At 50.2% G+C, this 71532-nt stretch overlaps 1 protein-coding gene and 1 pseudogene across 1 annotated transcript in view; one reads left to right on the top strand and one right to left on the bottom strand.

Annotated features, from left to right (window-relative positions):
- Cnpy1 (canopy FGF signaling regulator 1) overlaps positions 1-10904 on the bottom strand; it is a 36119-nt gene extending 25215 nt beyond the window's left edge. Inside the window, exon 1 of the mRNA XM_015502328.2 lies at positions 10806-10904. Coding sequence (XP_015357814.2) covers positions 10806-10904 — 99 coding nt within the window. The remainder of the gene's footprint in view (positions 1-10805) is intronic.
- A 34864-nt stretch (positions 10905-45768) lies between these two features.
- LOC107156280 lies at positions 45769-61445 on the top strand (annotated as a pseudogene).
- The last annotated feature ends 10087 nt before the right edge of the window (positions 61446-71532 follow it).

The raw sequence follows: 71532 nt of genomic DNA, 5'->3' as shown, positions 1-71532 counted from the left end.
CGGCTGGTGTGAGTTCGGGAATAAAGAGTTGCTGTTTGAATCTACAAGCTGTGTGGTGGCTCGTGATTGTGTGCCCAGCCAGACTGTGGCAGTGGTTGAGGTCCCCAATCGGCAGTAAAGGTTTCCAAAGGCAGGATAGAGAGGCAACCCCATCGGCGCCATGCTTCATAAACCGACAGCCACAGCTTCCTCCAAACATGAGAACCCTGGATCTGAGGGGGGAAAGTTCCTGATTTCCATAGAGGAGGGTGTCTCAATCTCGGCGCCGTTGACAGCAAAAGATCTGACGAGTCTCTGAGGAGCAGCTGCCCTGTGTCCGGCAGGCTGTTGAGGCATCCCTGGCCTCTGTCCACAGGATCCAGCAGCCTCTTTCCCTGCAGCTAGTGGAGAACCCCTGCTGGGGACCCTGGTCCAAAGGCCAGCACTGTGCCCAGGGGTTCCAATGGCAAAGCCTTTCTGCAAGCCCAGGGTCCCCCTGCACTGGTCTATGTGTAGTGTGTCCAGGTTGGACTCTCTCTGTTGTGCGTCTTGATGCCTTCCACCTACAAGCCCAGTCCAGAGCAGCCTGACTGTCCCCACACAAACTGCAGGGTCCCCTTGTGTACGTGCCTAGTCCTAGCAGGTCTCTGCCCCTCACGTGGTCTCACTCTCCCCTCCATCTGTAACAGGCTTCTCAGTCGAGGAGGTTTTTTTGTTTGTTTGGAGTTTTTTGGTTTTTTTTTTTTTTTTGGTACCAGGGATTGAACCCAGGGTGATTAACCACTGAGCCTCATCCCCAGCCCTTTTTGTAGTTTTTAAATTTAGAGACAGGGTCTCGCTGAGTTGCTTAGGGCCTCAATAAGTTGCTGAGGCTGGCTTTGAACTTGTGATCCTTCTGCCTCAGCCTCTCGAGTCACTGGGATTACAAGCGTGTGCCACAGTGCAGCCTCAGTCTAGGCTTTTTTGAAGGGAAAATAAATGGGCCCATACTGTGCCCAAATTCTTGACAATTAATTTTCTCTTCCTTCTATGCTAAATGTCTGTATTTTTAAAATCAAAATTCAAGGAATCTGATCCATATTTGGTACAAGGCTGGTGACCTGATACTAAGCTCAACTCAAGGACTGCCCCGCACCTCTGCCCAGTTGAGTGAGAGGGCATGTAGGTAATTAAGCCAGTGGTGAGTGTTGGATTCCAAGGGTTGGGTAAGTAAGTTAGAAGCTTAAGAATGTCTGGTCAGCAGAGGAGGCACTCAGCACTCAGGCAGCCGGGGTGTGTGTGGAGGCGCCTTCTGGGGCTCCTCCTCCCTCCCTGTGCCTGCTTCCAAGGTCTAGGATGCGGCACTTCCCCACCCATGGGGGCCCATGATACGACAGCCAGCGTTCAGCAAGGGGATAATTCCTCATTTGTATTTCTGTTTCCTAAGGGCTGTGTGCTGACCCCTTGGGAGCCCTGGCTGATTTCAACTGCACAGAGACTCAACAGCAAACAGGAAATCCTGGCAAGAATGTCAGGGAGGTGAGGGTCTGAGGGGAGCACAGGACAGGCCCAAGGATGGCCTCAGAGGGGGAGAGCATTATTCTCTTTCTTGGTCCCTTAGGGACATACTGCGGTGAGCCTGTGGCCACTACCATCTGGCCACCTCCTCATGCAGCGACCACCACGGTGACGGTCTGGGAAGAGATCAGCTGGGTTCCAGGCTGACGGTGAGAGCACGCACCACAGAACATGCAAGAAGATCTGTTCAAGATGATCAACAGGATCCCACTCGGATCCTGTCTGTGGGCTGCTCCACAGGCAAAGATGACCCTGGCCTTCAGAGAAAAGTGCTGGCTCTGAGAATTCAGATGATCATTGTAGCTGATCTGTGACCAGGGAAGTTCCATGTATTCCACTTGGGGAAGAGCACGGGCCTCGGGCATCGAGTGGGCTGTGTCTCTGGGGTGTGGTCCTTTAAACTCCCCCTGGACAGTGGCTCTCCATCTCGCCAGACCCAGCAAGCCACGTGAGGAGGTCTTATCTCACTGCACTGTCTCCTCCTCAGTAACGTTGATGGAGGGTTTCTTTTTTGCAATCAAACTTGACTGAAAAGAATGTGCATTTGAAGCCCCAGAAGACCTGCTGGAAGCCAAAGTCTTTGCATCACGTGACTGGAGAGGTTGCCCAGCTGTGGGCTCAGTCCGCAACAGACAAGTCCTGCTGTCCCCTGGCTGTGGCCGTTCAGCTGTGGAAACATGCCCCCAAGTCCCACGCAGGAGGCAGGTGGGAAAACCAGTTCCCTCAAGGACCACCTGCCTCCACTCGGCTGTCAGGACCAGAGTATGTTCTTTGTCTTGTCACTCACTACCTCAGGTCCCCGGGTGATGCTCTTCGTGGTCCTTGTTTACATGTAAGATTCTGGACATCTCCGGAGATTCTCCTGCTGCAGCCAGAATAACTAAGACCAAGCCGCCTGGTGGTAAATGTGGTGCCCAGGTAGCTGAGAAGCAGGGTCTTCCAGGTGACTCTCCCTGGCAGCCGAGATCCTGCAGACCCCGGAGCCCCTGAAGAACGAATGGGCTTCTCTCCTCCAGCCCCCCAAGCATTTGTGCCGGGGCAGAGGGTGTGAGAGGACGTCAAGGGCCCAGTGACCAAGTGATAGTGTTGAATGCCCTGATGTCCATCTTGGAGGGTGCCCAAGAGGGAGGGAGGATTAGCAAATGGGGGCCATTTTCAGACAATCCTTAAGGCAAAGTGACTGTGTGCTCACTTATACGCCCCCCTGGGGGGGGGTCTGGGACGTCTGTAAAATGCCCCTGCTCCCAGCAGTGGGGAGAGGGCCTTGGGCTGGGGGGAGCCCTGCGGCAGCCAGCTCAGAACACAGCCACGCTCCCCAGGCTCCTGCAGGGTCCCTCACGACAGTGGCCTCCAGGACTGGGAGGTGAATGCTGGCATCAGGTTGGAACCCACGGTGCCAGGCGCGAGGACCTCTGAGCAGTGTCTGTGGGGCTAGACGAAGGCGACTCTCTCCAGGAGAAAAGTGTGCATTTGTGATCACCTAGGCCTGGTGGCCATGGCCCTCCTCATGCCTCTGTCCAGGGACCTCCCTGCCTGGCTCCCTTCGTGGCCTCGACACCCCTGAGAGTGTTAGAAATCATCTGTTTCCCTTTTAACTCTCCTCCCTCACCCCTGGGGACTCCTCAATTTCTAACCCCTGTGGTTTGGGGATGGGGAGAGACTTGTTGAGGTAGCTATGGAGGAGGACAAGCCCTGCGAGAAAGGTCCCCCTGCTGGCCCCAGCAGGAAGAGCACAAGTCCCCAGGCTCCCGTATGGGGACGGCACCCTGTGTGTGCACGCCCAGGCAGGTGGGCAAGTGCCTTCCCTGTCCCAGCCCCTGGGCCAGCCTCCTGCCCACCTGAGGTCCCCTCTGCCCACTGGCCCAGCTGCAGACACGGCTCCATGCCCTCCCCTCAGAGGCACGGCTCTGTTTCCTGCTCTCTCTGCTCTGAGAGGTGACTTCGGGCTCTGGTGTTGTGTCGGGCACACTTGTACACACGTGCATGCTCAGACACACATCCTCAGGCACCCTTAGATATGCCCTTGCTCCTGCCTGGGCCACATCCCACACTGGCCTGCGGGGAACTCGAGGCTTCCTGCGTGGGGCTGAGCAGGAAGGTGGGCGGACTGCGGGGCACCCATCAGCCAGCTCCTGACCCAGCATGAGCGCAGTCTGCCACGGAACCGACCCCGAGGCAGCCTGGTGGCCGGGCTGGCACCTCCGAGGTCACCCCTCTGGGAGTGGGAAGGGGCTGACGAGGAAACTGGAAGGAGATGGGCCGCAGCCTCAGGTGAGGACGGTCATGACTCTCCCAACTAACTCACAGGGCTGAGGGCGTTGTGGCAGCACGGCTGGGCCGCTCGTGAGCCAGGGGCAGGCATGGGAAGCTGGAGGGGTCCCCTGGGCCTCTTCATGGGAGGGTGTGACCAAAGAGTCAATATTCTCTGGACCCAGTGGCACGTGGCCTGGGCCTGGGCACGGGAGGCCAGGGAGCCTGGCTGATGGGTGACAGCTGGGCTGTGTCTCAGCAGAAGGGCCGTGGGTGGCAGTGCCTGAGAAGGGTGCAGGGCGCCTCCACTCAGCACAGGGAGCAAGGGCAGAGCACACGGCCTTCCTCCCGGCAAGCTCCAGATCCCAGGACAGCCCCGGTGCTGGTGCCACAGTGGCCAGCGAGCTGCTCCCCACCGTTCTCTCCCACCTCCAGCCCCCAGGGAGGTGGACCTCTGCCACCCCGGCAGGGTGGTGTGGGACGCTCCTTTTCCTTCTCTGTTCCCAGGGCTTGAGCCTTTTGGAGGGAGACAGAGGCACCAGCCACGGAGGAACAGTTCCCAGGGATGGGGAGCAACACCTGTGGGGAGGACAGAGCAGGATAGGGCAGGCATGGGCGCCCGGGGGCATGGTGGAGGGCCGGGTACAGTGCAGACCCCACACAGCGCTGGCCAGCTGCCGGCCTCCCTGCAGCAGGCCAGTGTGACTCTGCAAAGCTGGTGAATGTGGAGGTGACAGTGTGGCCTCGCCCGGGTGGCAGAGGCAGGCAGCAGCTCGGCCCTGTGCCCTGAGACCGCCTGCAGCTCCAGGGCCCGCGCCACCCAGGTCTTGATGCCTGTGTCTGGGGAGGCTGGAGCTGTCTTCCTGAGTTGGCTGTTGCCTCTGGGCAGCATGGGCTGTGCCTGGCTCGTCCTGGAGCGTCTCCAGTGCCCATCGTGGCTGGTGCCCAGGAAGGGTGTGGTGCAGTGAAGGGGCAGGGAGCAGCCTTTAGTCTGGTCTTTTGCAAGTGCAGAGCAAGTGGCCAGCTGTGCTCAAGGCTGCAGCGGATGTCCTGGGCCTGGACCCTCCTGCTCTGGACAGCACCAGTCACTGCCTCTGCACTCTCCGCTCTCCAGTGGGCACTGGATTCTGCCCGCCCAATGGCCAGGTGTGTGAGCTCCACCCCCTCCTCCAGCTCCTCCTGCACCTGAGGGCTCGTGTGGGTCTGTGTTCCCAGGGGCCCCAGCTGCAGGTGGTTTGGTACAGAGTGGGCAAAGGCGGCTGTCCCTCAGGATGAGCCGGACAGGCCTGTGACGCTTGGACACAGTGAGATCTGGCTGCCAGGTAGAGCGGGGAACCACGGCACAGCAATGGGGACTTGGGCCGCCACCGTGGCCAGCTGGGATGTGCCGAGGAAGCGGCCTGCTGCAGTGCACGTGCCTGGGGCTCCTGAGCTGAGATCCGTGCCAACAGGTCTGAGGAAGCTTCGCTCAGGCCACAGGGTGCCTCGGGGACGCAGCGAGTGGCTTCTTAGTCCCATGTTATTGCTTTGCCCTGTGGACAGCGTGGCCTGTCCTGTGGCCCCCACACTCGGCCCCTCCTCCTGGCCATACAGTGGTGTCTGCGGCTCTTCCTGCAGCTGGGGAGGGTGTGTGGCAGAACAGCAGCATGGAATGTGGGCAGACATCAGGATTTTACTTTTAAGTCTGTCCCTGAAGTTCCCAAGGTGTCCTCCAGGCCTCTTCCCCACCCGCTGCACGGACAGGGCTCTGAGGACAGGGAGGTAGAGCCCGAGACACAGAGCCTGGTCCTTGCATGGCCAGATGGAGTGTGATCAGAGCCAGAAGCCGGCTGCCCTGTGGGCCAACTCCGACACTGGAGGGTCTGCAGCCGTTGGCCTCTTCTGGCAAATATGGTCCATGAAGATGGAGGCCAGCCTCCTCATATGTTGTGGGTGACAGTGCTTCTCAGATAAACAGGGACGGAAGGAAACAGAAGGTGGAGCACATAAAAACCACTGGGAAAATAAAAAATGAAAATTGTGTATAATGGTTTTGCCGTCCCAGAGACCACAGCAAGGGTGCACGGATGGAGAATGGATGGAAGGATTTGTCCTTCTTTTCTTCTTTGAAAGGGAGATGAAGTGACTGGGTAGAGGAGACTGGCCACTGCTCCTGTGGCTACTGACGTCTGCCATCTCCTGGTGGGTGGCTGAGGACCGGCCTGCCTCAGGACAGGAGGACTTGGCCGGCTGGAGCCACGGCAAGACAGAGTAGCCCCAAGGGAAGGGTGAAGGCCACCGCCACCCTCCTTCCTGGACTCCGGAAGCACCAAAGGCTGACGGAAGAATAGCACCCGAGCTCATGGTGATGAGAAAGGCCAGCTGGCCACTGAGCGGAGGCCGGGAAATTGAGACAGGGACACACGTAGCTCTGTGTCAAAGGTTTCGTACAAAGAGTCCTGTGTTCACGTGTGGCTTTCCGTCTTGTTCAGTGAGAATCATGCTGCGCTTTAGGGGTTAGAATTTCTACATAGCACAGAGTTCATTTCCCAGGAGAGAAAATCACCCAAAACTTTGTTTTTATGTGAAGTGTCAGGAAACAATACTCTTCTTTCAAATAAAATGCATCTTACCTAAAGCTGGTGACACCCCACTAAACTGATTTTATGGTCCATTAGTAAATGGCAAGTTTCCTGATGGACATATTCCCCTCCATCTCCTGACTGGCCTGTGACAATGGCCCACCTGTCTCTTTTTATTAGCAAGCAGGGCTCAGATACAGTTGTACAGGTTGTGCACCAACACTCAAGGATACAATAGGATACTGGTGGTCCACAGTACCCACAGGATGAGTAGCTCTGGTGATAGCAAGTGACACTGGAATTTGTCTTAATTGAGCTATCAAACAAATGAAATTAACGCCAGTTTGTCAAAACCGAGTCACTAGTGGTCCCTGAGCCCATCTTTTGCATTTCTAAGATGAAGCCAATTTGAAGTGGCTCTGTTTGCCTCGGGTAGTTGTTTTAAGAATGGAATGAAGGGCGTCAGGCGCCAATCTAGACAAGACCTCAGTCTCAGCACTCCTCTCGGCTGGTGGTGCCTCCTGTGTTTAAACTCCCCAAGTTTTCCAGATGGGCCTTGTCCCTGCAGTCACAGGGGCCAGCCTCCTTCACACCATGCTATCCACGGGCCCCCGGCCTGCACCCAGGCCCCACTGGGTGCCCAGCACGTGAGCCGGGGACCCTGTATTCAGCAGACCTGAGCCACGCTCAGCTCCCAGGCTCTGGTCCAGCTGACAAGGGCAGCTCCTCTGCACCTGCCTCCCTGGAGGTCTGACTTCCAGACCAGAAGAGGGGGCTGGCTCCAAGAGCAAACATGAACCACCACCTCCAGGAGGCCTGGGGCAGGCTGCCACTTGTGTTTTGCTAAAATGGCCACTAATCCGATCTGGGCTGGGTTTTTTTTTTGGGGGTCCTGGGTATTGAGCCCAGGGATGCTTGAACACCAAGCCACATCCCCAGCCCTTTCTGTGTTTTATTTAGAGACAGGGTCTGGCTAAGTTGCTCAGGAGCTTGCTAAGTTGCTGAGGCTGGCTTTGAACTCACACTCAGCCTCTCTTGCTGCTGGGATCATAGGTGTGCAACACCACACCCTTCTCCAATCTGTTGTTTAAAAAGCCCAGAGACATCACCAGGACGCTGCAAAGCTAGCCAGCTGGAACACCCCACTCCACACAGCCATGCGAGCACTTCCTCTCACCGACCCCCGGGAACCCCGACTTTGGGCACCTGCAGAAGCCCTGCCCACTCCACTGCAGAGTGATATTCGCAAGCAGAGGACGAGTACTCCATGACTATTCCATTTCTTCTTTTAAAAAGAGAACAGCACGAGAGCCGGGGCCAAGGAGAGCATGTCCACCGACCGATGCCAGGCAGGGGGTCTCTGGGAATTGAGGGCAGCGTCCTAGGGTATTACTAAACAATCTGCTGTCCTCATCAACTCTGTTTTTATGGGCGGCCCCATAAAATCAATAACATTGAAGACCTTTGAGCTACCTTGAGGATGCTGTCAATTAAAGTAAATGAGACTTATTCCTAATAATTCCCAGAACCACAGGACCTCTCCTTCCACCCTTCTTGCCTGCTCTGTGAGTCGGCCTTAGGTCAGGGGAGGAGACCGCCACTTTGGGCCCCCAAGCCCACCAGTGTGGAGCAGCTGTGGGGGTCCTGCTTGGTGGTAGCTCAGGAAGAGCGGGGACTGCCTGCCCCCAGGGTCTTGCCGCCCACCCAGGCCAGGGATAGATGCTGATGGAGCCACGTCTCTGTGTCCTTCCCAGGTGCCGCTGGCGCTCCAGGTGGTCTCCACAATCAACTTAGAGGAGGCAAGGATCCTGGCACTTGGAACCACATCTCACCGCGGGCAGTCGGCCGGGGACCTTTGGCACCATCTCAGATACCTTTTCCCAGGCCCGTTGTTGGGAGGCTCCGGAAACTTGAAGAGAAGGGGAGACCTTCAGGAAGGAGCCCAAGAGGTTGCAGTTTCAAGCCACTGTCTCCGGGGGAAACGCAGCGTGATTCTGGGGACACTGAGGCAGGCACAGGACACACATCCAAGGTATCCTGCTGGGCAGTCCCTGAGGAGCCCTTTCCTAGCGCTGCAGAGCCAGTGTGGCCCCTTCCGCACCCTGAAGGAGCCGCCGGGCAGGGGACAGGGTCTGGCCAGGGAAGTCGCTGGGGCTCAGGGAAGGGAGCCGCCCACCTCATGTCCACAGGGTGCCTGGGGCTCCGCAGGGATGAGGGCCCATGGGAGGCGGGTCTGGCCATATTCGGCTCCTTTGAGACTACCAGTGCCATCCGGTTACTTTGCAGAGTGTTTTTGGCAAATTTGGAAAGTTCTTTTCACTTGATCATGTCAAAGTGGAGCACCGGAAAGACCACAGCCAGCAAAGGAGCTGGTGGCCCATTTTCTTCAAGTAAATTAAAACCACTTTTGGGGTTAAACACCCCGAGAAAGTTCAGGCCTCCTAAGTGTGGGGTCCTGGGTCAAGTTACCCAAGGACACAGCCCAAGAGCGCTGAGGAGGGGACAGGAAGGTTGGCACTGTCCTGATCCCACCAGCCTACTCTCCCACGGCACTTGCAACACACGCACCCTGGGCTGTGCATGTTCTCATCAGTGAGACGGGAAAGGTAATCTCATCATCAGGATCGCCATCACTCAAAGGCCTTGGTGCAGGGGCTCCCAGCAGGACCACCGGGCTCCCTCCCGGCCCCCAGCTCCAGGCGCTCCTCCCTCCTCCCAAGCACCTGTGCTAGTGTCCTTCCCTCTCCCAGGTCGCCCCTGTGCCCTTCTCCCTCGAGAGAGAGGCCCCTTTCTCTTGGTCCATTGTACTGACAACAGGCCAGACGGCCTCCTGACCTGGCAGGTCACTAGAACACACAGACTCGCTTACCCCCAAGTCAAGCTGGCATCTACACACACACTCACACACACACACACACACACATGCTCACACACACACACACACACATGCTCACACACACACACACACATGCTCACACACACATGCTCACATACACTCACACACACACTCTCACACATTCACACACACATGCACACGCACACACACTCACACACACTCACACTCACACACACATACTCACTCACTCACCCCCCCACACACACATGCTCACACACACACACACATGCTCACATACACTCACACACACACACTCTCACACATTCACACACACATGCACACGCACACACACTCACACACACACACACTCACTCACTCACACCCCCCACACACACATGCTCACACACACACATGTGCACACACACACACCTTTCCTGGCTATGCTGGATGGTGGAAGCCAGCTGCAGCTGGTGCCAAGGACATGTCCCACACTTGGGTGGCCTCGTAGGACCTTGGGTCTCCTGAATGCGGGAGTCAGACCTGCGAGGGGGCTGCCAGGGATCTGTCCAAGGTCCTGCTGACGACACCCTCAGAGGTGCGTCTCCAGTTCTGTTCTCCTGTATGCCTTTGGGGAGGTGATGGACCCCAGGAGGACCCCTGCACCCGAGCCCCGTGGGGGCACTGACCTGAGGGTGAATCCCCCCTTCATAACTCACACAAACTAAACACACAGAGCAAGGAACCCCTGTCTCCACCACTATTCAACCCTCCGCAGCCCCGCGGATCTTCTCCACCCCTGCTCCCGTCCTCTCTGGACAGGGACACCTTCCAGGAAAGTGGAAACACACGCACACACACACGCACAACTCCCTTCTGCTTGCTCTGAGGCAGCTGTGTGAGCCAGGCAGGACAGGACAAACTTCAGGAGCCTGACCCACATCCATTCAGCTTCGTGTGGCATTGTAGAAGGACCCTTTGAATGCTGCTTCTCTCTGATGGCTCTGAGATGGGCAGTGTGTGCTGGACACTCCTCGCCTTGCAGAGGGGTTGGTATCTCCCAAGACATGCTGGAGCCCTGAGACCCTGTCTGCAGGCCCCTGCTGACCCCTGCAACTCCCCTGTGGCAGCCCTCTCACCACATTAGACCCTCGGGTGAGCCCCCCTTGAGTTGTTTTGGAGCAGAAACGGTTCTTCTTTCCTGTTGGCCAAGGATCCGAGTCTGTCCCGGGGGGTGGGACGTGCATCCTGCACCCCCAAATAGAAACTTGCAGATCTCGGAGGGAGGAGGAGGTGCCCGAGAGCGTGGTGCCCACCCCTCCACCTTCCTCGGCCCCCCGCTGGCCTTGCCCAAGAACCATGGCAGCATTGTGTTTGATTCTGATGAACAACAGTGCTGCGATGCCTTCCAACTCGACAAGACACAAAATTTAGGTGCTGAGAGAGATACTTCAATTTCAAGCTTAAAGATTACTTTGGGTCCCTCAGGACTCAGAAGCAATTTAGAGCTGATACCCTGAACAAGAGAAAGGTTAGGAGATTAAGACCAACTGCTGTTTGGATAAATGGTTGGTAATTGCCCATATCCGCAATTATACACTGGCATATAATTTCTTTTCCGCTACCTTTCTCCTCTCCTGCGTCCCGTCAGGGTTGATTCGGAAGGAGCCCACCTTGGTCTTCTTCTGCCGAGCTTTGGTGATGTCATACTCCACCTCGTCCATCAGGGCCCTGCATGCTAAACAAGACACAGACAGCTGTGACCAGGGAGTGGCCTCGGAGGGGCAGTGGAAGGCCCCTCTGCTCGGACCCAGCAACGGGGACTCTGCTAGGAATGGGGGGCTTCCCTCCTCACAGCCTCAGACGCCATCAGACGCAGACTTGGAGACCCGTTTTCTTTGTATTCCCTTCTGTGCTCTTTGTGTTTTGAAAACCACATTTTACTTTTGCATCTGCCACAGAGCTGTGCTCACAGCCCCTACTTTGCGTTCACAGTAGAACCATCTTTACAGAGTGAAGGTGCTTGTACCCCCAGCCCGTTGGACACCCCAAAGCCCTCTGGCTGCATCTATCAGACCCAATCTCCCTCTGCATCACTCAGTCCAAAATGCATCCTGTTTCTGTAGATTGACTCTTGCTGGAATTGAAGTCGCAGGGGACCCTCTGAAACTTTTTTATTCTAGGCTACGTAGCACTTTGTCCCCTAAAAATTCCTTTTCCCCTTCCAAGGCAAAACTGCCCAACTGGAGACCCCCCAGGCGCAGCACTGGGACTGAGACCTTGCAAGTGAAAAGCAGACCAAGTGCCCCTGCCCTACCTGTGGCCAGGAGCTAGCACAGCACGCCAGCCGAGGGGCGCTGGAGAAACGACGGTGGGTCAGCGCCCCGAGCGCAGGGAGCCGTGGTCCTGCACCAACAGCCCGTCTGGTGCTGCGTGTCTTATTGGAGCCCTATATTTGGAGTCTCCTTGTTAGAAAGGGTTGGTTACCTTACATGCCATTGACCTGACCCTGCATTTGGTGCTCTCTTCAGAGCGTGGCTGCTGGTGGCATGGCCTGTGCTGATTGTGACAAGGCCAACTGTGGCCAGGGAGGCTGGCTGCCCTCCAGGTCCTTCCAGTGGCCCAGCCCTGCATAGTGCCTGGCCGTGGCACTGTGATGGTGGCCCTGGGCTGCCCGTCTTGCAGACATGGCTGGGAGGGAGGGAGAGGCATACCCAGGTCTGCAGCTCTGAGCTACCCTCTGAGCACCCGGACCCGAAGCTCAGACGCAGGCTGCACAGGCCAGGGCCATCATCCTGAGCCTGCTGCCCTGACGGCCAAGTGCCCCCTGACCAGTGTGAACTGCCATCTCTGGTAAACCCAGGAGCTCCCTGGGTAGGTGCAGCCCTGGGGACTTCTAGGACTCCATCCTTCTGGCGCTCAAGGTCTCTCCCAGGTCCTGGTCAGCAGGGGATGGCAGCTGTGCTCGGCCCATGGTCAGAGGCGTTGAAGACTGACTGAGCTGGCCTCTACCCTCTGCTGGCCACAGCAGGCAGAGGTGGAATGCTGCCACCCATGCCCCTCTCACGTTCCCCAGGCCCGAGAGCAAGCACCCCCTTCACAGCTAGGCAAGGCCCTGCCCCGTTCAGACCTCCCTGCAGAACAGCTTGCCCTTGGTCCCTCCACTCCCCTCCTGAATTGTGGACACTGGCTGGGGCTCGCGGGAGCAGGGCACTCTGGGGTACATCAGGTGAAGAACTTCAGGGCAGGTGACTTTCAGGGAGCTGTGTGCCTTCCTCCAGGTAGTAGAGGTGAGAGTGGTGGGACAGAAGACCATGGCCTTGTCCTGAGCTGCCCCTGACTTCAGACCCCACTTAGTGTGGGATAGGCCACTTCTCACAGGAGAGGATGCAAGGCTCTCTAAGCTCCTGGCACACACAGCGGCTTGGTCACTGCTGTCCTTTCCTGCCCCTCTGGATTCTGGTTGGAGACCCTGACTGGGCGTGGTGACAAGCGTGGGACCCCATGCCCTGCCATCTCTCTACTGACTGCATCTGCGAACCAGGCCCCTGCTCAGGCCTGGCTGCGGCCCTCCAAGCCTGCACGTTTGTTTCACGGGGTTTGTTTGAGGGTCCCTGGTGCTGGAAAGCCTGTGGGGCCATCCCTGGCTGCTGAAGTCCACAGGAGCTCCCTGGGTAGCTACAGCCCTGGGGACTTCTGGGCTTGTGTCCCAACACCCTCCCTCCTCTCAGCCCCATTTCAGGGGCAACAGGACTGGTACGAAGCACAGGCCTCCTGGGGGGTGAGGACTCTGTTATTGAGCACCCCCACATGGGAGATGGGGCAGGATTGGGACACAGCACCATCAGAGGAGAGGGGACTGTGTCCCCAGGAGGCAGGGGAGAGGAGGGCAGAGCAGCGCGGAGTGGTTTGCATGGCCCATGTCCCTCCTGGAAAGGGTCTGTCCCCAGGCCCAGGGATCCTTCCAGATGTAGGCCTTGGGGTCATGATCACCCTCCCTGGTGCAGTCTACACCCAGAACTGGGCAAGGCAGGACAGGACACCTGCTGTCTGGGGCCAGTGGGGGCCACTCTGGCGGGCCACTGTGGGGCCCACAGGACTGTCCCTAGGTGTACGCCACGTCTCCTGACTGACCCTGTGCCCTCCCCCTCCTTTCCACAGGAATTGACCCATAAGATCTTCCACAGCGGCCTGGACAGGCCTGGGGAGGGAGCCCAGGGCTCGGCCACCTGGCCTGGCGCAGCACAGGACTTCCAAGTAAAGCCATGGTGCCCACCTTTCTTTGCCTCCAGTGCCAGCTGCTGGGATCTCAAGGTGCAGATTCTCAGGGTCAAGGCGACCCCATCATCCCCGAAGGCGCCAACTTCTGGACAGAGTGGGGTGGGGCTCCAGCTCTGCCATCCCTGACCTCCCCACGGAGGGGCAGCTCCATGAGAAATGATCATTTTAAATTTTCGCCCCAGGTCACAGAACAAGTTAACGGAGAGTCACATCAGCGACCTGGGCTCCAGATTTCTAGTCCGGCATTAATTTAAATGTTAATCTGAAATCTTCACTTAAATCACTGGAGTTTAGAGTTTATTAGAGCAGGCGGCGGCTGCAGCCTCAGGGGGGCGTTGGCAGGTCACGCTGCCTGCCAGAGGGCACGCCCCTCCCAGCTGGGCCGTCAGCTCCTCCATCCCCCAGCCTCCTCCTCCCTCCCTTTTTCTCCCTTTGAGAAGGATTCGGAAATGGGGAAGAGAGGCGGGGAGATGTGGAAGCCGACTCTGATCCCCGAGGGCGCAGGTGCGGGGCAGCAGTGGCCGTGCGTGGTTCCCCGCTCTGCAGCAGACATCCCTGCCTGCTGAAAGCACTGGCACAGCAGCCTGCTGGGAGCTGCCCTCCCGCCCAGGGGGACTGCACCCTGCCGGAGGTTGAGGAATCCACAAAAGCTTGAGCACCTGCTGTCTGTCTCCAAGGTTCCCAGGAAGGTACAAGAGTCCTGGTGTGCGGGTCACAGCCTGAGCCTTCAAGGAGCTGGCACTCAGGAGAGACGGTCCAGCTCACTCCAGTGCCCAGGCCCATGAGGAAGAGGCATCTAGGGTACCTCAATGGGGCTTAGGTTCCTGTCGCCTCTGGGCATAGGCTCTGGGAAGGGTCTCCTAGGGTGCTCTGGGCCACAAGTGCAGCTGACAGCCAGCACTACATGGAGCTGCTAAAAATACAGCTCTGCACCAGGGCGCTGGGCTGGCCCCTTCCACTGGCAAAGAGGTCACCCTATCCCAGGACTGCCTCACCCCGCGATAGCCACCACCAGAGCTGTCTTCCCCCTCTCCGACCTCTCTGGAAAAGATGCCTTTTCTGGTGCCTCAGAGAGCATGTCTTATTTCTAAAACAAATCATTTTCTAGAACTTTCTATGTTAGGTACGGGGAGGGGTAGCCCTACAGCGATAGCAGCTAAAGGCTCTACACGACTCCACTGTCCAGCATGTGTCTCCTGGTTAGTGTGCCCAAGCTCCTTGGCAGGAACACAGAGGGGGCCCTGGACCCACGGGGAGGCAGGAGGCCAGCCACATGGGCGTCCTGAGGGGTCATCCCACCTTCCACTTCCTTAGTAGACACTTTTTCCTGTAAGTGGAATGGCGGACTCCGGAGTCCTTCTTCAGAGTTCTGGTCACTAGACACCCCAGGCGTGGCAGCCTCCAACAGAGGGCAGGGGTAGGTGGGTATCAAGCTGAGGGGCAGGAAGACATGCGTCTGTTCTGAGACCTGAGGGGCCTGGGCGTGGCCACGAGCAGTTTACTGATCCTCTCAGGAGTTGACTCAGGGGCACTTCAGACCTCCCACAGGAAAGTCCGGGCCCGCCGTGCTGTGCAGGGAGCTGGCGCCGCGTCCAGGCCTCAGCAGGGGCAGGAAGGGGCTGGTCTTTGGAATGGGATCTGGTCTGCACTGTGCCAGATGGAGCAGCTCTGTCCTTGTCTCCTCCCTCCTCCCTCCCTCTATCACGGCTGACCGTGTCCCCAAAAGATATGTAAGGCCCTGACCCCAAGCTTCTGCTACTATGGCCTTATTTGGAAATAGGGTCTTGGCAGGTAGGCTCAGGCCTCAAGTCCAGTACGGGGTGTCCCTGTGAGAAGACAGGAGCCAGGCCGACAGGGGCACAGGGAGGGAAGCGGGCGGGAGACCCGGGATGCTCTGACCACAGAAGCAGAGAGCCCAGCAGCCCCACTGCAAGCCAGGACCCGAAGCAGACTCCCCACAGGACAGTCCTCTCCGCAGCCCGGGAGGGCCTCCAGGCAGGCCCCGCAGGCCACGGTAAGACCTGAAGGACGGGTCCACCTGGGCAGGTGAAGAAGAGACGGAGCTGCAGGTGTAAGACGCCACATGGAAGGGCAAGCGGAGCCTGGGTCAAGAGAAACAGGGGCCCTGCCTGGAGAGCAGCAGAGGGGTCTGTGTACCTGCTGAGGCTGCCGCGGCGGGGCCCACAGGCTAGGCAGGCTGAGTGGGGAGCCTGCAGAGTCCGAGTAAGTGCGGTTGACGGGAGCTCACTTCCAGGACGGTCAGACCGCAGTCAGGAGAGGAGGTGAGGGAGGACGGCAAGTGCGGGGTCCAGCGGCTGGTGGGCTGCTGCTCGGGGCCAGGGGCCAGGAGGCAGACGACTGTGGTTTGATTACAGTGGTGGTGGAGGGGGAGACCAGGAAGGTCGAGGCACCCAAGAGCTCTCAGGAGGATGGGGTGCACAGGGTGGGCCAGACCCGTGGTCTCCAGCCGCCACTCCTTCCCACGGCTGCTTGTCTGTTAATAAGTCACCTCTCACACCCAGTTCCTGGCATCTGGAGAGAGACTGGCCTCTCCCCAGTGCGCTGCACCACAGACATTCTGTGCATCCTGCCATCGTGGGTTTGGGACAGGCATGCCTCGTCACCATGGTGATGAGGCACGGGGGGGGGGGGGGGGGGGGCCAAGGGCCGCTAGCAGCCCGCTGGATGGCTTTCCCTCTTCTGCCAAACCGACGTCTGGGAACACCTCAACAGCTTATTCCTGCCTCTGGGCTTGCCCTCTGCAGGCGATAGTCGGAAGCCCGGCAGTCATTGGTCTAAGACGCGGACCAACAAGCCGAGCAGGGCAGGTAGGGGAGACGGAAGAAGCTTTCACTTCCTGAATCCCTGTACGTGAGTTTACTCATCTCCTCCTCATTGTGGAAGCCGTTTTGATCAGGGATTATGCTATTTGCTTCTGAAACCTGGATCTGCCTTGTAATGTATTAGTTTCCCAGGGCTGCTGTAACAAATACCACAGACTGAGGCTTAAAACACAAAGATTCCTTTCTCACAGTTTAGGGGGTGGACCTGTGAGGTCAGGGTGTCCCAGCGCTCGCTCCTCCGTGGCCCCTCTCCTTGGCTTGTGGACACCATCTTCTCCTCTGTGTCTGTGTCCCAATGAGATGACGGCAGGCTCTCCTCTGAGACTGCGTTTTACTTCAGTGAAGTCGTCCAAGGCCCCATCTCCAAATCAACTTCCAGGCTTCAGCCTGTGGATTTGGGGGGATGCAATCCCACCATAACAAGCAAGAGGGGAAAGTGTATTCCACCTGGGGGGAGTGTGCAGCTGGGCCTTGGGAGGCCCACCCCAGCTGGCTCTGCATGTTCCCTGTGCCGTTGGCCTTCCCCGCAGGTTGCAGACTGTCACCCACGGTTCTGGCCTCAGGCCTCATACCCCTCATCTGGAGACTCTAGGGGGTCTCTCCTCACCTGTCAACTTCCACTTGTAGGGAAAGTGCTCCCAAATTCATTTTCTGGGAGTGTCCCTGGGCAGGACTGTCCTATGACCTGGCCCAGCCCTGTCACTGGCACATAGGTTCAACTGAGGCAGGCAAACCTTGGGCTAGGAAGGACCATCCCCTGCAGCATGCAGCCACGCCTCAGCTGAAAAAAATCAGGGCTGCCCTGACAAGGACATGCCTGGCCGAGACCAGGACCCGTCTTCCCCTGTGAGAGTCCAAGCACTGGGCAGCGATTCAGGGAGCAGCAGGTGGAAGGGGGGGCTGCAAAGAGGAGGCTCCGCCAGCTGGTGCAGACAAAACCAGGCCCGGAGGCTCCTGCCGAAGCGGCAGGCCGTGCGTCCCCCCAACACATCTCCACGGCAACCCATGCGCGGGAGGGACTCCCCATCGAGTTTTAACCCAAATTATATTTTCCAGGTCTAAAATCAGAGCTACTGTGAAAAGAAGAACTGTTTTCACAACTTTAGGATGCTCTGGCTGTGAGTCAAAGAGGGGGGCTGGGTGACAGAGAGGGAGACATCTTATAAACACTGTTTTAAAAGGAACAGGTGTACCTGGTACCCAGAACCCAGCAGGAAGGAGAAGCAAGATCAGGATTTGGGGATGGCACGTCTGTTTTCTAGGGGATATTCTCGCGTCATCACAGTTCTGTTTACCTCCAGCCCTAATCATGTTTAAGTTCAGGACAATGGCTGTGCGTTGTTAAGGGGAGAGATCGTTCTGAGAAAACCCTGATTACTTGGTCAGAAACATGGAAAAGTGTTGTGAGTTTTCTTTTTTTTCTTTCTGTCTTCTTTTTTTTCCCCTGATCCTAACAGGTTAAAAAAAAAAAAAAGGATGTCTGACCAGCCTTAGGGTACCCAGAGTGCAATCTGCCAAGCATCCCGTTTACGTCTCACTTCTTTAATGTCTTTTGAATAGATACTTCTCATTTGAATGATTTTCTTAAAAGAACTTATTCTACAGCTCTTGAGGACTGAGCTTCTCTTCTGCGCAGACTGTTTATCAGTGGCTATCTCACGTTGGCTCCTGTCCCTCCACCTGGGTCAGTTAAACCACCCACCGTGTGATTAAAGGCACTCATAGATCACCAGTGCCACGGAGGCCTGGGAGCTGGGGTTCCACCGGTACAACAGCTAGTGCGGTGGATCCGGTGGACCCCACGCACCCTCTAAGCGAGTCCTCGCACCAACACCCTGGGAAGATTGCCCCGCAGCAATTGTTATGCCCATCTCAAGGAGGGGAAACTGAGGCTTAGAGCAGGGGGGCTGTCGCTGGCCCATACCTGCCTGCAGACCCCAGATCTACACCAGGTGCCCCAGAACCTGCCCGCTCTCCACCCAGGCCCCTTCTGTGCAGGCAGAAAGGTGTCCAGGCTGCCAACGGGGTCGGCTTCTCGGGGCTCCTCCAAGTCTGTGGGAGAGCATGCTCCTAAAACCAAATCCTGCTACACTGGGTCCCGTGGAGACTCAGGCCAGCACAAGAGCCTGGTTAGCAGCAGTCCTGCAGCGTGCCTCGGCTGGGAAAGCCAGTGCGGACACCACCAGGCGCCTCGTCCAGCGGATCAGCAACAGTCCCCCGCAGGTGGGACGCCTTCCGACCCGTCCAGAGGTAGTTCACCTCCTCCAGGGACTCCCATACCTGCCCTGCCATGAGGAGGAAGATGATGTCCTGATTCCAAGTCAGTCCAACTGAGATCGTGGCTCCCCATGCCTGAGTGAGGCGCTGGCTAGGACCGCTGGGCCCAGCGTTTGGCGAGGTAACCCCACGCCGTGGTGAGGTGGCCCACTGTCGCTGGCTCTGGGAGAGCAGCTTGGTTGTCCCTGTGGAGAGAGACTACTGCAGAAGGATTTGCAGAAGGCCATCCCTCCCTGGGGCCTCTAGCAAGGCGACCGTTCTGGTGTGGACACACAGGGGGCGCCCGCAAGCACCTGCTGCCTCCGTAGATGAACCCCTCAATTCCCAGTCACCTCCTGACCCGACTTGCTGAGGATGCTCAGGACCCGTAGACCATGCCCATGGAGGCTGAGGCTGGGAAAAATGCGATTCTGATCAAAATTTACAGTGGAAGTCAACACCCCAGGCCTTCCAAAGCCTGCCTTTGGAACGGAAAAATTGATCACTTCAGATCACTCAGAACCTGTCGGGCCAGGGCCAATCCTGGCTTCACTAAGCCAGCACTCCCGCAAGGCCCACTTGGGTCCAGAGCCTCCCCGGACAGCGCCCATCAACAACCACAAACAAAACAAAACAAGGAAGGGGCTATGCCATCGCGAGGCCTCCGTTGTTAAAATGCCATTGTTAGGCTTTCGAGTGTGGATCTGAATTCCAGGGAAGCAAGTGCTGTCAGAGCAGGCCTTGTGCAGGGTTTGCATTTTAAAACCAAAGACGAGGGCGCAGCGAGACCCACCCCCCTCAGCAGCACCCTTGAGGGCTGCCTGGGATCAGGACTCTCAGCAAAACATTCCTTGTGAAGTGGGGGGGGGGTAGGGGGTAGAGCTAGGGGTCCCAGGAAAGGCACAGCACCAAGGAAGGGACAACAGGAAGGACCCCATCCTTGTTTGGAGAAGCCCAGGTTCACCTGTCAGGCAGAGACAGGCTGAAGGTCTGGCTCAGGAAAGGGATTCTAAACATCATGCAGGGTTGTTTAAGACCCGGGGTGAACAGTGCACCATGTCACATTGTTTTATCCAACCGTTGCTGATCCTTAAACTGTCAAAAGAAGTTAGAAGCCGGGCGTGGTGGAGCACACCTGTCATTCTAGAGGCTCAGGAGTCTGAGGCAGGAGGATCATGAATTCAAAATCATCCTCAGCAAATTAGCGAGGCTCTAAGCAACTTAGCGAGACCCTAAGACCACAAAGGTCTAGGGATGTGGCTTATTGGTTAAGCACCTCCGGGTTCAATCCCTGGTACCAAAAAAAAAAAAAAGGTTCCAAGCCCTGTGCTATGTAAATCTTCAGTCCTCAGCCCTTGCCTGATGTTGGGCTCAGCCATGTGACTTCAGGGGACACAGTGGCCTTCCTCATCCTTGGGTTCCATGTCCTCAAATTCAGTCAACAGCAGATGGGAGGTACCTGGGGAACCTGCATGTGTACTGAACACGCACAGCATCCCCCTCACGCTCCTGTTCTCCCAACAGTACAGGACAGCAAATATTTACACAGTGTTCACACGGCTACGTGCATGGTAAGTGATCCAGAGATGACTTACAGTACGTGGGAGGATGTGGGGGGCTGATGCAAATCCTTCGCCACTCAACAGAGGGACCTGAGCACATGCAGACTTTGAGGCGGAGGTTGGAGTCCTGGATCTGAGCCCCCATGGCACCCAGGGATGCTTCTTAGAGAAGTGGTGACCCACTGGCTCTGAGCCAGAGCCTCCTCAGAGCCCCAGGTCTCCACTGCCCTCCTGCACCTCTGCTTTTGCCATGAGAAGAACACCCCCACTCTGGCCCACCAGTCAGAGGGGACAAGTCACATGAGGGACAGCGTAGAGCAGCCCAGATGAGCCAGCTAGACACTGATCCCCCGCCAACTGACAGAATGGGAGGACAGTGCCACTGAGGTCTTTGTGCTGCCTGTTACGCAGCAACAGCAGAGGGACACCGTGCTAAGGAAAGAAATGATTGTGTGAGTAGCGGGGCTGGGGGGTGTCACAGAAGGAACTGGCTGGGGCGTTTACTGCATTGCTGCCCCATAACCTCAGACATGTTACTGGACTCATTGGGAAACCCTCTTTGGAATCGTATGACCAAAGCAGCTGAGCATTGGAAACAGGAGGCTGGGGAGAGCTGCCAGATGCTGGTTTGCCTTCATTTTAGCTTTTCAGATCCAGCAACCTGTGTGACAGGGGGCACCTGTACCCAGACACCAGAATGGACCTCACTCCCTTCAACAGACAAGGGCGTCCTCACTGACCTCATGGGCCCTGAGGAGGCGGGCCCCTACTGCCTACTGAGACGCATGAACTGCATCTGTGGCATGGGAGGCAATGTTGAGAACTACTCTTCTGAGACAGAGGTTAACAGCACGACATGTGACTCAGCTTGGTGTGACGTGGGCAGGCATGCGGGGTCTCATGTTCAGCCCTGCCAATTGACAGGACCTGGTGGGAAGCAGATGGAGCAAGTCCATCAGACCCACCAGGCGCAGAATCCAGGGCTCTTCAGGCCTGGTTGGGAAAATTAAGGGTCCCCAGAAGTAGGGTGTGGCTAGGGCACCTGGGGGGGGGGGACACTCCTGGAAGTCCTGCTGTCCATATCCACAGCCAGCTCCCTGGGATGCAGGTTTCCAAGGAGCCTCCAGACCTGGCAGCGGGAGGATCGCCCTGTGTTCCCCTTGACATGCTCACTGCTGCGGGGTCGTGAGTTCTCACTGGGTGTTGAACAAGAGCCTTGGGCCCCACAAACCATACAGCCAGTCCGTCACAGGGGTGCTGAGTGACCCACAGCAGACCTCCAGCCAGGACAGGGCCAGAGTCGGTCTACTCAGGCTGCTGCAGCAAAACCCCAAGCTGTGTGGCTTGAAGGCAGTAGAATTGGACTTCTGGTTCTGGAGGTTGAAAGCCCAAGGCCCCGTATTGTCAGGTTCAGTCTGACAAGCCCACTTCCTGGCTCACAGATAAAGTTTCCTGACATGTCCTCAGATAGTGGGAGGGCTGAGGGCCACACGGGGCTTTTATTGTAAGCACGAATCCTTTTTTCCTCCAAATATTTTTTTTTTTAGTTGTCAACGGACCTTTATTTTATTTATATGCAGTGCTGAGACTCGAACCCAGGGCCTCATACATGCTGGGCAGGTTCTCTACCACTGAGCCCCAGCCCCAGCCCAGCATGAATCCCCTCCAGGGCTGGGAGGGGCAGAGAACAGGTGGAGAAGGCCCTACGAGGAGGCTGAGTGGTACAGGAGACGGTGTAGGGAAGGACAGGGCCAGGGACGAGGGCTCGGGTCTCAGCTGCTGTCTCTCAATCAGAAGTGCTGACTGAGGAGAGGCCAAGCCGAGCGCCCAGACCTCTGGCCTCTTCAGCTTAGGCTGCACAGCACAGCATCACGGGTGGCTCTTGTCCAGGTCTCCAAAAAGTCACCCTCCTTTAAGGGACACCATCCAAACCAAGAAGATCCTTCCTGCCACCTAATTCCGAATGAACTTGTTAAAGCGTTTTTAGTGTAATGAAAACATTAGATCAACTTCTAGCAGGGGCGGTGTCACTAAATCAATAGCCTGTGGAGCCGTCAGGCTGAGGGCTGACGTGCAGGGGCCTGCCAACAGCAGGACCGCAGAAGTGGCCTCCTTGGAGCGACCGCGGAGGGGCAGAGATGGAAACCTGCCCGGGTGGCGGTGTGGAAGGCTGAGAGGGAGAAGCAGGTGGGTCTTCTATAGGTGCCGGCGTCCTCAGCTCCCCAGGACAGGGGTGGGGCTGCCTCTCTGGGCTGCCTGGCGGGGGGCAGCTGCCTGGCTTTCCGTGGGGTGCAGAGGCTGCACTTGCAAGGACCTCACACCACGTGCCCTATTTGCCTTCTCTCCAAATGCGTCACACAGACCAGAGGAGAGCAGGACGGGAAATGGCAGGAACCAGCCCACCAACGTGGGCTGAGGTGAGCACGAGGTCCCCCACAGGGCGGGCTCACTGTCCACAGGCAGGGCCTCCTCCAGCAGCAGCCCGACATGTCCACCAGGAAGCAGGGGTTCAGGAACCATCCGGCTGCACCCAGAAGCTGCACGTCTGGGGCTTTCTAAGAAGGGATCTGTTCCCAAGAGGAAGGGACAGGCTGGGAGGACAAGCCTGTTTGTTTTCCAGCACACCAGAGCATGCAGGCGAGCTGCCCCATAACCACCCAGTTATATATATGCCCACACAACCCCCCACATACATGCACAGACTTGTACATGCTCACACATGCCCCTGCACATGCCCACGCAATCTGCAGACAGCACCTGGGATGGCATCAAGTTCGCCATGGGATAAAGACAGAAGCACGGAGAACGTGGAGCCAGAGCTCAGCAGAACAGGCCTCTGCGCGAGCCTAGGGACCCCAGTAATTCTGAGCCCCACAGAGACTGCCAGATGAGGGTGTGAAAGTCTGGAGTCTAAGGCAGAGTGGGGAAAGAGCTGGCTGGGGAGCGGAACAAGCCAGAAGGGCAAAGGTGTCACAAGTTGTGAGCAAACTGACCTGGAAAGGGTGTCGGACACTGAGAACTCCACACACACAGGTAAAAACACGATCCTCCTCCAGGCACGTGCTGGCCAACCGGAAAACACGAGGAAGGAGGCCTCACTGGTGCTGGCAAGACTAAGCAGCCAGAAGACACTTAGAAACAGCCTGCTCCAAGAGCCGGGCGTGCTGGCGCACGCCTGTAATCCCAGAGGCTCAGGAGGCTGAGGCAGGAGGATGGTGGGTTCAAAGCCAGCCTCAGCAAAAGCGAGGCACTAAGCAACTCAGTGAGACCCCGTCTCTAAATAAAATACAAAACAGGGCTGGGGATGCAGCTCAGTGGCCGAGTGCCCCTGAGTTCGATTCCCGGTTATCTGCTCCCCCCACCAAAAAACCCCTACCAGTTCCAGGCAGTGGAGCCACTGTGCCACGGCCCATCTACCTTGTCCAAACCCAAGCAAGGAAAGGTGCGACCCCCTGCTGCCAGCTGGGCTCCAGGGCTAGCAGTGAGTCAGGCAGAGCCACGGCTGTAACGAATGGCACTCTGCTGGGACGTCGACGGTGGGGACTGTGGTATGGGAACACTCCATTCTCCACTTGATTTTTATATGAGCCTAAAAATCGCTCTAAGAATAAAGTCTACATAAAAGAAAAATGTGCAGGACGTATGCCAAGAAAACCTGTAACTTGAATGGGAGCCAGTGAAAAGATTCAGGTAAAGTAATTTGTACTTGGATAGGAAGAATAAGTACCGTGGAAATGTAAATTCTCTGCAAATTAGTCTATATTCATTCAATGAGATCACAATAATAAGGATTTTATGACCTTTGCAAAATAAGTAAAGAGTTCCTGGAGGCTATTGCCCAGTGGTAGAGACCTGCCTAGCACATGCATGGCCCTGGGTTCAATCCCCAGCACCATGCACACAAAGTTAATAGAAAATGTAAGTGTAACATGGGATATTGAAACATAAAGCAGGGCTGGGATGTAGGTCAATGGCAGAGCACTTGGCATGCATGAGGCCCTGGGCTCTATCCCAATGCCAAACACAACACATACATGCACACATATCATAAGGCTATGATAAGAAAAATAATATAACAATGAGTAATAACTCTGCAGTTAAAAAGTTAAAAAGCAGTTAACAAGCAGCAGAGTCCAGCAATAGATCCTAATATATAAGGGGATTAATTATGATATTTTAAATAATAGCAGTGGTAAGAAGCAAACTCTGAGCATAAATTATATGCCAAAGGCCAACTCATTAGCCTCAATTTCTGCTGTAACTCAACACCAAAATTAATGCCAGGTGGAACCAAAATGATTTTAAAAGCAATCTTCAAGTGGGTCAAGTCTTTATAAGCATGAGATGAAACAAAAACATCATAAGGAAAAACACTAATAAATTATGTAGATGACAGTATGCTGATTTTATATCTTTTGGGTAAATAGCAAGGGGTGTCATAGTTGGGTCACTCTAGTGCTACATGTATGACAGTGATTATAGCAGGGCAATCTACAATAGCCACGCTGTGGAACAAGGCCAGCTACCCATCAACAAATGATGGATAGAGACAAAGCGGTACATATACACAATGAGGTCTACTCCATCACAAAGAAGAATGCAATTATCTGGTTTTCTGGTAAATGGATGGAACTGGGGAACACGTTGAGTGAAACAAGCAACTCAGAAAGCCAAGAATTGAATGTTTTCTCTCAGATGTGGAAGCTAAAGGGAAAAAAGAAATGATAAAAGGGGGATCTTTGTGAAAATAGAAGGGAGAGCAGTAAAGTAAAAGCAGGGGAGACTTCATGTTCAAAACTCTAGAAAAACTAGGGATAACAGGAACTTCCCTCAACATGGTAAAAAGCTATCTATGCTAAGCCCCAGGCCTATGTCGTTCTAAATGGAGAAAAAATGAAGGCATTCCCTCTAGAAACTGGAACAAGACAGGGATGTCCTCTTTCACCACTTGTATTTAGCACAGTTCTTGAAACACTGGCCAGAGCAATTAGACAGATGAAAGAAATTAAAGGTGTCCAAATAGGAAAAGAAGAATTCAACTTAGCACTATTTGCTGATGATATGATTCTATACCTAGAAGATCCAAAAAAATCCCACCAGAAAACTTCTAGAACTAGTAGATGAATTCAACAAAGTAGCAGGATACAAAATCAACACTCATAAATCAAAGGCATTCCTGTACATCAGTGACAAATCCTCTGAAAGGGAAACGAGGAAAACTACCCCATTTACAATAGCCTGAAAAAAAAAAAAACTTTGGAATTAACCTAACAAAAGAGGTGAAAGACCTCTACAACAAAAACTACAGAATGCTAAAGAAAGAAATTATATAAGACCTTAGAAGATGGAAAGATCTACCTTGTTCTTGAATAGGCAGAATTAATATTGTCAAAATAACTATACTACCAAAAGAATTATACAGATTTAATGCAATTCCAATCAAAATCCCAATGACATTCCTTATAGAAGTAGAAAACTCATTCATGAAATTCATCTGGAAAAATAAGAGACTCAGAATAGCTAAAGCAATCCTTAACAAGAAGGATTGCTAAGAAGAAGGATTGCTAATCCTTAGCAAGAAGAGTGAAGCAGGTGGCATCATAGTACCAGGCCTTAAACTACACTACAGAGCAATAATAACAAAAACAGCATGGTATTGGCAGCAAAATAGAATGGTAGACCAATGGTACAGAATAGAGGACACAGACTAACCCAAATAATTACCTTAATCTCATACTGAACAAAGGTACCAGAAAATATATATTGGAGAACAAATGGTGCTGGGAAAACTGAAAATCCATATACAACAAAATGAAATTAAATCCCTATCTCTCACCATGCACAAAACTCAACTCAAAGTGTATCAAGGACCTAGGAATCAAACCAGAGACACTGCATCTAATAGAAGAAAAAGTAGGCCCAAATCTCCATCATATCAGATTAGGCCCCTACTTTCTTAATAAGAATCTTATAGTGTAATAATTAAAATCAAGAATTAATAAATGGGATGGATTCAAACTAAAAAGCCTCTTCTTAGCAAAAGAAACAATCAGTGATGTGAATAGAGAGCCTACATCTTGGGAGCAAATTTTTACCCCTCACACATCAGATAGAGCACTAATCTCTAGGATATATCAAGAACTCAAAAAGCTAAACACCAAAAAAACAAATAACCCAATCAATAAATGGGCAAAGGTACTGGACAGACACTTCTCAGAAGGTGACATACAATCAATCAACAAATATATGAAAAAATGTTCAACATCTCTAGCAATTAGAGAAATGCAAATCAAAACTACTGTGAGATTTCATCTCACTGCAGTCAGAATGGCAGCTAATAAGAATACAAACCACAGTAAGTGCTGGTGAGGATGTGGGGGAAAAGGCACACTCATACACTGCTGGTGGGACTGCAAAATGGTGCAGCCAATATGGAAGCAATATGGAGACTCCTTGGAAAACTGGGAATGGAACCAGCATTTAACCCAGCTATCTCACTCCTCAGTCTATACTAAAAGGACTTAAAAATAACATACTAAAGGGACATAGCCACATCAATGTTTATAGCAGCATAATTCACAATAGCTAAACTGTGGAACCAACCTAGATGCCCTTCAGTAGGATGAATGGATAAAGAAATTGTGGTATATATGCACAAATGGAATACTACTCAGCCTTAAAGAATAATAAAATTATGTCATTTTCAGGTAAATGGAGTTGGAGAAGATAATGATAAATTAGCCAATTCCAAAAAACAAATGCTGAATGTTTCCTCTGATAATGTTTCCTCTGATATAAGGAGGTTGATTCACAGTTGGGTTGGGAGGGGGAGCAAGGGAGGATTAGACCAACTCTAGATAGGGTAAATGGTGGGAGGGTAAGGGAGGGGGCAGGGGGGTAGGAATGATGGTGGAGTGAGATGGACATCATTTCCCTAAGTACATGTATGAAGACACGAGTGGTGTGATACACTTTGTATACAACTAGAGATATGAAAAATTGTGCTCTATATGTACAATGTGAACTGTAATGCATTCTACTGTCATTGTGACAAACTAGAATAAAAAATTCTAAAAAAAAAAAGCAGGGGAGAAGGGAAGGCAGAGAGGAAGGACTGGGGAATGAAGTTCATCAAATTATGCCATGTGCGTGTAAACCTCTATCACAGTTCACTCCGATTATATACGCCCAACTAAACACACCAGGTAAAGGTAAATGGGGCTGGGGCTGTAGCTTGGGGGCAGAGCACTTGCCCAGTATGTATGAGGCACTGGGTTTGAGCCTCAGCGCCAGATAAAAATAAATAAATAAATAAAGGTCTCCATCTACAGCTAAAAGAATTAAAAATAAATAAAAGGGAAATAGAAGGAAGACCAATAGAGTAGAGGACAAGGGCCAGTGGGAGGGAGGGAGAGGGAAGGGATAGCACAGGGAGCAAGTGGAAAAACTGTATTATATGCATTTATGAATAGGTCAAAATGAGCCCCACTGTTATGTATGACTGCATTGCAATGGATTTTTTTTTTTAATTTGTAGTGCAAAATTTGAAAGATAACTGAAAAAGTAAAAGAAAACTTGTAATATATATGGAAAAAACTACTTTAAAATTTTCCCAAGACTTCTCTAAATCATTGAGGAAAAAAATAACAGCCCAATAAAGAAGTGGGCAAAGCCAGGTTGATCTTAGGGAAGAACTAGCAAACAGGCCTCCGCAGGGGAGATCATGTCCAACCTTGCCATGACCTAAGAGCGGCAAAGGAGAGCGAGGTACTAGTTCCACTCAGAGTGCGGACAATTTAAAGTGAGTAGACAGTAATGCGCAACTAACTGTCATACTGAATTTGAGATATGTAAGCTTGTATGAACTTTGAAAGATTCACAAAAACAGTCAAGAAAAAAATCTCTAAGACCTAGTTAGTGAAAAGCACAAGTCAAAGACTTCTATGTAGAGCCCGGCCTGACGGCGCACACCTGTAATCCCAGGGGCTCAGGAGGCCGAGGAAGGAGAGTCACAAGTTTGAGGCCAGCCTCAGCCACTTAGTGAGGCGCCATCTGAAAATAAAACATAAAAGGTACTGAGGATGTGGCATGCTGGGTTCAATCCCCAGTACCACAAAAAATAACCAACAAAACCCCAAATACCCTGCAAATCACAGCCTACTATTAGGACAATGGCCTCTACTGAAATAACAGAAAATAATAAACATTGGTGAGGGCGCGGAGGGGTCAGAATCCTGAACACCGTAGGGAATGCAAAGATCCAGCTCCTGGGAAACAGCTTGCTGTCTGGAGAAGCCACCTGGCCCAGCAGTTCCACGTCAGGGCATGTGCACAAGCTGGGGGCAGGAGCTCAGAGGAAACTGCAAGCCCTCGGGCCCAGGCTGCCGCCTCCCAGGGCCCAGGGCAGGTGGGCATGTGAACAAACGTGGTTTCCGTGCAAGGTCACATGACCCACCCCAGGAAGGGAATCTGACTTGTGTCATGAACCCAGAGGGCGCTGTGCAAAGTGAAATAAACCCATCACAAAGGGACAGACACCCAGTGCCCCCATTCAGGCAAGGCTCTGGAGCAGGCGGATTCAGAGGCAGCAAGTCAAGTGCCACTGGCAGGGGTGAGCCTTGCTAGTGTCTTGGGAGTAGAACCAACAGGAAGGACTGATGGGGTGAATCCTGGGGGAGGTGGAGGAAGGAATAGAGGACCGTGCTCCACGGGACACAGGTGGGAGCAGNGTCAAGTGCCACTGGCAGGGGTGGGGGTGGGGGTGGGGGCAGGGGCCAGAGCCTCAGTTCACAGGATGGACGGTCCTGGAGGAGGACAGGGGTGACCATGCCCCCTCACATGGCAAGACGTCAGCTTCGCGTGTGGGTCAGGAACAGACCTACCCATCACACGCCTGTGCTGCGCCAGGCTCTGCCAAGAGTCAGTCTGCCTTGGGAGGCCGGGCTGGGAGGGGTACCGAGGTGAGGCCTTAGCAGCCTCCACAGCCATATGTAATTATCCGGGAGGAAAATGTGCCTGGAATCCAAGAGACCAGTGGGAACCAGGCTCTGTGCTCAGCGGTGACGCGTTCTGGGGCAGAGGAGCTGGACAGTGACCGCCCCACTCCCCGTGGCAGCCCCCCTCCTGGAGCAGCCACCACCCTTCTGGATAGGTGCAGCTCCTGCCCTCGTCTGTACCTGCTCCCTGGCTCCTTGGTGGCCTGCGGCCTCCGCCTGAAGGCGATGCCCCTTCCCAAGCCCTGGGGGTCCTGAGCTTGTCTTCTCGGCTTGCAGGCAGGTTTTTCTGAACTCTCCTCCTGGCCTGATAATGCTTCCTCCATCCACACCACACACAGTGCCAGGCAGGTACGGGGTGCCGCTGCTGCCCAGGACCCCCAGTCTGCAGGGGAGACAGCTGCCTCCTGGCAATCACACAACCCACTCTAATGAGCAGGTTGTGAGGGGAGAGGGCAGCTGCCGCTGCGGGCAGTCCGCGAGCGTCGTCCACACCATCCTGAGGTGGGCTGCTGGCTCCCAGAGTGCAGGGCTCCACCCTGTCCCTTCCTGCCAGACCCTGGCAGACTATAAGCTGAAGACAGCCTCAGGCCGATTCACTGCAGAGGCCACTAGCAGCGGGGCAAGGCTTGGGAGGTGGCCTGACCCCGATTGCAGCCTGGCCTCTGGTCCTCCTTCTCACACGCCACAGAGACTTAGGTGAACATCTGGCCCACTCATCCCTTCCGTAAGTGTTCACCTGGGGCCACCGTTGTTCTGTGTCACAGTACCCAGAGCATGGCAGTGAGTGTGGCAAGGTTCATGGTCACGTCGAGCTTTGCATCAAGCCAGGGAAATTACAACTAAGTAGCCATTGCATAAACAGATTAAGACGACAGTGTGGTGGTTGCTCTAAAGAAACTGGGTTTTGAGAGTGAAAGTATTCTGGCAGTGTCTCCTGGAGAAGGTCACCGTGGAAGATTTTTATATGACGGAGGCACTGCCAAGCAACAGTGCCTTTGGGACTCCAAATAGAATGACCTGGACACAGTGGAAGGTGTTCCAGAGGGTCAGAGTTCTGAGGTGAGAGGTCCGGGACTGGGGTATGGCTCTGCAATGTGACAGGTGGCCTCCACCTCCAGGTCCGAGGTGGCTGCTCCAGCCAGGGGAGCAGGAAGCGGAACGGGAGAGTGAGCAGCTCTGGGGGCTGCAGGCGTCATGCTGGACCCCGGACCACATGGCGAGGTAACGGCAGGGGTGAGGAGCTTCGGCCTTAGCAGATGGTCAGATGGGCTTCCATTACCAAAAGGAAAATGTGGACTGGCGGGCTATCAGGAGCCAAACAGAAGGCAAAAGCCGAGAAGAGCCTCCCGAGAGCCAGATGAGTTTGGCAGCAGGAAGGTCCAGCAGGCAGCCCTGGCCGTTAGAGAGCAGCACGCAGGGTCAGGGCCAAACAGAGGTGGTGGGCAGGTCGCAGGTCATGCAGGCCATGGTGAGGCCCTGGATTGTGTTCAAAATGGCAAGCTGCTGACAACTTTCATTGTGTTTTTGATTATTATTATTTTGTTCATTTATTTTTTGCTGTGCTGGGCCTTGAGCCCAGGGCCTCTCCCTTGCTAGATAAATGCTCTACCACTGAGCTCCACTATGACTTCAAAATTGGGAATAAATGATCCGATCTAGGTATGTTTTTTTAACAGTCACTCTGCCTTCTGTGTGCAGAGTGGACTGGGGGAACAGGAGGGACGTGGAGGCTGCACTCCAGGGGACACAGCTCCTCTAGGTTGGGGTGGCAGGGGTGAGCCTTGCTAGTGTCTTGGGAGTAGAACCAACAGGAAGGACTGATGGGGTGAATCCTGGAGGAGGTGGAGGAAGGAATAGAGGACCGTGCTCCACGGGACACAGGTGGGAGCAGTGGCATCAGAGGCCCACACTGGACATACTGATGTTGGGCGATATTGGACGTCAGGGAGTAGCTGGGGCATGTCTGCATGTGAGTGGGAAGTCCCAGGGAAGATCAGGCTTAGAGAAGGACACGGAGCCCTTGGCCTGTGAGGGATGTCCAGAGTCACACCTGGCTGGGACCCCCTTCCCTGGGCAAGTGCACGGGTTTGCTCATTCCTGGGAGAGAAGAGGGCTCCTGGCCCCTGGGTGAGGGCGTCTTCACCCTTAGGCATGGCACCACCCACCTTTAACTCTGCCTCTCGTCCCCAGAGCCCAGCAGGGAAGAACGGACAGGCGGCGAGAAACCCACAGCCTCTGAGAGAAGAGAGTGCCTGCCAATGGGCAGCTCAGAATGGCACTCACGTCCATGGGATCTGCTGCCCCAGGCTGCCCCTGAGAGAGCCGCAGGGCCAGCTGGGTGCAGTCTGCCTTTCGTCCTGAAGGACAAGCCATGGGGGCAGGAACTCATGAACATCAGGCCACTGCGTGTCTAGGTGGGCCGACTGGGAAACAGGTCTTCAGACCCGCCCACAGTCCACCCAGCTGCACTGAGCTCAGACCGCCCTGGCCAGCTCCACGGCTACAGCCACAGCTCACTACGCCAGGGGACCTTCTGGCCCAGCAAAGGAACACGTCTCCAAAGCAACTTCACTTATGGGGCCCAGGTGCCATGAGGCTATCCAAGAGGATGGAGATGGTCCACCAGCTGGCAGTGTGGAAGCCACGGGGGCGGATCCTTCCCTCCTGTGAATTTAATCATCTCCCTCCACATTTGAAACTTTCCCAATGGCTTGTGTGGGTCCTTGTTTTGGTGCTCCAAGGCACCAGTGTTTGTTGGTTGTATAAATCATTTAGGATGCAAGACGGCACCGGGCTCGAGAACACAGACATGGAGCCGGACCCCTGGCCCAGGCCCCGCCTGTCCTTCCCCGGCTGCACGACCCTGGGAAGAGGCTCTCTCAGGTTCTCCAGCTGACAAATGAGGATGGTCCCAGCTACCTGTCTGAGGCTCTTCCTCAGGTCAAAGGAGTGGGAGGGGAGAGTGGGGAGGCAGATGGGAGAGAGCATATGGGCACGGGCAACTGAGGGCCAGTCCCAGTGGGGCCTGGAGACCACACAGCAGGGCTGGGCACAGGGCCGCCCTTACACCCGGTCCTGCTCAGGGTCATTTGGGCAGTGAGGGGGGTTCAGTCAAACTGGAGGAGGCATCCCCTCCCGGGTTCCCCCAAATGGCAGCAAACCCTGAAAGAGATTTGAAATGGGAAAGACTTCCCTGAGGAGTGGGGATGACGCAGGGGAGCAGGGGAGCTCGGCCTCGGCCTCCTCCTGGGCTCCCTGGGAGCCCTCCTCTGTCGGTCAGCTGACCAGCTGGACTTGACTCTTCTCCACAGGCACTAGGGCCACTGGGGCAGGGACACGGGGGTGGGACAGTATTTGCATTTGAGCCAGAACTTGCAGAGCACTGGGTCACGATGTAGGAGGTCATGTTCTGGGGAGCGGGATCTCTTGCTTCATCTGGACCACCTCTTCTCAGGGGAGCCTCCTCGTGGCAGGCCTGGGGTGGGTGAGGGCCAATCCCGAAAGGCTACTGGAAAAGGCTCAGCTGACACCCTGGGGCATGGCCCCTGGAAGAGCCCCTGACTCGCACACCACACCTCCTCATCCCACCCGCCCTCTTCTCCTCAGCCCCGGGCCCCAATCCCCCCTCTCTACTTGCTCCCAGGATCTTTGGTTCAGGCAGTGCCCATGGGTTCCCAGCATCCCCCTCCCCCATCCTCAGCCCCTGTGCTCACACAGTGCATTGCACCTGTTCCCACTCTGTCCCCTTCTGGCCCCAGAGTTGGGCTGCAAGCCAGCATGGTCAGAAAGCCAGACTCAACCTCCCAGTGCCAGCTGACCTGCCCCAACCCAAAGACCTCATGGCCATCCCCATCCCATGACATGCAGGGCAAAAAGCAGACAGGTCCACCAAGACCCAAATTCAACCACGCCCACAGGCACCTGGAAGCACCCAGATGCTCCTGTCCCAGGGCCCACCCCTTCTTCACATGCGCCAGTGTCCTCCCACAGCGGAGAGACCCCAAGCTCCATCCTTCTTCTTCAGCCGGGTCCTCCTCCCGATCACCTCATCCTCCCAAGGCTCTTGTACCAGAATAATTCAGAGAAGGCCTGTTCTGCCTCAGGTCCTCTCAACAACTGGACCACCTTGAACCTCTAAGTCCCGGGGCAGCCTACGCCCAGAAAGCCTGAGGCGCCCCTTCAAATCAACAGTGTGGGAGACCCACCAAGGATCCAGGGGCCACCTTGTGCCTGCCTCTGACCCCACAGCTCACTCGGGCCCAAGCCCACCCCATAACGGCCTAGAGAGGAGAGATGACCCCAGTTTCTGGGAGCCAGGGCAGGCAGAGGCAGGGCTGGAGCCCCACAAGACACCAGAGGGGCTGCCAACCGGCTCTGGACCCAACTGGGCTGGGAGGTTCTGAATAGGAAATGTAAAGGGCTTCTCGGCTGGGTGCCCAGAGGCGGGGACAATGGGGAAGGAGCTTGGGGAGGGGTCGCGCACTCACCTCCGCAGACCACATCGGGCTCCTGGGCGCTGCGGGAAGGCACGGGCTCCAGCAGCAGCAGCAGCAGTAGCAGTGGGGGCAGGAGCAGCAGGGCCACAGGCAGCGGCGTGAGTCCCATGACCTTCAGGCAGGGAAATGGCTTGCAAAGGTCCCCACGGTGCCTGGAGACACTCCTGCGAGGCCCGCCCCGGCAGGTGCCGCCCTGGGGCCCCTCCCAGGTGCAGGCTGCTACCTCCTTACGCTGCAACGTCCCCGCCCCTGGTCCCCCATCCCTGGGTCTTCTAACACTTCCACGTCTCCACAACTATCTCAGGCTTCCACACCCCAATCCAGGCCTCACCCACCTCCTTCCTAACCTCCACCCTGGGGCCGGTCCCCCCACCCCCCCTGCACCCGCCCCCAGCCCTTATCCCATCACCTACCGGGGGACCTAATGCTGGGTGGGGGACTTCCCCTCAGGTGGATCACTGCCCATCCCCACCCCTGCCCCCAGCCCCCCAGGTTTTACTTTTGCTACTGTCCCCACACCCAGCCCCACTCAGCTGGGTCCCCTGGTCCCCATGCCCATTTTTTCTCTGTTCTGAGATACCATCTGCCCTGCTAGTGGCCCTGGTGTCCAGAGCCCCTGACTTGCAGGTAGAGGTGTGAATTCCTAAGTCCCCATGTCCCCAAGGCCCCTAGTCCCCAGGCTGCTCTGTGAGGGGTCCTCCTGAGAAGCTCTGGCAGTGTTCTCCGCCCAGCCTGCCTCCTGGCACCCTCAGGCCAGAAAGGCTGTTCTCCTCCCACAACCTGCCCCCTCCCCAAGCAGCCCCTGTCTCCTTCCCTCCCTTGTCCCCTTCCATCAGCCCCCTTCCCTTCCCACCTTGTCCCTCCACTGCCTTAAGAATCAGCAGCCCCCAAACCAGGAGAAACAGCTGACCATCAGGCCCCTCTGTTTAGGGGTCACCACGCCCGCTGCCCGGGGCTCTGGAGACCACTGCTCAGGTGGAAGCCACTGTGGGTCCCCTGCATTGGCCACCAAATACAGCACCTCACTGTGCATTTCCGGTGACAGGGCTGCTGAAGGGGCCGAGGCGGGTGGAGAGGAGAGGACAAGCATTTGTGCACTGAGGAAAACTCTTTTTAAATATGAATCATTTCCTCCGGGCTCACCTGATCCTTGTTTTCTGTGAGTGCCTGGAAGACACAAGCTCTGTCTAGCTTGAGTGCCTAGTCCCTTAAGCCATGCTGGCCCAATGAAGGTGACAGTGTGTGGGGGTCCTTTAGGGGGAAATAGGGGGTGGTGAGAGGGAGAGAGAAAAGGACAGGGAAGGAGGGAGGGAGGGAAACTGTCCAGCAGCATCTTGTATCTCCTGTCCTGTCCCAGCTTGGCCACTCTTCCTAGCCTGGTGTCTTTTAGGTGCCAACCTGACGCAGGAGCACAGCTGATAAAGCACTGTTTCCGGAAGAGACTGGTATTTGAATCACTAGACAAAAGAAGACCCCCCACTCACTGCTGTGGGTGGGCATTGTCCCATCAGCCAGCCATAAGCCCAAACACAGTGGTGAGGCGAGGAAAGGGGGTCTCTCTCTCTCTCTCTCTCTCTCTCTCTCTGGATGTCCTGGAGCTGGGACACACTTTTTCTGCTCTTGGACATCAGATGCCAGGTTCTCTGACCTTTGAGCACCAGTAGTCTCCAGTTTCTCAGGCATTCAGCCTCCGACTGAGAAGGACACCATCAGCTTCCCTGGTCCTTCAGCTCATGGACAGCTTGATGTGGGACTTCCCACCTCTGTGATCACATGAGCCAATCCTCCTCGTAACCCCTCTCAGTTCTGTCTCTGTGTCTACACCATGGAGCGCCCAGTGGTTCTGCTCCCTGGAGAATCCTGACGAATGCACAGGAATAAGAATGCCCTCCCTCCCTCAGGCTGTGCTGCTGTGACTGCAGGGCTCCAGTCCCTCGCCCAGAGTCAGCGTGCCACCAACACTGCTGAGGATTTTAATGATGGTGTAATGTGTTCCGTCAATGGATGTTGGGAGGTTCGTTTTGGCAGAATAAGAGAGACTTCCCAGAGCTTGCCTGAGGGTCTCTGGGCCTACATTTTACTCAATGGTGAAGGCAAATTGAGGAAACAGTACTGGTATTTGGAACAACAGCCCACTTCAGAAGAGTTGTTTGAAGCAGGAGGAGGGCAGAGGTTGAGGCAGGGCAGGGCCAGAGGTGTTTGGACAGGGAGCTTCCTTTCAGGAGCAGAGGTGGCAGTTCTCCGTGGGACCCCTGCCCGGGCTGCTCTGCAGTTCCTGACATGCTTTTGAGTCAAATTTGTTTTTGTATAGCATTAAATGAAGCGTTGGCTTTCCAAAGAACATGACGAGGGACTAAGTCCAGTAGCAGAAGAGTTATATTGAGAGAAAACAGATGTTTTATTTACTCCCTGTCCTTTCCCCTTTCCAAGTCCTAGGAAGGCAGCCAGGCCTGGGTGCCTCCTCTCCCGAGAGGGTGAGATGCTGCCTGGGAACAGTAGCCTGTGGTGGGGTGTGTTTAGGGGCACCCCAGGGAACTGGGCCAGATTTTTTGGTGGGGTTGGAGGTGCTGGGGAAGCTGTGAGCCTTTGGGGCTGCAGAGAGGAAGAGCTGAAAGACTGAGTCCCAGGGTCGTGAGGGGTCTGCAGTCTGAGTTTCCATCCCTGGAGGGTTTGGATGCCAGGACTGGCATGAAACGGGCAGCATGAGGGGGCCGTGAGAGCAGTGGTCACCCAAGCATCCTGGGATGGCGCCGTTCATCCCCGGCTCCATCCATCTTCAGCAAACTTTGATTAAGGCCCTTGTACATACAGGGCTTGCACCTTCTGCTCAAGGACATCACTGGGACAACCTGGTCTGTGGCCACCCGAGGAGCCCAACATGCTGGTGCTGCCCTGCAGGTGTGCACCTGTTTCTGGGAAGGCCACTGGGGAGGAAGGTGGAATTTCCAAGGCAAATACCCTGGTGCCTCTGCTCCTTCCTGCAGCAACAGGTAGCAAGGGCGTGGGGCCTGGACTCACAGGTGGCACCAGGACAGGTCCCACCACTCTGTGTTCTGGGCTACTGCCCTGGAAACGACAAAGATGGGGAGGCTTTGGGTCTCTCAATGCTAGGTGGCCTTTCCCTCCAGAATCTTGTATCAACATAGCACCGCACACAGGTAGCATAGAAAGCTTACCCCCCAGGCAAGAAAGAATGAATAAAAAGGAAAAAAGCCAATAACCTTGTCCTCTGAGGTGGAAAGGAGCATCTCACTTACTGGAGATGTATTTTCCTTTTGTTGAATTGTTTTGTCTCTTTTACTTAGATTGGAAACCCCCTGGGTGGGTTTCCAATGTGACCATGTGACCCTGCAGCCCCGAGCATAACCAATTATAATCACTTGCTTTAAATAAATGCACAAAAGTGTGAGCCCTGTGTGTCTAGAGATCCACAAACACCTGGAATGTAGGGACACCAATGTGGGGAAACAGCATTGCACCCCATGCAGGAAAATGACCCCCTTTTCCCACGGGACCTCAGGCAGAAGGGGTAACTGGGTCAGCTAAGAATGGAGGGGATGTGTCCTTGGCATGCCCATCCCTGCACAATTCCAGAAGGGACCCTGGGAGCAGAAGAGCCTTGGGCAGTTAGCTCAGCTGAGCATGAGAAGAGAGCCTCCCCTCCTGGCTGAGAAGAGGCGGGCAGCGGCCTCCCTGTGGTCGGGTGTGTGTAGGGGCAGCCCCAGGGAAGCCCTAGGCAGCAGCTCGGACGAGGAAGGAAGGTGAGGCAGCCCCTCCTGTGTGCCCTTTCCCCCTGCCCCACCCTATGCTCTACAGTGTACTCCCCCAAGGAAAACTGAGAAGAGGTGCCTGTGTTTAGTGGGAGCCTGTCTAGGCCTACACAGGAAGAGCAGGACTGGTGTGGACCAGAGAGGGCGAGAGTGGAGGCTGGGAGCTGCAGGGAGAGGCAGTGCCCAGTGCATGCCTGCTGTCTGCGTGAGGGGCTGGACAGGGGCCTGAGCCAGGGACGGGAGGAGCAGAGTCCTGGCAGAAACAGCTACCCGGGGGACACCAAGTGATTTCAGGGCCTCTAAGCAGGGCTGGTAAGCAGGTCTGGGCAGGAGGTAAGCAGGATGAAGGGCAGCACCCTGAGGGCATCGAAGCCGAAAGCTATTTCCAACCCTGAGTCCCAGAAGGCACCCTGCACCTGTGGAAGACCGTGTCCAAATGTCTGTGCTTGGGAGGGTGGCCTCATGGGAGGGACTCAGATAGCCAACGCACCTGGCCAGCACAACAACACCAACCCTGTGTCCCCAGCCTCCAGATCTGCTGCAGCTCACTGGCCACGCCTAACCAGGAACTGGAGGACGCCAGGTCCAGGCAGATGGCCCATTCCATCCACTCCCAGGACACAGCGAGGGTAAAGTGTCCCAGGTGACAGCCCCCGACTGCCTCCCTTTGTGTCACCTCCCAAGCTCCTGGCTTAGCACTCCCCTGATGCATCATGTCTCCAAGCACAAGTTGCCCCTCAGCCCCCAGCCTCCTGCCCAGCAGCTCCTGCTTCCTGGAGACCTCAGTCAAGTACTGCCCACCCCCCGGGCCTTCTGGGGCCACTGTCCCACCCATCTATAGAGTCTCAGCCTGCTGTAGGCAGCCCAGGGCACACCTGCTACCTTCTACAGAACCAGGGCCACTCCTGGGGGATGCCTGGGGCTGGGCTTACTTGGTCACAAAGTGTCCAGGCTGGGATGTGGTGGGTGCCCAGCCAGGGGGTGCTGGAGCGTCGTGGTTGGTGCCCTAGAGCAATTCCCAGTGTCTGGGGCCTCGGCTTTTCCTGCTGTGAAGTGAAGGGCATTGCTACATGATCGCCAGCACCACTTCCCACTCCAGCGTTTCCCCAGCCATCCCTGACTGAGCCCTGGGAAACAAAACTTGGCATGAAAGGTCTTCTTTGGTGTCCTGTTAGCTGCTATCAATTCGCCACCACGACATGATTTCCCGTATTCTGCAGGCTCCTACACTGCGCTATTTCTGACCTTGGGAACTGCAATTCTGACAAAACAAATTAACCAGTAAGCAGCTCTAGCTATCATTAAACCGCCCCAGCAGCAGGGCAGTGATCGGATCAGACCTCAATTCCGATCTCGGTTGTAATAGGAGGTTAGAGCCATCTGTGCCTCTTTGCCTGAGGCACTGTGAGGCGTGTTTAACGGTGCTCACACCAGGGAAATAATGTTCCGATGGATCATAAACAATATTGTATTTGCATTTTGCATGTTTTTTCTGTATCTCCTAAAAATAATCGAAGTCGTGTGTATTTGGTTCCTCCTCCCCTAAAATACATCCTGCGTGCCATCAGGGGCGCTGGTAAGAACAGGGTTCCCGGCCTGAGGGTAGTCGGTCACCAGCCCAGCAGGGGACTGTTCTCAAGGCTGCAGTGAAAGCTGAATCAGTAGCCACCTGGCCGCACCCAGGTGGGGACAGGGTGGGGGTTGTGGATCAGCCAGGTCTTTCCCTGCCCCAGGGCTCACTTTTCTCTCGGTGGAGTCTGACTTCGTAGAGTATCTGCAGGGTGTGTGAGTGCGTGCGTGCGTGCGTGTGTGCGTGCACAATCACATGTGTTCATGTTACAGTTCTTTGGGGGACATCGTGTGCCCTTTGCACGGTACCCCGCTCCTGCCCGTGCTCACTTCCAGAAGTGGCAGCCAGCTTCAGTTTGTTTCCTTTGCTCTTTAGAAGCCTAGTACTATGGCTGGTGCTTGGATATCAGGCACTCTCCAGACTTCCTGTTTTGCACAAGGATGAAGCCCAGTAACAGCCTCCACCACACTCAGCTGCACACAGGAACTCACATCCAGCATGGTTCGCCCTGTGCTTTGTCCAACTGTGTTTAGCATTTTCCTTGTGATCAAGGAGATCTTCTCCCGCTGGGCCTCAGTGTACTGGATCCCTCTCCCTTCTGACATGCACTTTGCATATCCTGGGGTTAATAGCGACTTCTGTTCCACCCACTGTATTTTCTATACCCATCCTGAATTCACACCCAGCTTCCCTGGGGGAGCTCCACACTCCCACAGCAGTAAATTGGCTGGACAGGAACTTCTCCGCAGTTTGTGTTGACCTGGATTCTGGTCTCCCCCTCTCCTTAGGGTAAAGCAATCTCCAGGAGAAAAGGCTGCATTGAAGATGTTTCCTAAGATCTTACAAAATTAAAAACACCTCTATTCTACCCAAACACCTACCTGACAATTTGCCTGGTTTCTTAGTCCATTTGGGCTGCTGTAACAGAATACTGCAGACTTCATAATTGATAATAAAGAGAAATCTATCTGGCCAATGGTTCTGAATGTTGGGCAGTCTAAGATCCAGGGGCTGCATCTGTCGAGGGCCCTGGGCTATGTCCATGTATGGGGAAGGAAGGCTTGCGGGGTGGGGAGAACGTGAGAAAGTTGAAGTCTTTCACCAATGCCTGCTCCTGCAACAACCCCCCATTCCATCCCTGAGGGCTGCGCCTCGTGCCCCAGTCACCTCATGCCGGCCCTGCCTGCTGGCATGGCTGCACTGGAGCAGAGTCTCCACACGTAAATCGGAGGGACACATTTGGACCACAGCGGTCATTCTACTTTTTGACCTGCTTTTTTTTCCTGGAAGTTTTTTGAAGTTTCTTTCTTCTTCTTCTTATTTTTAACCCCAGTGTCCTGCAAAGTCATGACAGTGTGCTTTCAAGTGAGTCTTCTCGTTCATAGACCTGCTTATCCAAAGAGCCTGTGTTACAGTGTAAACAGAAATCTACCCCCCTTTGGCTCTAGGGGCTGAGTTAGAGCTCTGGGTGGGCAGGGCTGGAGCCCACCCACGCTGCATGGCAGGGTCCATGGCAGGCCCTTCTCCTATCTTCAAAGGGAGCAGCAACTTTGACATTCTTGGCTTGAAAGAACGTGACTCCAGTCTTCATGTGGCATTATCCCCCATGATGGTGTGTCCACATCTGCCCTTTGTGTGAGGACACCTGTCAGGATTCGGGGCCACCTCAGTGCAGTGTGACCTTACTTCGACTTGACTGCACCTGTAGTGCCCTCTCTCTGATTACAGTCACATCCTGGGGTGCCTACAAGTGTGGGGAAAGGGACCCAAATGAGCCTGAACGTGGGTGTCTTCTCCACCTATGTTCTTGATTCTCCTTTTGGTGAGTCCCATAGTTAGATGTCGGACAGCCTGATGATCCTCTAAGTATTTTTTTTCTTTTAAAATATGTTTTCTAATTCTTTTTTCCTGAGAAAACACTTTTATCATCTAACCTCTTGGCATTTACGACTTCTGACGCCAGGGCGTCCTGGGCATAGCGCGGCTCTCCTTCTGTGCGTGGGTCTCTTGCCCTGCTGAGGTGCCAGCTTTCCCCACATCCTGTGCCTCCTTACCCCACTGCGGGTTGTTGTCCTGCGTTTTGTTCTGTGTCTGCTTCCATGGACAGGTGTCCTTCAAATGTTAGAGGGACTCGGCTGACCACTTGCGTTTATCATGAGACAGGAAAAGCAGACGGGAATTTCTAGGGCCTGTGGGGCTTGTGAGACACGGAGGGTGTGGAGGATGGAGGCTAGGGACCCCACTGCCAGGGGCTTCTCTCCCAGCATCATCGTCTCCCTGGACTGCAGTCCTCCTGTGTGTCCCGAGGGTCTGGACGTGCACAGGGTGGGTTGGGAGCAGGGAGAGGAGACCCTCCTGACTGGGGGGTGGTCAAATTGGTCTGATTTCCCAGAGGCCTGGTGTCCTGTCTAGCTCCACTGTGATTCTGCATCCCAGAAAGCAGCCCTCCCTCTGTCTGGGGGGTAGGCACCGGGCAGAGTGGGCCAGGTGGGGTGGGGTGAGACCTATGCTCCATCTGCTCTAAACACACGTGTGTCAACCTTCCCGTGGCATCCCTCCACGAGCGGGCAAGGTGGCCTCTCTCCCTCAGACTCCCCTACTCCCTGTCCACCCGCACTGCCTTTCCTGGCCTCTGGATCTGTGTGTGTGTGTTAAATGTCACAATGTGGGAGTGGAATTCTGAGTGGAGTCCACCCGTGCTCCTTCCCAGGTGTCCAGGCATCCTACCCTCTTTCCCAGCTCAAGGCTGACCCCATAACACCACTGGCTTCCTGAGGGGGCATCGAGGCTGCTCTCAGAGGGACGGGTACACCAGGAGGAGGCCAGTCAGAAGGATGGTTGAGGGTCCGTCCGTCAAGACCTGAGCAGCTCATTTTATACACACCTGCGCATCCCTCCAGCCACCCGTGAATGCCTGCTACTGCAAGTCCTGGGACCACATTGAGTTCTAACTCACAGGTGAGTCACTCAGATTTTTTAAAACGGAGTGTCTTGCCATCCTCTTCCAGAGTCCACCTGCTAGAGTCTCACCCAGCATGGGAGGAAGAATTGCAGGTAGGTGGGTGGCAGATTGAGACCTCACCCAGAGGTGCATGAGAAGCGCTTCTTATCAAGTGGGGGTCACAGTTCCTATTAGCTTCCCACCAGTCACCAGTCCCATGGAGACCAGCCGCCAGCTACCAGCAGATGCCCCCAAATCATAGGACACTCAGAAGTGTTTTAGAGATGCTGGGGGCAAGACAAAGGGTCAAAGCCCTAGGGTGCTGCAGACAGAACTGGGGAGGTGGTGTGAGTGTGTGGCAGATGACTGCTAGGCCTGTGCTCGGGAACAAGGGTGGGGGTCACAGTGGGAGTCACAAGGGATGGGCAAGTGTGGGCATCTCCACTCCATGTGCTATGCATGAGGTGGGTGCGTTTCTACTTCCTGTGTCCTGCCAGAAAAGTGAGGTGATGCCATTTAGAGCAGTCATCAGAAGTGCCCGCACACCCTCAGCTCTTCCCATGCAAGGACAATTAACTCTCAGACCTTGTTCCTCCAACTCCCACTGAGTTTATGATCTCCACACAGCACTTAACGAGTCCCCAGGTGGTCCCAAGTTTGGTGGGTTAGTCTACTTACCGAGAATATTTATCACCATGAAGAGGAGCCTGCTCCCTTAACTGCAGACTCCCTGCGGCTTGGTCTAGCTCTGTGGGTGCAGAGTGGCTGATGACCTCTGTGAGCAGCCAGCTTTTGCTTCTCAAGGCCTGGTGGGGGCGGGCAGCAGCATCACCTGGAGGCTGAAATGCAAGATCCCAGGCCCCGCCTGATGGGGATTTTTCAGACAGGTCCCCAAGGGGGTCATGTGTACATTTCAGTCTGGGAAGCACTGCTCCTTCCTGACCCGAGCTTGCCCCACAAGGAGCAAATCTCCTCCCCTCTCTGGAGTTGGGTTTCCCTGGGAGGAGAGGACCCTGGGCTGGCTGTTCTCTGAGCTGCTTCCTATTACCTAACAGTCCCTGATCATTGACAGGGCAAGAACAGCTGCCAGTGTTTGCTTCCAGGCAGGAATCCACCCAGGTTGTAAACAGACATAGATTCTGCGATGTTTTTGTTAATATAATTTTAGAAATGGCAACTATCTCAAAGATCTTGCATTCTACACACCTGAATTCACACATGAAAGAAGGGGCCAAGCCAGTCATACAGCTTGTTAAAGGTCAGACAAGTGCTCAGTGGTAAAATCCTGGGCAAACGGCGATGGATGGGCCCAAGATGGACACAGAACTCTGGCCTGCAGTCCATAGCTGCCAGCTGAAGACACCACCCCTTATCTTCAGTAATGAGCCCAGGAAACCAGTACCACCTCCTCAGGAAACCAGTCCATCAGCCACAGTAACCAGCCCAGGAAATCAACCCATTCCCTACTATTACCAGTCCTTGAAACTAACACCTCCTGTGTAGTAACCAGCCCGGGAAACCAGCCTGCTACCTGTACCACATCAAGTCGGGCCACTGTCTCCAACAGTCAGCTCTAGATCCAGGCCAACCCCCTGGACCTGATTAATAACTGCCAGCTTCCCACTCTGTGTCCCCCATAGCATGCCCCGCCCCGGCCTCCAGGGCTCACCTCCACTGGGCACACGGGGCTGGCCCACTCCTCTGCCTGTCTAGGAGGCTCTGCCCAGTGCTGCAATGGTGGCAACTCCCGTGCTTAGCAGGCCCTGCGTGAGCAGTGTCCACTTGTGTATTACTTGGTCTTCCACTGTGTCCATGCAGTGAGGCAGGGTGTAGGCGCCAGGCCTCCAGGTCCAGTCATGCTGTCCAGAAGCAAAGCATGGGTGAAGGTTCCCAAGTGAGCCGAGGCCACCCTTTGCCAGCCAGGACACCTACAGTAGGCGAGGAGGCCTGAGGCTGTGGGGCTCACCCCGCATTCCTGCCGGTTCCTTTGAGGTGTGTGTCCCAAACTCCAGGCACCTTACAGCTGCACCTTTGAGGGGCCCTCTCTGGCTGTGGAGATCCCACACTCACTCCTGTGCCCGGGGCCCAGCCTTGCTTGTGTGCACAGACCTTACTTCAGGATTCTTTCCTGACAGCTCCATTCCCTCCCCAGCCTGCACAGCCTGTGTGCCGGCCAGGTTCCCTAGCAGAGTCTGACATCGATAGTGAGTGTTTGTGTCACAGTTGGGTGTCCCCAGGTGTGAGCAGGTGTTCTTGATCCCCACGTTTAATTGATCAGGGAATCTGTACCTCGTTGGAAAATTTTCTTGTTATGTATTAGTGGTAGTTGGAAACTCAGTTGATGGTATTGGTCAGACTTATTTAGAAAGCCGGCACACCTTGTAATGGCAAAGTTTCACTCAAACTTACAATCTATTCCACTGGAAAAAGGTCTTAAAGAAACAGGAGGGGCTGGGGTTGTGGCTCAGCGGTAGAGTGCTTGTCTACTGGGTTCCATCCTCAGCACCACATAAAAATAAATAAATAAAATAAAGGTATTGTGCCCAACTACTACTAAAAAAATAAACGTTTTTTTTTAAAGAAATAGGAGTATTGATCATCCTAAACCCAAGCTCCCCCTAAAAATAAATAGTTTAGTAAATAAGTTTAGAGAAAAAGCTACCGAGTTCCGATGTCTAAGATGATTATTCTGCAGGATGCAACCTTTGTGAGTGCAGAGTGCCTGCCACAATTGGGGGGTGGGGTGGGGATTTGTAGTTCTACTGTTTATGTTGACCAATTACTGCCCTCCCATGAATGATCTTTTCTAGCTTAATCACTCTTTATTGCCCCCCTTCCTGGGTATAGCTGGAAACATTCAGGCCTCTCTGCCCAAGATGCAGAGCAATGAACACATGTTTGCAAACCACTTTTATTTTTTAGTTGTAGGTGGACGCAATACCTTTATTTTATTTATATGCACTGCCTCACACAAGCTAGGCAAGTGCTCTACCACTGAGTCCCAGCCCCAGCCCCCCACTTTGTAAACTTAAAGAACAGTATCTCTAGTTGCAGGAAGCTAGGGCCCCCTGGAGGGACCTGTGCCTAGACCTGAGAATTCAGGCTTTAGATCTTAAAGCTACAGTTTTCTGACTCTGAAATACCTGTGGCTGGAGCCCAGGAGCACTGGGGACGTCTGCAGAGCTTTCCTCATGAGAATTTCACAGCTAGAGCTGCTGTTCAGCCCACAGCTACTTTGTGTTTCAACATACTCTGGCCAGATGTGAAGGGTGGTCTGCTGCCTGCAGATGGGAGGAATGCTTGCTGGACTCATTTCTCATAGTTCTGCTCTTCTGTCCAAGCAGACCAATAAGCTACCAGGTGTTTAGGAAAATGACTGCATTTTGTATCTGAGGGAGCTTCAATACACCGCAGCGATGCAAAACTGTTCTAGAATTCCTCAGCCATGTTTTGCATCTAGGAATACATACATACTCGTTGACCCTCAGAGCCTGATTTCTCCGAGCTGTTTGTTCACAGGGCTGAGGACTTGTCTCCAGGAGGTGGGAATGCTCCTCTCCTGCACACAGCAGGCAAGACTCTTGACTTGCCCATCTGTCAGACATAATCCTCAGTTGCAAAGCTAGCCATCTCCTTGGTCTCTCAGGCCCATATATTAGATGTACTTCACTGCTGTAGAGTCAGGGTGTCCAGGTTGGGGCTTCTCCAGATCCCCGTGGCAAGCCCATAGAACCCGTCCAAAGATGCCCAGCAGCACTGATCAGCCAGCATTTTTGCTGGACATCCTGGGTCTCTGAGTGCAGCACAAGTCAGTTGGCTGCCGGAGCCACATAGGAAGGTCTACTTGTGCATTGAGGACATAAATACGGCAACATGAGGCTGCAAGGTGACTGCCAGGCTTGTACTAATTCTTTGGCCTCCAAAGCTCATTTCAGTTTTGTTTCATTTTCTTTTTCAACACCCATTTGATGCACTGAGAGCTCCTAATGAGAACAGCAGCCTTAAACTAAATCCACAATTAAGTTGAGAACTTAGGTGTCCAAATGGGCTTGTCTTTCTAAACTGCACATCATCAGCTGGTTTGCAGACGAGCTGTGACTTGCACAGCATTGTTTCAAGGTCTTAATGGGTTCACTTTGCTCCCAGGGATCAGCCCTCATGCTCTCCCAGCAGAAAATAATATTGTGAAAAAAATTATTCTGACTGGAAAGAAAGAGAAATGGGCATCTGCCAGAGAGTACCGACAGGTACATATCTGAGAGCCATTTCTCACTTAAAAAGCAAGACGGCGCTGCCAGCCTCCTTGGGCCCTGCTTCCTCCCCACTTAGCCCGTGCAAATCTGCCGGTGAGAATCAGAGAGAACACAGGATGAGTGAGGTTTTGCACCTAGTTTTAAGGTATTCAAGTTGCTGGGTCAGAAAATAGAGATGTTATAAAAAAATGTGTCAGCTTGTTTTAATAAACTTAAATGATATTTAAAAGAAACATGAAGCATATTTTTCTCACACTGGAAAAATTCCCTTGTAATTCTGTTGAGTTCTAATTTTAAATTAGTCATCACATAGATTTAGCTTCTGTAATCCGTTTTTCTGAAACAGAATATGTGGACCCAGGTGGTTTGAACTGCTGCACCTGCTTCTGCATCAGTTTCCCCTTTGAATAAATGGAACAAAGAGAAGGTACACAGCACTCAGTGCCACTGCTTCCTTAAGGAGTGCGAGGGACCAATGGCTCTCTGAAGGGCTGCAAGGATGCTGCCATTCAAGGACCCTCTCTATGACATTGAGACTACTGGGTGTCCCTCAGCATCCTTGTCATCATCAAAGTTGCTGTGATAATTGGAAACAAGGCCAGAGAACCAGGTCCTGGGCCTGGCTTGCCTTCACCTGGTTGCTAGCAATATGGTCAGGCCATCTTTAACCCCTGATGGTAAATGTGAAGCAGCCTTCATCCTCAGACATCCTCCAGGCCCATGTTCCCAAACTGGTCCCTTCTCAGGGAGCCGCTCCCACGCAGTGCCGATGACCGCCAGCAGGTGGCACCACCAAGGCTCCATAGCGAGGAGGGAAATCCAAGGGGAGCCCATGCTAACTAACAGTGATGTCATCGGGCCACCTGAGAGCAAATTAGCAGATTACCTTCTCTCCTCCTTGTTTTCATCTGAGCACATCTGACAACCTGTCTTCTATTAACATGTTTGCCTTCTCAGAGACAATTCTTCTACGCCACCTCACACTACTTCAGCCCGAGGTATCAATCATGGATTAAGGATAAGATCCTATATAAAGAATAATTATGACTTAATTGTCTCAAAAACTTGGCGTGATAATGGACAAATGCAAAGGTCAAAAAAAAAAACACACATTTTGTCTTTTTTGTTTTTCAAGAAATCAAGAGGCCAACAACACAAAGATTGATAGAAATACATTTTCCTTGTTTCTTCCACACATACTAAGCGGTAAAGATGTCAAGTTGACAGGGCTACGGGATGCTTTCTATCTAAAGGTGAACGTGCCTTAGTATGCCCACTAATAGAGATGCTAACTTATGGGTAAAAGGAATAACCAGAGACATCATGAAACAGGTGATTACAAAGGAGAGTGAACGCTGGAAAAAACATGTAACCTCAGTAGCAATCAAATATAAAGGAAAGCCAATACCAAGACATCATGGCTCACCAACCAAATTATCACACACACCACATGTATTAATAGCAAGTACGGCATGAGAGGAGACGAACTGATCCAACCTTTCCAGAGGAGATTCAAGCCTGAGGTTCAGGAGCATTAAAAATATTTACAGCCTTGGGCTGATTTGAACCCTCTTGGAATCAAACCTAAAAAAAAAAAAAATCTGAAATCAAGAGAAACACAGACAAATTGTCCATTCCAGCAGTACGTGTAAAAGAAAGACTTGGGTACATCCTAAATATTGCACCAGAATAGTTAAGCTATAAAATATTCATGTGATTGCATGCATTAAATCAATGAAATAATATACATCTGGAGATAATACTTGGAAGCATATAAACAGAGTGTCTCCAAGTAGTAGGACAAAGGTATTTTCATTGCCATTTTTTCTACTTTCTAGTTTCACATAACAAGTGTGCTTATTTAGTAATAAGGAAACCCCAAGAGACCTCATTTAAGAAATATATTTACTAAGAGTGTGTGGGCAATACTTAAGGTATTAAGTTGACAAAAGGAAGATATGAATTTTACAAACAACTTGAACTCAAGCAATATACACAACAAGGGTGATGCTTGAAAAATTGAAAGAGGTTACCATTTTTGGCTGGACTATGCGTGTGGTATGAATGTGTCCCCTCCAAAATTCAGATGCTGAGACTTAGTGCCTAAGGTGATAGGATGACAAGGCAGGTCTTTAGGCCATTGTGTTCTTCCCCTCCTGGGTGGGATTAAGGTCCCCATAAAAGAGTCTTGGTTTCCTCTGGTCCTTCTGCCCCTGACTCTGGAGGACCTGGCAACAAGGCACCATCTTGGAAGCAGAGAGCAGCCCTCACCAGAGGCCAAGCCTGCCGGGCTGTGGCCTTGACCTCCAGCCTCCAAAACGCTGACAGATGAGCTTCTGCTCTCTCTACACTACCTGGTCTACTGTATTTTGTTATAGCAGCACAAGGTGACAAAAGACAAAGGGTAATTTTATTCTTTTCTCCATTTCAAGCTTCTACAATAAGCCTGAGTCTCTTTTCGTATCAGAAGAAAATAATTTTTAAGTGAAAAAGTGAGCTGTGACTCATAACTAACACAATAATAAAAATTAACTTGAAATGGGATGTAGACGTAAATGTAAAACCTAAAATCACTGTACTTCTAGAAGAAAATCATTGCAACCTCAGGTGAGGTAAGATCACTTAGCACACCAAAACACAACATAAAAGAAAAAAATTGATAAATTAGACTTCATCCAAATTAAAATCTTGTGCTCTTCCAAAGATCCTTAAGAATATGAGAAGACAAGTCACCAATTGGGAGAAAATATTCACAAAAACATAAAGACTTGTATCCAATTCTCAAAACTTGATAGTGAGGAAGCAACCCAAGTAAACTGTGGGGGAAAGACTTGACCACGCGGAAGGCAAAGAAGCACATGGAAAGACACTCAATATCTTCAGCCATCACAAGGGAAATGCAAATTAAAACCACAGTGACATACCGCTTCACGTCTATTTGAATAGTTAACTAAAAACAGAGGTGACAATCCAACAGCTGCCCAGGACTTGCAGCAATGTGCCTCCAGACCCAAGTGCTGTTGCAGACGCAGCGCGGAGCTGGCCCCTGGAGGCCAGGCTGGCAGGAGTGACAGGAGGGTGTTCAGCATCTGCGTCCCACGTTGCCCAGCAGTTTCGCTTCCCGGCGTCTGCCCACGAGAAGTGAAAGCCTATGCCCACCCAGAACTTACCTGAGGATGGTCACAGCACTTTCTCTCTATTCACAAAGCTGGAAGAGCTCAGGAACTGGGTTGGTGGTCCTGAGAGAATGCCTCTCAGCAACAGAACAGAGGACTTGGGCACCCTGTGCAACCCGGGAACTGCAGACGCACCGTACCGAGCAAGGAGGCTGCCGTGTGCACCACTCTAGGAGAGGCCAAACAGAGGCACACAGCAGACCAGCGGCTCCAAGGGCCGGGTGGGAGTGTGGACCACAGAGGAGACTTGGGACCATGCTGGGACCCGGGGCAGCTCTGTGTTTGTCAGCACACACACCAATTGCATGCCAAGAACATAGGGTTTCACTCTCAGTGAGAATGTTCTGGAGACGATGGTGTTGCTGGTTGCACAACAACGTAAACATACTCAAATGACCCCGTGGCGAACTCAGAAATGGTTAAAATGATGTAGTTCATGTTCTGTGTGCTTTATCATAATAAAATCAAAGTTTTATTGTAGCTAATTATTCACTGAAAACAAAAAATCCCGTTTTATTGACGTGGCACCCCCTTTCTCCACAGAAACGCCCTCTTCACCATGGTTGATTTTGGGACTGTCAGCAAAAGAGTCTCTGTGAAGGAGTCCAATGTAGATAAACTTCCTATTTTCATGTCACCCTGTTTACTTGGCCACTGGACGAGAAGATTCCAGCACTCCAGGTGCTGGACACCCCTTACTACTTTTTCACAAACATATCCAGTATAGTATTTTGAAGAAATGTAAAACAAGGCCTCTGGCCTTGAGCTGGGCTTCACAGAGATGTCTACATTTTAAGATAAGTCACAAATGGGCCCATGGTAACAGCTGGCAGGGGAGGAAAGAAAGGGGAGAAGAAGCTCTCCCCTTCTCAGGTGCTGTCCTTGAAGGGTTAACTTGCCCAGAACAGTGAGAGAAAAAGCTGCTTTTATGTGAACCTCTGCAGACTGAACTTCTGAGCCCCTCCCCTTACAGGCTGGGGATAAAACTCTGAAACTCCCTGAACTCGGGGTTCAGGGGATTGATTGATCCCAGTAAAAGCTGTGCCCTCTGAACCTGGCTGCAGCCCAATAAAACTGTCTCCTGCTGTCTTCGGTGCCTGGCCTCGTTTGTCCCTACCACATTATGTGTGTGTAGAGCAGTTCACGTGCGAGGCACCACGTGCCCCTAATCCCAGCGTGGACGCAGGTTGCAAGCCTGCCTGCCTCCAGGAGGAGGCCCAGGAGACCAAGTGCTTCCCTATGGCTATAGCTGTGCCCAAAGGTAGTGTCCTTCCGCCTTTTCTGCTTTTGCTTTTAAATGGAAGAGATCTTAATTTAGTCACCTGTTGGGGGAAATTCTGCAATTAGGCCAGACGAAATCAAGTAGGGACCCATCAAGAGGATGTGTTTCTTCTGCTCCCCAGGAGAGAGTCTGCTCCCCACTGCCTTCCTGACTGTGCAGGATGCCTCCAGGGCGCGCCCAGGAATGGGGCCAGCCACCCTGTCCCTCCTGATGGTGCTCTGAAGACTGGGGTGCGCGTGTGGTGTTGGGCCAGAAATGCACAACCTGGACCATGTCACCAGGATCTCCCAGGCATGTTGAGGAACACTGCAAAATCACTGGCTAGTGCTCTTTGAAAGTGACAAGGTCATAGAAATAAAGAGAGAGGGAAGACCTGCTCCAGGTCCAATGAGAATGGAAACATGACTGCTAAATGCAGCCTGTGACCTGGATCAGATCTTGGACCAGAGAGAGCACAGCAGTGGAGGTCAGAATGAATTTCTCTCTCAGACAGGAGTGTAGCATCGTCAAATCGCCTGATCTTGCTGAAGGGACCAGGGCTGGGGAGATATTAATGTTTGGCCAATCTGGGCAAAGAATATATGGAAATCCTTTTGACTATTTTTCAGCTCTTTCATGAGTTCAAAATGATTTCAAGATATCAAGTTTATAACAATGAAAGAGTTGAATATGCTGTTATATTTTGCTGGAGTAGGCACTTTTTAACTTTTATTTAAGCTAGCAATTTAGATTAGGGCTAGTTGCCAAATTTATCAGTGTCTATGAGCACACTGTTGAGGTGGTCATAAGGTGTCTCCTCTTGGTGTGTTTCTTGAGACTGAGCCACCTCTGTGCTACTGGAATGACACTTACCTGGTCATTTCACGACAGCAAATAACAACAGAAAGTTTTTGTACTCTGTGTCAGTCACCCTCTTGTCCCTGTGACAAATGCCTGAGAAAAACAAAGGAAGAAAGACGCATTCTGCCTCACCGTTGCAGAGCTTGATTCCATGATAGAGCAGCTCTGGGCGGGGGTGAAGGGTGTGGCAGAGGAAAGCAGGTCAGCTCATGGCAGGTGGGAAGCAGAGAAAGGGCGAGGAAGGGTCCAGGGGCAGATGTGGTTCCCACTCCTTCAGTGAGGCCCCAGTTCTTCAGCTCCCAATAACACCTTCAAACCATTAATCTCCTGACTAGGTCAGAGAAAGTCCTCTTTCTCCAGCCCCGCCTCTCAGCACTGCTGCACTGGGACGAAGCCCTCAAACTCGAGCTTGAGGGGAAATTTCAGACCCAAAGCAAATAGATTTTAACCCAGTAACTATCAATCCAGGCCTTGCGATAATCACAAATCAAAAGTCCACCACCTTCTATTCTTTAAAAATGACCCGTATTCTAGGCCTTCTCCATTCCCAAATACCTAGTCTTCCTGCTCAAAAGTGTCCAGTCCATAAGACAGTCTATTGTTCTCCCCTGCCCTATGGGTTCAGTTCCTTGCATGCCCATCCTAGAACCATGGTCCATCACTGCACTCATCAACGCATCAAGAGATTCTGTGATTCCACCCACACTGGTTCCCTGGCAGGCCTTGGGAGCAGGCGCCAGGAGGCAGTCCTGACCTCTCGGAGGCTGGTGGTCCAGAGGGCTCTCCTGGTCACTTTCAGGTCTGCTTACACTTTAGCACACACATTCCCAGCTCAATCCATGACCTCCTGATCAGAACCTCTGCTTTTGAGGCTGAAAAGTAGAATTTAATTAGCAACATGGACTCAAGAGCACCATGGTTGACAGCCACGTGGTTCCCTGTTGGTCATGACATAAACAACCAAGCAGACACACTCAGGAGGTGTAGGAATGAGAGGCACAGCGGAGGACACAGTCTGGGCCACTGCATCCGGCCCAGGCGTGTTTGAAGCTTTTTACTCTCCCCATCCAGGGGACTGCCAAAGGAAGGTGCTGGGGCTGCCTTCTAAGGAAGGGGCTGGGCCTCACAAGCCCCCACTGTATGAGGAATGTATACTTGGGGACACTCAAAATGTAGGACAGGCTGAGTGATGCTCTTTCACAGCTCTACCCTGCAGGACTCCATTCCTCTGTTAAAGAAATCATTTTTGAGTATTAAAAAATATACTGGGTCAAAGAGTGAGAGGTACCTTGTCCCTGGTGGCTCACCCTGGTGGAGATGCTGCTGCCTGCACTCACCTAGTGTACTAAACTCTCCCAGGACCCGGGGTCTTCGGGGCAGCTCCGGCAGCCGTCGCCTCAGCCCTACTTTGTGCACACCCTGCCCCGCTCTGCCTTCTATTTGTCTGTCTGCATGGGAATCCGGAGTTGCTGGATGGCAGGGAAAAGCACTCTTCTGACTCTCTATTTTATACCTGGCCAGGTGCTTGGCATCTAGGCAAGTACATGCAGGTACACAGGCTTCGTGTTTTTGATGGGCAGAATTTTGACCTCAATTTATTTTTATCAATTTTCCCCACAGAAAAATCTTAATGTCCTATTTTGACTTTGATTCAGTGGGATATTTCATAGGCCTTCAGTTTAGAAAATAAAGTCAACTCAGTCCAAACACTTCTTAGGGACTGAGGGTGTAGCTCAGTGGTGGAGTGATTCCCTAGCATGCACAGCCCTAGGTTCAATTTCCAGTCACACACACACACACACACACACACATTCTTAGGCAGTTCTAACTCAACAGAGCATCTCAAATTACCTCTAAGAAACCAGTGTCCAGCTGATTTTAAATCAATAGCATGATCACTTGTCTCCATCCTATTTATTCAAATAAAAAAATTGAATAGAGTGCTATTCTCTGACTTTTCAAATGTTCAAAATTTCAGACTAATAAAGCTGTATTAATATTTGTATTAATAAACGTTTACAACTAAAACTGCACAGTGGAAAATAAGATACAATTATGACAGGAAGGAATTCGCAGAATCAGGAGGGTTCTGCTTCTACGTGGATGTAGAACAGAAATCTGACTCCTCATGACGTGCAGTGAGTTTTAGAGATGACTATAACGCACCGAGTGGAAAGCACACTGAATCCCTGTGAGTCACGGGTAGCCCTCCTGACTTGCCCTCCGGGCCTATCTGCCAGGGGTGCCTGCTCTATGCTCTGGCCTCTTGTGAAGTCCCTCACGTGGACACACCTTCACTCCTTTTGGAGTCTTTGTTCAGCTCTCTGCTCTCGGGCGGTCCCCTTCAGTGTGCAGGGCTCCAGTTCACCACCGTCACCTTGTGAGCTATTATAACTGCTCTCCTCCTTTTCCTTTTCTTTTTCTGCTTGGCAGCTAGACATGGTTTACTTCATGCTTTTATTTGTTTGGGGCTTTGGTTTGGTTTTTCTCCTATTAATAACACTGCAAGATCATTCTGGCTCGCATCTCACTGTCGGGCTCGTGGCTGGCAGTGAAGTGGCTGTATAAGCCTGCTGCTGGGCTAGTTCATTCAACTTGCCAAGTTACTCTTCAAAGCTTGCTCTAAGGTACACTTCTGTTGCTGAGGACAGATGAAGCTGGATACATGAGGAATTTTCAGGAAGCAAGTTTATTTAAGCTGAGGTGGTCCAGAGGGGCTCTTGCCTAAAAATCTCCGGGTGCCAGGTCTGGAGGAAAGCAGAAATAGTATCATTTGCACAGTAATAAGCTTGACGCAGACCTAGGTTTTACAAGAAAGAGAAAGTTACAAACCACATAAAGCTCTGTGCAGAACTCCTGTGAAACCTTGTTGACACTCTTTGTAAAATCTTGCTGACAAGAAGCTTAATTATGGTGGGAGGGGTCACCAAAGAAGCTTAATTGTGGTCAGGTTCTTTTTTGTGGCCACTTCACATCCTTGCCAGCATTTAGGAACTCCCAACTCTTAGATTCTTACCAATCTGACAGATGAGAAATGCTATTGTTTAATTTGCATACATCTTACACAGAGTGAGGTTTAGTAGCTTTTGCCACTGTCATTAGCCACTTGAGGTCCCTCGCCTGTAGTCTGGGGTTCATTACCTTGGCCCACCTGTCTATTTCATGGGTAAGAGATGTGCTCGTGCACTGGATACTAAGCCTTTATTAGTGGTATGTGCTGCAACTATCTTTTCCTGGTTTGTGGCTTATCTCTTCATATTTTAAATGATGTCTTTAAACACAGAACAGTTTCAAATTTTAATGAGATAAAACTTATCAGTCTCTGCCTTTGTGCTGTTATTTTATATCCCGTTTTATAAAAAAATTCTTCCTCATTCACTGAATTGTTAAGATTCTCCTTCTCCATACTCTTCTCCCCTTTATCCTCTTCCTCCTCCTTCATTTTATGGTATTGGAGATTGAATCCAGGGGCCATCTACCACTGAGCCACACCCCAGCCCTTTTTATTTTCTTTTGAGACAGGGTCTCATTAAGCTGCCTCAGCCTCCTGATTAGCTGGGATTACAGTAGTATGCCACTGTGCATGGAGACACAATTCTACTTATTAGGCAAATATTTATCAAAACTTTAGTATTTTTTCCTTCTCAATTCCAAAGTATGTCAATGAGAGGTTTATTAGTGGCTTTAACAGTTTTTAATTTTGGTGATCTTGTAAGCGTCATGGTAATTGTCTAAATATTACCACTGACTCTTCTCAGCAGGAAATCATTTTCAGGTGTGGTTTTAGTTCAAAGAAGATAGAGTTGTTCGCTGCTTACTCTAGATTTTGCTTTCTGAGGGTTCAGTAAACCCTGGTCAACCTCCAAACGACTGATTTATTAATTTTTTTTTTTTTTGGAGTGCAAGGAATCAAACCCAGAGTCTGCTGGACAAGCACTCTGCCATTGAGCTACAGCCCCAGCCCCAGCCCCATTGTCTGAAGATATTAAATGTAAAAATCCCAGAAGTAAACAACTCATGTTTTAAATTGCATACCATTCTGAGCAGTGTGATGAAATCTCTTGGGTTGTGAGTCATTCCTGCCCAACATATCCTACCCCTTTGTCACTCAGTAGCCCTCTGACTTATCAGATTCACTGCCTCAGCATTGCAGGGCCTGTTTTAAGTACTCCTTACTTTACTTAATAACAGCCCCACAGGGCAAATGCAATAAAGTATACTGCTATCAATAGTAATTGTTGTTAATCTTTGTGCCTAATTTATAAATTTAACTTCAACATAGGCATGTACATATAGAAAAACCCCATATATACAAGGATTTGGTATTATCCACATTTTCAGGCATCCACTGGGGGTCTTGGATGAGGGTGATTACTCCATCCAATATGATTATCCAATTTGATCACTTAAAAAAAAAGAAAAAGAAGATAAGCCGGGCATGGTTGTGCATGCATGTAATCCCAGTGGCTCAGGAGGCTGAGGCAGGGGATTGCAAGTTCAAGGCCAGCCTCAGCAATTTAGTGAGACCCTGTCTCAAAAATAAAAAGGGATGGGGACTTGGCTCAGTGGTTAAGTGTCTCTAGGTTCAATCCTTGGTACCATAAATAAATAAATAAATAAATGGAATAAAAAGAGATGATAGCAGATCCTTTAACTGCTTAGACACAAGAGTTCACGACTGAGAACCCTGAAGTCAAACTCTCTGGAGCCACTTCTGCGTTATGCTGACATCCTTCTCCTCCTGCTGTGCCCCTGCTGGCTGCCTCCCCTCTAAGGCCTGTTGAATGCTGCTACTGGCAGAGGCAGCGTATGCTGCTCTTGCCACGTCCAGCACTTTGTGGAATGCCTTACAAATGGCGGGGAGCCAGGGAACCCCAACAGCTGGCAAATGCCTTTTGGTTAGGTGTGCTCCTGCTCCCTTCAGTTGACAGGTATTTGTCTGCTGCTCAGAAACCCGCAATCCACCTTGTTTTCATTTCCTGCTGGTGAGAGTTGTACACTATATTAACCTTCCCGTCCTCTGAGCAGGTCCTCTGGGAAGGGCGTGGGCATGGCCACTGGCACTTTTGGTAATTTTCTCCCAGCCTCAAGGTCTGTGAGGATGCACCCCAGCTGAGGTGCACAGTGTCTGAGGGCCCTCACTGGGGTTAAGGGCCACCCGCTGCAGCCAGGCCCTGAAGAGCTGCCGGTGGGGAGGTGGAGGTGCTGATAAGATTCCTGAATCTTATCACCAGGTGCTTGGCTGCCTGAATCATGGCCATTTTTCAACTGTTCTTGAGGCTGGGGATGCAACACACCAGCAGTTCCTGCTGGCCATAGGTTGGGGTATGGAGTGGCAGAAAGTACAAGTCCCCCATACAAAGGGTACTTTTCCTTCTCCAGACGGACAAAGTGATGAGTGTCTACCACGTAGGATGCTAGTCCTGGCTCAGATCCTTCTAGGTTGTATGGCCTTGGCGAAGGCCTTGATGCTCAGAGACCTATTTCCTTATACTCTGCAAGGTGTCTTCTAATTCTAAATTTTATTATTCCAGAAGGAATGGGACAAAGGGTTCCTCCCTTTCTTAAAACATTTTCTAGGTCATCTCACACCAATCAGAATGGCAGCTATCAAGAATACAAACAATAATAAATGCTGGATAAGATGTGGAGAAAAAGGAATACTTGTACACTTTTGGTGGGATTATAAATCAGTACAACCACTATGGTAATCAGTATGGAGATTCCTCAAAACACTAAGCATGGAAGCACTATATGTCCTGGCTATACCATTCCTCAGTGTTTACCCTGGAGAATTAAAGTCACCTTACTACATTGATACCTGCATATCTGTTAGAGTCTGTAAACAAGTCAAAATAACACCTGGCATTTTGCCAGGGGAATGTTAGAGTTCGTAAACAAGTCTGGATGGTGCCTGGCAAAATGCCAGAGGGAGTGGTTTGAGAAGTAACAAAAGAGAGCCATTAAGTGTAGAGATTCCTTATTGGTTGACTGATGTATCTAGTTTATGCTAATTAGATAAGCTGTGTGGAATGTATAAATACTGCTCCTGTCCTGCAATAAACGGCTTCCACTCCTGCTGTATCAAGTACACAAGTTATTCGTTACCCCCCGGTTATTTTGCCCAGCCAGCCGGGCTGCGGCACATATCCATGTTTATTACAGCACAATTCATGGTAGTCAAACTATAACCAGACTGCTAGGTGTCCATCAGTAGACAGATGGATGGATAAAGAAAATGTGGTATACACACGATGGTTTTATTCAACTATAAAGAAAAATGAGATTATGTGATTTTCAGGAAAATGGAAGGAACTAGAGACCTTTATGTTAAGTCAAAAGTCAGAAAGTCAAGGGTCATTTAGTTTCTCTTGTATGTAGAAACTAGAGAGGAGAAATGGAAAAAGGTGAGAGATGAATCTCAGGAAAATCAAAGGGAGATCAGTAAAGGAAAGGGATGAAAGGGTGGGAAGTGGGGAGGGAGGAAGTGCTGGGGAGTGATATTGACCAAATTATATTGTCATATTGTGTGCGTGTACAAATATGTAACAACAATTCCCATCAATATGTGCAACTATAATGCACCAGTAAACGTGTGTGTGTCTGTGTGTGTTGGGGGGACCTTTGCGTGAAGTTTTGGAAGCTACACAAGTGTGGGTGGTCCTATCTGCGTAGCTGAGATGTCCCTATGTACCTTAGGAAACCCTGCCCTCTCTCCTGCATACGTAAGTGAGGGAATGAAGTTCTAGACTTGTGAATCGACTGCTGTGAGGTCACTGCACCATAAAAATCACTCAAGAAACATGCAGGGCTGTCATGGAAACATGGGTTTCATGAGACTTGTGTTTAGCCAGAATGATTAATTACAGTTTGATTTTTTACTTGCAGTAATCAATGATGAGATTTCTTTATCCAACCCACAGTCAACATCTGAGGAATTAAAATTATGATTATTAGCAGTGCCAGCTTTTGAACGTGGCACACTCATTTATTGACTCTGGAATCGTTAACTCCTTTCAGTAAGAACTGTTCTAGTAACTTGATCTTGCAGATTTACTAAGGATTCTGCTACTCTGCTGTCAGCCACACAGAGCTGTTGGCTGGTGCTGGGTTGAGACTCCCTGTGGGGAGGAACAGCATCCCATTCATTTTTGTTTCTGCTGCTCAGCCCCAGGCCTGGCACGACTTAGCCCCAGAATGAGAACCAAGGCAGGGAGGGCACACAAGCCAATCCCGTGAGCTGGCACAATGGGAGACCAAGTGCTCGAATAAGAATCAGATCACAAGAAGAATTCAGACTCAGAGAAGTGAAACCATGCTGGCAAGAAATGAGGGGAACCTGAACACTCTTTGGAAGTAAATATGTGACCTGGACAAATAGCCAAGGCCTGGTTTAGTTGGGGAAGTTATTTAGCATTGCCACACTCAGAACAATGTTCAATTTGCCTTTATACAATTCCCAGTTTTACTGTTAATTTCACACAGAGTCCCTGGCTCTCCACAATGTGGGAGGGGAAGCTGCAGTGGGCACCTGGGCCAGTCCTTGTCCTCACGTCCTCCGGGTGGCCATCTCTGCCCCTACTTTCCTTTGGTAAGCAGCAGAGGCTGGGGGATCAGCCAGCACTGTCTGCGATGCCCGTGAGTACTGTCTCTTGATCAATGCTCTACACATGCACCATCAGAAACAGATCTTACAGAACACCACCAGCAATGCCTCGCCCCGAGTCGTCCGGGGCATGGTCCCCCTGGCTTCATCCCCATATTTGATCTTCATCTCCTGTCACAGGGTGGGGGGCTCTTTGGTGAGCAGCACTGATGGTGTACTAGAAATGAGAACCAAAATTGCTATTTCTCTGTAATCAACTGATGAGCTTTTGTCTTATGGAATTGAAGTTCCAGTGAACAATGAAACTCAAGAACTTGGATTTGCATAATACTGCAGTTTGTTAAATTCAGCAGATGCTTCAGGAGTGTGTCTGACATCTCTGTGTGGACTATTTAAAAAATCTTAAAATACTTCAAATTTATTGAAGGATAAAATAAATATTTATATACAATGAAATGCTCATAGCCTAACTGTGAGCTTCACGTGTGCCTTTACTGCTGTATCAGGACAGCACTGCCCTATTCCTTTCAGTGAGCCTGCCTCATCCACCCAGGCAGCCAGCAGTCTGACTTCTGACGCTAGAGAGTAACGTGACCTTTTCAGAATTACACATAAACAGACTTATGCTTCATGGACCCTTTTGTTCGGCTGCTTTTGGTCTCAGCCCAAAATTTATCTGTGTTCTGTTTACCAGTAGTTGATTCTTCTGAATTACTCGTGCTATTCCACTGTGCAAATATATTACAGTTTGCTTATTCATATATTATTGACTTTAGCCTGTTGTACTTTCAGGACACTATAAGTGAAGATGTTGTAAACATCTTTTGTGTGGATATGTTTTCATTTCTCTTGGAAAAATTTATCGAAGTGGAATTGCTGAGTTACATGATAAGCATATTTTTACTTGACAAAAATGCCAAACTGTTTTCCATAGTGGCTATATTATTTTAAATTCCCACCAACCCAATGCATGAATTACAGTTGCTCCACATCCTCATTAAGTCTGTAGACATGTTAGAATCTAAATTTGACTTTAATTTGCATTATCACAATGATTAATAATGTTTTTTTCATGTGCTTATTGGCTGCAGAAATATTCTTTGTACCCAAGAGCCTGAGCTTGGCACCACAGCAGCATTGTCTCCTTGGCTGTGGGGACTGCTCCCTGCCCCATACTCCTTTCCTGCCAAAGAGAACCTATAAGTCCTATGGTCCTCTTGTGATATGGAAAGCAATGTGACAGCTAAAGTTTATCCACTGAGCCACATGAAATTGTCAATAAATGGCTATTCCCCTTTTTAAAAGTATTTGACTTAAGAAAATCGCAATTTCATGTGGTTCACCCAACACTTTTTTTTTTGCCACTTTTTTGGAAAATTGTATTAGAGATTTATTAGAAAATTTTATTAGAACCTGTCTCTAAATAAAATACAAAATAAAAAGTAACTGCCCCCAGACTGGAGGATGAACCACTACTGCGAGAGAACTCCGCCACTTTGCCATGTTTGCTATCAATTACCACGATATTTGGCAAATGTATAAGAAAGCCGAGGCTTCCTTCTGGACAGCGGAGGAGGTGGATCTTTCCAAGGACAGTCAGCACTGGGAGGCCCTGAAGCCTGAGGAATGATATTTTATATCACATGTTCTAGCTTTCTTTGAACGCATGTGATGGCATAGCAAGTGAAAATCTGGTGCAGCGATTTAGCCAAGAGGTTCAAATTATAGAAGCCGGCTGTTTCTGTGGCTTCCAAATTGCCATGGAAAACATACATTCTGAAATATATGGTCTCCTTATTGACATTTACATTAAAAATTCCTAAGACAGGGAATTTCTCTCCAATGCCATTGAAATGATGTCTTGGGTGAAGAAGAAAGCAGATTGTGCCTTGTGTTGGACTGGGGACAAAGAAGCTACCTACAGAAAACGTGCTGTAGTCTTGGCCACTATGGGAGAAATCTTCTTTTCTGGCTCATTTGCATCAATATTTAATATAAGAACTGATGCCTAGCCTCACATTTTCCAATGAACTTATCAGCAGAGACGAGGGTTTACACTCTGAATTTGTTGCCCGATGTCCGAATACCTGCTACACCTACATCAGAGCAATGCTGTCAGGGTGGAACAGGAGCTCCTCACGGAGGCCTTGCCCATGAAGCTCATTGGGATGAACTGTACTTGGATGAAGCAATTCATTGAATTCGTGGCAGACAGGCTCATGCTAGAGTTGGACTTTAAGAAGGTTTTCAGAGTGGAAAATCCATTTGTCTTTATGGAGAATGGTTCATCAGAAGGGAAGACCAATTTCTTTGAGAGTGGGCGAGTATCAGAGGATGGGAGTGATGTAGAATCCACAGAGAATTCCTTTACCTTGGGTGCTGATTCTAAATGAATAGATGTGCTCTTATTTGGCTGATTTTGTTTTTCTCCCTTCTCATTCCCTACCCCCAAAATCCACTAAAATGAAACCAACCAGCTACACATTGTACATAACATTCATTAATGACATCCAGTGGCTCCAGAGGCTGAGGCAAGAGGATGGAGAGTTCAAAGCCAGCTTCAGCAATGGTGAGGTGCTAAGCAACTCAGTAAGACCCTGTCTCTAAATAAAATACAAAATAGGGCTGGGGATGTGGCTCAGTGCCCCTGAGTTCAGTTCTTAGTAACAAAACAACCCCCCAACCCTTCAGAGAAACAAAAAAGAACTGTGTAGCTACCTCAGAATCAATCCTATTTTTAATAATGCTAGCGGTGTTACCTAGAAAGAAAAGACATTTGAAACAGGCTCCTTGGATTCTTACAGAGGATCTTGTCCTTGTTGCTATTGCAAGCAGGCTGCTCCAGCTTCACCATACCACTAACAATGGCAGTCCTGGCTTCAAAGTGAGGGGACCCTCAAGCAAGCCTGACCAGCAGGATTAAACATCAGGTACAGTCACCAGGCAGCTGAAAGACAGCAGTCTCACTGCTACAATGCAGGCTTTACTTAACTAGCTTGTAGATAAAACTAGCACTTTACACACAAATGAACATTGTACTGTCAAGGTAAAAGCCTGAAACGTTTGGTTTCTACACCAAATACAAAGTGTTGTATTTACCACTAATGGGGGCCAATTCAAAATTCACTAAACAATTAAACTTGTGTTGGCTAAGCATGTAATTTTAAAATTTTGTTTTCTTTAATGAATTGAAATATTCTTTAATCGATTTTAAGTCAGTCCTGTGCATATGTAGATGGTAGTCTGCTGGTGCCAGTAGAAGACGATTTGTGTGTTTGATTCTGAAACCCCAGGTAGGGTGTCATGGCATCTCACATTCAGTCTGGCTTATTTCACTTAGAATGATAGTGTCCAGTTTCATCCATGTATCAGCAAACGCCATGATTCCATTCTTCTTTATGGCTGAATAATACTTCAATGTATGTATAAATCACATTTTCTTTATCTGCTCATTACTGAAGGGCACCTAGGCGGTTCCACTGTAAAAGGTTCCATTTATAAACCTTGCATGTATCGTATCATGTCTGTCTTTAACTATTTTGTGTTTTTAGATGCTATTCTGCATTACATTTGCAAATGCCTTTTTCAGGCTCCCTGGGAGTTTTCTGTGAAGGTGCACAATCATGCCATATGTGAATACAAACTACTTTACTTCTTCCTTCCAAACCTTTATGTCTTTGTTTCTTCTTCCTGCCTTATGCAGCATCGAAGAGAAGTGGTGATATCCCTACCTCGTTTCCATTTTAGGTGGACAGAGTCTGTTTCCCATTAAGCATGATATTTACTATAGGTTTTAAGTACGTTAAGGAAGGTTCCCCCCGCATTTCTGGCTTTTTTTTTAAAATCATGAATATTGAGGGTTTTTTAAAAATAATTTTTAAAATTTATTTATTTTGCATTACAATTCTTAACACACCATTGTACAATAATTTATCATATCTCTGATTATATATAAGGTATGTTGACACCAAATTCACATCTTCATACATGTATTTTGTATGATGAGGGTCTCCTTTCATCATCCATGCTATTCCCCTTCTCCCTCCCTTTCCCTCCTACCCCTATTCCCTATCTAGAGGTAATCTTCCTCCCTTGCTCTCCCTCCCTATCCCATTTTGAGTCACCCCCTTATATAAGAGAAGACATTTGGCATTTGTTTTTTGGGGATTGGCTAACTTCACTTAGGATAATCTGCTCTAATGCCATCCATTTCCCTGCAAATGCCATGATCTTATTATTTTTTTATTGCTGAGTAATATTCCATTGTGTATAAATGCCACATTTTTTTTCCCATTCATCTATGTAAGGGCATCTAGATTGGCTCCACAGTTTAGCTATTGTGAATTGTGCTGTATAAACATTAATGTGGCTGTGTCCCAGTAATATACTGTTTTTAGGTCCTTTGGGTATAGTCCAAGAAGACGAATAGCTGGGTCAAAATTCCCAGTTTTCCAAGGAATCTCCATACTGCTTTCCAAATTGGCTGCACCAGTTTGCAGTCCCACCAGCAATGTATGAATGTACCTTTTTCCCTGCATCCTCACCAGCACTTGTTGTTTGTCTTCCTCATGGCTGTCACTCTTACTGGAGTGAGATGGTATCTTAGAGAAGTTTTAATTTGCATTTCTCTGATTGCTAGAGATGATGAGCATTTTTTCGTATATTTGTCGATTGATTGTAAATCCTCTTCTGAGAAATGTCTGTTCAGGTCCTTGGCCCATTTACTGAATGGATTATTATTATCTTTTTTTGGTGATGAATGTTAAGTTTTGATAGTGTTTTACACCTGTTGAGAGGGTGTAAGGTTTTTCTCATTTATTTTGTTATGAGGTATTATCTTAATCAATTATTGAATATTAAGCCAAACTTGCACTCCTGGGATTGCCCTCTTAGTCTACTGTGGTGTTTATATGCTATAATATTTGATCTGCTACATTTTATTAAACATCTTGGAATATGCATTAGTGAGGGATGTTGATCTACACTTTTATTCTATATGAACCTTTTTCTGGTTTTGGCATTAAGGGAATTCTGGTATTAAGGTATTTGGGAAGGATTTTCTCTCTGCAATTCTGGAAAAGTCTGTGAATCACTACTTCCCTAAATGTCTGACAGGACTGACCACAAAACCCACCTTGCGTGGCACTGCTCTCCTCCTGACAACGTGCAGCCACCTTCTCTCTCTTCCTTGCATGGCCTTTTTCTCTTGACTGCTTAAAGATTTTCTTTTTATCCTTACCTTATAGGAATTTTAATATAATATGCTTTCCTGGCATTTCCTTTGTTTGGAAGTTTTCAAATTTCTTTAAGTTACAGGCCTAGTTCTGATGAGATTGGAAGAAATCTGGTCATCATCTACTTAGACTTTGACTTTTTCCAGAGTTCCAAAGGTTGCTGGCTAGTGTCCTAGAGGTCACAAATGCACTGTTCCTTTACTCAGACTCTTTGCTTTTATGGGAAAAGTTTCTTTTGCTGTGCCCGCAGGCTCCTTTTTTCCACATTGTCTAATTTTACATTGTGCTTTTAATTTTCATTCTGAAGTAATCCCACACCTGCGGAAGAGCCGCAAGGGAAACACAGGCTGTCTGCCCTCAGCTGAGTCCCTCCTGATGTGCATGTCTGACTGAAGTGTGGCACAACTCCCCACACTGAAAAAGTACCAGGAGCTGGTGTAGAACTATAAATTAAAATGAGATTTTACTGGGAATGGTCATATTTCCACTAATGTCTTTTGTTCCAAGATCCACTTCATGATATTGTCTTTTTTTTTATGTCCACTTTGTCTCTTCTGTGGGCATTACTTTGACTTTCATAACTTTGACAATTTTGATGAGTACTGGCCAGGAATTTTGTAGAATGTTCCTCAATTTGGATTCATTTCATGTTTTCTTGTGACTTGACTGAAATAATGGATTGTGAGATATCCAAGGGGAAACACCCTGCTCACCACATCCCCCCTGGGGGGCACAGGTATCAGTGTATCAACCTGACTAGTTGGCCAAGATCCAGTCTACCAGGCTTCTCCAATCCAGTGACTAACTTCCTCTTTTTATACCCTACTTATGAGAAATGATATTGAACCTAGACTTTATGCAAGGCAAAGAGAATTAAGCACTCCTGGATGGAGGGTTATCAAATAATTTGTGGACATGAAAAACCTATATATGAATTAGTTACTTTGGAAGAGATGCTTGAAATTATGAAAACATCCTTTATTTCTTTAAAATTTCCTTCACTCATTTCAACATTCTGCAGATCTTGCAGTAACTATTATTACTGTGGTATTCTGTGACTCTCCATTCCCTCACTCATTTTATACTTTCAATGGAATCCTTTTATGAGGAATAGTTGTCCCTCTCCACTATAATTTATTAAATTATTTATTTGTATTAGAATAAATTCAAGGATTTAAAAAAAATCTTTGGATCATACTCCATTTTTGTTAAACTTTGGCCACTGGAATGTTTTGGTTTGATTTCTGGGTCTTTTTGACATGCCTCTACTTATTTTTTGCACCTTATTTTCTGACACAAGATGTTGCAGGCTCATCTTATATTTCTTCTATCCCAACCTAGAACCAGAATTACTCATTTCCCCACAAAGTTCTGGTTCCTCTTATTTAGAAGCCAAGATCTGGGTGCTCAACAATCCTGGGGCCTCTCTCCTCAGTAGCCAGAGCCATCTAACACGTGTATGTTTACTAATCCACTGCTATGGCTGGAATATGGCTCCTGCCCAACCCCCTGCCTGAAGGAGTTTAGTCCTGAAGTCGTATGTTAAGAGAAGAAAATAATCTGGCTATGGTGCGCAGAGCAGGTCTTTGGGAAGTGATTAGGATATTGAATCCAATGGCTTTATAAGAATGGGAAGTGAGACCAGACAGGCATACACACAGGCACTCCACCATGATGTGATGAAGTCCAGAGCCAGCATGATGCCGTGTGGTCCTTGTACCTCCAGAACTATGGGACAAAAATAAAACTCTTTTCTTCTTAAAGTGGCTTAACTCAGGATTTCATTAAAGTAACAAAAAGTTAGCACACCTAATGTGTTCACACATGGCCCAATTCCTTTCTATGTATGCCTATCTGCACATATACTAAACACAAATCCAAATCCATACTTGATTCGCATACTTAAATTCGGCATTGCAAAGTTCATCTGAGCATTCCCTTTTGAGTTATTTGTAATCATTTCCTCCAACCTGCTATCTGGCTCTTATTATTTACACTATAATTGCTTATTAGTTCAACCTTAGTGTACATGTAAGGTGCATTCAGAATCGCTAATTCTTACCCCTGTGAGAAAAAAAATCACCAACTAGAGTACAATGCTAATGTGCAGTTCTTTTTGTCCGTAGACTTAATGTATCAATTCCATTCACTGTTTTCAAAGTCCTTAAGTTCGGCTCCCATGTTCTCCACTCCCTACAGTGTGGCCATGTCATATGTCTGTGATATTTCCATTCCTGTGTCAGTCTCTGCACTCCTCACTACCTCAACACTTGGCAACCACTGACCTGTTTTCCATCTCTATGGCTTTGTCTTTTCCAAAACACAAATGCGTCCCACTATATGTAGCCTTCTGAGTCTGCAGCAAAATGCATTTAAAATTCATTTGTGTTGCTGTGTGAATCAATAGCCATTCATTATTATTCCTGGGTTGTATTCCATTTTATGAATGTGTCATGGTTTGTTTATTCAGTCACCCTCTGAAGGACATGCATTGTTTTGAGCAATAAATTCAGCTGCTGCAAACATTCATACAGGTTTTTGTGTGAACACAAGCCTTCCGTTCACTGGGGCAGAAACCTATTAGTGGCACTGCTGGACTGCAAGGTAAATGCATTTTAACTTTGTAAGACACTTGCCTCCCCGTGTGTACATTTGCGTGCTCATTAGCAACATACAGGAGTTTTGGTAACTCCGCATCCTAGTTAGCACTCTGTCAGATTTTAAAACTCTAGCCATCCCAAGAGTTATGCAGTGGTATGTCACTGTGGTTTTATTTTGCTTCTCCTCCATTCATATTATTTGCCATATGTTTATCTTCCTGGTGAAGTTTCTGCTTAGATATTTCCCCAATTTTAAATGTTAGATTGCTTGTTTTTTTTTCTATTGTGGAAATGTCAGAGTTCTTTATATATTATATATTCTAGGTACAGGTCCTTTATCAGATATGTTACAAAGATTTGCACCAAGTCTGAGACCTCTTTCTTTCTCTTAATAGTGTTCTTCATAGAGTAAAAGGTTTCAATTTTGTTGTCAATTGTTGAGAGCCGTGTTAAAAGTCATTACAATTATGGATTTTTCTATTTCTTTGTAAAGTTCTATCAGCTTGTCTCAAGTGTTTCTGTTAGTCGCACACTTATTTATGGTTTTTATGCTGTCTTAGAGAATTGACCCCTTTATTATGTAATATCCCTGCTTGTTCCTTATATCACTTATGTTTTTATAAAAGCACACAATACATTTTCATTACTTTTGCTCATTTGTCTTTCAGAACAATTAAAATATGAAAAAGTGTGTTTTACCTTCATTTAACCAATTTTATCCACGCTCATCATCAATCGTGGTCCTTACCTGTGTAGAGCCAGGTGTAACTGTGGTATTTCTCATGGCTGAAGAATTCTGAATATTCTCTGTGGAGTGTGTCTGCTGGCAATGGCTCCCCTCCAGTTGTTTACCTCCTTTATATTTTGTCAGGTCTCAAATTTCTGAGCTGGCACGTTTTTCCTTCAGTACACAGAGGTCATTCCACTATCTTTGTGCTCCCATGGCTCCTGATAAGAAACCTGCTATATTCCCATGTTTTGTTCCTCTGAAGGTGAGGTCACTTTCTCAGCAGCTGTGATATGTCTAGGTATGGGGCTTTTGTTCATGTGCTTGTTTGGATATGTATCATTCTCTGAGCTTCCTGGATGTACATTTTGGGGTCTGGGATGAATTTTGGGAAAACTAGTTCTTCAGACATTTCTGTTCCTTTCTCTCCTCCCTCAATTATACACGTTAGACATTTGAAATTGCCCTACTATTCACAGATGATCTCTTGGTTTCTGCACTCCTTTTTGTGTCTGTTTGGATAACTTCTACCCTCAAAGGCTCATGTGCCAGAAAGTTTGTCTCTAGTTTGGTGGCTAATGTTTAGGTGGTAGAACCTTTAGGAGGTGGGACCTGGTGAAAGGTGTTTAGGACATGCCTCTACTCTCATGAATGGATTGATGCTCTCTCTCAAGAGTGGGTCAGGTCTCCTCTGACAATTAGTTCCTGAGATAGCAAATTGTTATAAAGCAAGATCATCCCATGCCTTGGATACTTCTGCATAAGGAAGTATCCTTTTCCATTCCTCTGTCATACTGGGATTCTCCAGAGGACTCAGTCAGATGCTGGTATCAGGCTGCTTGGATTTTCCAAATACCAGAATCGTGAGCCAAATACTTCTGGTGGTAGGCATTTTGTTATAGCATCACAAAATGGATTAAAGCCATTGTGGTGACCACTTTTTTAGGATTGAAGATGAGCACACCTTTCTGTCTACCAGGAATTTGTATTTTAACCAGGAATTTGTCTTGGTGTGATATTTGTTGTTCCCAGTATTACCCTCTGTGCAGAAAAAGCTCCTATTTCTGCTACTGATACTCCATACCTAGAATGTAGGTTGGTTTGTTAGGGATTTTCCTCTGTCTGCCTTTTCCCTGGACTTGGGTCTTCACTTTGCACTGCACTCCCAGGAGAATCTGCTCTTGCAGCTCTCCCAGTTGTGTCTCACTGTTACTTCCACTTGATGTCTGTTAGCCTGGTGAGATGAGATGGAGTGGGGGATTCCCTTTGATGTTCTGGTTATCTCTCCTTTTTAGTTAGGCAGAGGCTTCCAAGTTCCAAGGGTTGGATTTCCCAGCATTCCTATTTTACCTTTCTGTCCCCTTCCAAGTGGCAATAGTTTCCCACATTGCCCTAAGGTTTCAGTTTTTGTTGCTTTTCCTCCTGGAGATTTGGAGATTCAGGACATTTTCATAGGGAAGATGAGGGAGATGTGTATGGATGGAATTCCTCAAGTGGTTACTGTCCTCTCAATATCAGTGAGGGACTTTCCAAGGAGTTCCCTCATGTTTTCTGTAAGCACCTGGTACAGTGCCTGGAGAAGCTTGTAAGAATTGGCAACTGTCTCTACAGTCCCCCTAAGGGGCTTCATGACACTATCCCACATGTGGCATTTAAAAAGTCCTTTAAATTTTTAGCCAGATTTCATTTCCAGTTTGTATGGCATCATCTGTGCCTTTCCCAGGTAAGTGACTACTCCCAACAAAACTTTAAATCTTTACAGGTGCGTCTCCTCCTAGGTTTTCAGTTACTTGGTTGTACTGTAACCCCGATTCTCTAGGATCAAGAAAACTGTAGCTTTTCCTGGTAGGGTCAGAGTGATGCTCTTTCTACCTCTTTATATGAGACAGAACTGGAAAATTCTAATGTGTTTTTATTTCTATCCACTGAATGTTTTATTTCAAATATTGTATTTTTCAGCTCTAGAAATTCCACTTCATAACTTCTATTCATTTCCACATTGGGTCTCTGTTTTCTTTTAATTCCTTGAACATAGTTATAGTATCTGCTTGAAATTCATTTAATTCCATCATCTCTGTCATGTTGTTTTTATTGACTATATTTTTTCTCCTGGTATTGGTCATATACTTCTTCACTGTTTTGCAAAATTTGATTTGTAAAATTTACTTTTTTGAGTTAATTTAGTTCTTTTCCCTTATAGAGTACTGGACTTTGTTCTAGTAGGCAATTACAGCACTTGCTGATTAGAGTGACCCTTCCAGGATTTTCTTAAGGGTGTTAGAAGTCCTAGAATAGTCTTTACTGTGAGGCTAGTTTATTCCTACCAATGATGTATGGCCCTTCTTGGATTTCTACCGACTATCAGTGTTCAACCAGGATCTTTCACTATGTCCCCCTAGGCCTGTAAGGCAATCATGTGCCTTACAGATTCCTCATTGTTTTACTCTTTCCATCTTCATTAAAATTCACAGTGATTCCATGCACATTTCTGGAGTTTCTTCTCCTTAGAAGTCCATCATCTTGCGACACTTGACACATGCCCCACCTGTCCCCTCAAGTCACTAAGCCCACTGTGTTTTACTTGAGTTTCATCTCCTGACAGGCAGAAGGCTGGATGAGTAGCTCAATGTTTTTCTTTCCAGGATCACAGTCCTGTGCTGCCTGGAGTCTAGGTCTGAACAAAGTGTTTTCAACTTCATCATTTTTGAGTTGTTTATTAAGTGAGGGCTAGACATGGAAGTTTCTCTCTAGTTGTATTTAATATTTTCTTTTTAGCTTTACCACGTGTCTAGATGTAGATTTAATTATTTTTTTTGCTTAATGTTTATTATGCTTCCTGTATTTTTGAACTTTTGTCTCTCATTAGTTCTTAAAAATCCTCAGAATCATCTTTTCAAATATTGTCTCTTCTCCATTCTTTCAATTCTACCCAGAATTCAAATTTTAAGTGTTGTCTTATTCCATTTAGAGTGCTTTGACAAATATGTCCATATGGCTTATAAGAAACAGAAATTTATTTCTGACAGCTTTGGAGATCAGAAGTCTTGAGATCAAGGTGCTAGTAGGTTCCATGTCTGCTGAGAACCACTTTTTCATAGGGGTGTCTTTTGAAAGTAGCCTGACATGGTAGAGGGCTGGGGATCTCCCTAGGGCCTCTTTTGTGAGGGTGCTAATCCCACCTATGAGGGCCCAACCCACATGAACTAATCACCTTCTAAAGGCCCCATTTCCAAATAGCATCACATTGGAGATTAAGTTTCAAATATGAATTTGTGGGGGCACATCCAATCTATAGCTTGTTTGACATTTTTCATCCCATATCTCCAATTTATAAATCTGGACACTCACATTCATTTTCTCTTTTTGCTATGCCCTGAGTATTCTTTTCCCATCTGTCCCCAATTCCCTCAACTGTGTCTTATCTATTTAACTTTTCCTTTGGATTTTTATTTTTATATTTCTGAACAATGTCCTATTTCTTTTTTCTTTAGTAACTTCTAATTGTGAAACAATTAGCTTATAGAAAAGTTTAACACTGAGCAAAATTAAAGCTTTTTTTCCCCCTCAAACCATCTGAAAATGACTGTCTGGATGCCTGTCAGCATTTCAGTGTTATTTCCTACAAAATTTTCCTACTCATAATAGTCACATTCCTCCCATCTAATTTTCAGACACTACCCAGTTTCACAAATTGTCTCTCAAATCCTTGGAGAGTCCAGTGCAGACATGTGTTTCTCTTGGTTGTCATTACTCTTCTTCAGTCTGGAACTTGGCCTCATGATTATCACGGAAGTAATACTGTTCTTTCCTTATTGCATACTGCTGGGTGGCACACAATTTTGATTTATCCCATTACTGAATATTCACTTTGATCAAATAAGGTGGAGTTATGTAGTTTTTTACACTAGAAATCAATTAT

The sequence above is a fragment of the Marmota marmota genome, unplaced genomic scaffold (assembly GCF_001458135.2).
Source record: "Marmota marmota marmota unplaced genomic scaffold, marMar, whole genome shotgun sequence".
Taxonomy (NCBI): Eukaryota; Metazoa; Chordata; class Mammalia; order Rodentia; family Sciuridae; genus Marmota; species Marmota marmota.
This window is presented reverse-complemented; position numbering and strand designations above follow the sequence as displayed.